The sequence below is a fragment of the Coptis chinensis genome, chromosome 2 (assembly GCF_015680905.1).
Source record: "Coptis chinensis isolate HL-2020 chromosome 2, ASM1568090v1, whole genome shotgun sequence".
Lineage (NCBI taxonomy): Eukaryota > Viridiplantae > Streptophyta > Magnoliopsida > Ranunculales > Ranunculaceae > Coptis > Coptis chinensis.
This window is the reverse complement of record NC_141457.1, coordinates 86,534,597-86,606,685: the sequence shown is the minus strand read 5'-3', so window position 1 is coordinate 86,606,685 and position 72,089 is coordinate 86,534,597. Positions and strand designations below refer to the sequence as shown.

The window sequence follows — 72,089 nt, the reverse complement described above, 5'->3', positions numbered from 1 at the left end:
AAAACACAAAAGTCAAATTTAGTTCAAAAACATGAAACGTGGACTGTGAGATATTCTCAAATGATCACAAAAATACTTTTAAGTTACAAAACTCACCATAGACTTCATCGAATCCGTCCCTCCACAAATGTAGGATGCGCTACCCGCAAGAGAGTCCAATATCACAACTTTGCGAGCATTAGGATCAAAGACATATAGCCACCCGGTGATTCTTGTCGACAATGATAAACCACTACACAACCACAATCAATAGTAGTTCAAGGTGGAACTTTCTACCAAAGTTGGGAACTGTCTTATCAAACCATGAGTCATAGTAGAATCATCTTACCCTTCGATATTCGCTAATATCATTGTCCAATTTAATTGCACGAGCCGCGGAAGTTAGCTGCATCTCATTTTTGGTTTTAGCCTACAAAAAACAACATTGGGTACTCAAAAAGTACATCATCATGTTAGCCTTTTATTATAGAACAAAACCATTTTCACTTCATACCTTACTCGCACCCATTAGCATTGGGTAGTAATAGTACCTATTGTAGTTCGTAGGCTTGCTGTTTTCCTCCGCGTTCAGGTACGCACACCAAGCAAAGACCAACTACACCAAATATAACAAGTAGCAAGGTAATTAAATTATTTTGTAATCCCAAAATCATTAGTAGTTTCTAATTAAAAAATAGTGCAACAAAATGCAATCGTAACATACGAAGCTAGTTACTCTGCCATTCCCAAGTAAACACTTAAATGTGGATCTGTTCTCCGACCATCTGTTAAAGTCCACAATGAAGTCCCTACACCAAAGAAAAGGAATTCAGTATGGTTTGGATGAAGTTCTACTGAAATTAACCATGTACATAAGTCAACACCGTTTACCCTGCTTTTCCATAAGGTGAGTATATTGAGCGAATCACCGCTTCCTCCAGTTATTAGCGATGCGTGAGGTTGTACCCAGTCTGCCTTCACATCTTTAAATGGATAATCTTCAATCTTGTTGTCCGATTCAATCTAGAAAGCGAATAAATTACTATGTGACATATTGAGGTGTGTTTATAAATATGAAAGCAGTTCTAAATATGACACTTTACGTGCTCTAATTGTAAATATGATACTCTATGTGACATATTGAGGTGTGTTCATAAATATGAAAGCAATTCGGAATATGAAACTTTACGTGCTCTAATTGGAAATATGATACTCTATGTGACATATTGAGTTGTGTTCAAGACTGTGAAATCAGTTATGAATAGGACACTATATGTGGTCTAATTTTTAATATAACAATCTATGTTACATATTGAGGTGTGTTCACTACTATGAAATCAGTCCTGCATATCCCACTTTATGTGGTATATTTTGAAATATGATACTCTATGTAATATATTGAGGTGTGTTCAGTACTATGAAGTTAGTTATGAATATGACACATTATGTGGTATACATTTCAATTTGACACTCTGTTAACATCCCAATCAACAAACCATCAATAGATCAGACTATAAAATCGTTCAAAAGTCAAGAATATGAAAGTAAAGACCTTAATATAAGTAGAGAAATAGTAGCAAACTCACACAATTACCTCTGTTATTATCCTCCTCTTTGCAAAAAGAGTGTCCGGTGAAGGGAACATATTACATCTTCTCACAAGGGAAGGTGTCTTAAAGACATCTTCTCCGTAGCTCTCCGCATCAATTATCTCAATGCCTTCATGTATATCTTTCAGTATGAGTTCCTTCCATTCATGTAACGCCTGTATTTAAAATACGTATTTTTCTTTTTATTAATTAATAAAATTATTTATTTAAAAATCGGCTGGATTGGATTTGGGATATGCGGGCCTGATTTTTGGGCCCGAGTCTGTTTTAGGCTTGAGTTTCAAACCCAAGTATATAATCACATTGTTCTAGAGAATAAGGTTTTGAGAGAATAAAAAAATAATAAAAATGGAGGCAGAGATAAAAGTTGGATTGCTAGAGGGTGGAGCGCGACGATTCGGATTAGGAGGGATTCGCCAAGCAATTCATTAAGGTGAGTAGTGCACATTCTTGGACATCCTTTTTGTAGTAATTAGAGAACACAATGTTAATTTATCTTATTCTCTCTCCTTTTATATATTGATTATTGTGATCAAAAGGGCTTTTAATTTCGTTGTACCACGATACTCTTTTTCTGAATTTGCATTTGACTGCTCATAGTAAATTCATGTATAATACAAAGCAATTCACTTCTTTTTATGATCCGGATTTCATTTTTCAAGAGTGTGAAGATCAGGGATTTTTGGGTGGAATATATAGAACTCAATTTAGTCATAAGATGTTCCAAGCATGGGGAGAAGACATCGGCACATCCACTTCAACCAGGCTTGACCATTATCTCACTGGTCAAGACCTCGTCACCTTTGAGAACTGGATGGATGATCGATATCTTAATATCACTGTTGTTTATAGCCTCCAAATGATGACAAAAGTCTGTGTGAGTGGGTCAGGGAATCGACCCATTCTTTATTGGTTAGCATGAAATATATATTTCTAGTCCTGTTTCTAGTTTTCTGTCTAAAAGGTGAAACATCACATTCACAAACTCTAGCTGATAAGTAATCTTCTTCACTAGCATAGAGCTGTACTGTTGGAAGCTTGAAACGTTGTTAATGGCGGCCAGAGAATCGCCCAGGGGATTTGATTAAATGAACTGTGGTGGTGTTGGGTTGGACGATGTGGGTGGCTAATATAGTGTGTAAGGGATGCAAATGGGGGTGTTGGGAGCTTGGAGAAGCCATTAATGGCGGCAAAAATCAGATCTAATTTTGAGGAAGATGGGGGATCAAATGGTTAGAGTTTTTGGTTTTATTAAAGTTGTAGGGTTTGTGTTTAGGAGTGAAACCGCTTGGTTAAAAATGGGTGGGCGAGTGGAGAGTGCGTCACACCTCGGAGATCGAAGAGTCGGGAACAAATAATATTTTTCCGAATTCTGTCGAAATTCGGGGTGTGACAATTCATAAAATAGGCTACGAAGTGTTGTAACACTATCCTTGAGTTCCGCTAGTGCCGATTCGAAAGCCCTTTTTAGATCTTGCACATCAAGTTTAAGAATCTCCAACTCTGATTGCACCAAATTGACCCGTTCATAAATATTATAGTTGTTTCTAGGTACTCTGGGTGGTCGCTGGTGTTGCGCACCTACAATAGAAAACAAGTCCATATAAAACAGCTACCAAGCTAAGAAATGTAAGATCATAATATATGAATATCAAAATATATGTGCTCAACACAAGTATCAAAGAAGCAAGCTAAACACAAACACACCAACAAGTCTTCTAGTTCGAAAACATGTTTCATTTGTCCAAGAACCAATCTTTCACAATTTAATATGTGGAAAGCATGCCAATAATCAAAGAAAATCCACAGACTATGCAACTATTAGTGATTTAATTTGAACTAAATAACAAGTATGTCATTTGAGGTCTCGGATTCCTTATATACAACAAAATATGGCATATCCATATCTGAACCAAGTTAAGAATATGCAACTCAAGCAGATTTTTTCCTTTTCTTATAGTAGTATGCTGTAACATATGCTATATTAATAGATCTGAAGAACCAAGAACACGAACCATGTAAAGTGAGCACTAAGTTTAGGGGCGTTGATTCACATTAACATTATGGTCCTCACAACACTAATCATTTTCACTTAGTGTTGGCATTTGAAAATATATACCGCCAAACCAAGTTTAGTGTCCTTAGTTTTCCTTAGAAGAACCATGTTTGCTTCAAAACTTCAGAACTAGGAAGACCTTGAAAGTGTTAGAGTTTCTCTCTTAAAAACCAAACCTTGTCTCTCTTAGTTTGTAAAGAGAGCTTGAGAGTGGTAATTTTGAGAAATAGATTAAAGTGCTGGATAGAAGTGGTTATGGGGAGCCATTATATACGTGGGTTGAATAAGAGCAGATAGTGACATATTGTTGATGGCGTCCTTGTTTGTTTTGAGTCCCCAAGTCTGCTGTGAGAGTACTCATTTACAAAACAAGGCATATTAGAGACACAAGTATGCGGCTGATACGATGTGCATTAATTGTTGGTGGCAAGGGCGTGAAGGAGAAAGTTGATGGGTGTGGGGTTTTGATAGAATGGTAACGAGAGGTACTTACAAAACAGGGTTTGTGTTGTTTGATCTCAAATACACCCTATCAGAATAAGAGATGATAGAGGGAGATATTCCCATGTGGTGCTTTTATGAGCAAGGTGCCACTAAAATCGTGTGGAACCAGGTGTAGCATATTGACTAATTGGGTTAGTGAAGTGAGGGAAGCAAGGCCCAAAATATCGCCGATATATCTGGTATATATCATTTTTTTGGTACACCGAAATGGATATATTTGGTATATCTCAACCGAATATTGAATCCCTCTTTTTTTTCGATATATATAGCAATTTTCGATATAACGATATATATCGACCGATATATCCGCTATAAAATTTTGACTTTGACCGATATTGTTGACTTTGAACAAATATTGTTGACTTTGACCGATATATTGACGATATTTCCTTTATATCGACATAAACAAAATTTTGACTGGTCAACAAAAAAATACATATCTCTGATATTTCCGATATATCCGATGTTTTTCCGTTTTTGGGTACATCAAAATATTCACTTAATTCGATATTTTGGGCCTTGCTGTGAAGTAGGCTTTGATGAGGATCATGATGTAGGCCTCGATGACCATCATATAGTGGTTAATTACTATTACTATGACTCAATTACTATGGTGTTATTACGAATTAAAGTATTAATTATTGGTATTAATTACGAATTAGTACTAAACAAATTTATTTCTTATTTGGCTCTCTTCTTATTTTTATCTTTTGTTCATTACTAAGGTATGCCCGTGTCGTACGACATTGATGAACTCGACGCGTCTACGACACTATCATGAACTCGACGCGCCTTCGGTGCTATCTCCTCTACCAGTCCAATTGGTCATTATCCATAAACCCAATAGCATCAATTGAGCCAGCCATATATACAGTACCATGTTAAATTTGGAGGCCCAATAGTTTATAGGCTAGCCCACCCCAATTGTTAACTTTTGAGTGTTTTTAGATAGATCACATGGATACTGATTTGGAATATACAAAATTGCACAAACCCCTAAATCACTTGGATTAGCCATGTCATATTTTGTGAGGAAGATTTGTAGCTGCCGGATGGGGCCCTTTGGGCCACACACAATTCTGTTTGGTTAGATACATAGTTCGGAATTCTCGGAATTCTGACAAATCCAAAAACCGAAATTTATCAAATTTCGACCCCTTTATATTCGGAATTTCGACTAATTTCAAAATCTGAAAAGCTAGTGTGCGCAAGGTGTACCCATGCGCAGGCATCTGGGCCACTTATATAGGCACACAAGTACTGGTGTATTGCAACAAAGAAGTACTGTCAACGGCTCTCATTCCTGTGCACACATACATACTGATGCACCCTAGATGCCCTCTTTCGGAATAATCAAAATTTCGACTCTATATTCGAAATTCCAATTTTTTGAAAAACCGAAATATTGGGCGGAATTCCGAGGTTTCGTTCGGAATCACAAACATTGGTTAGATCACGATACGCGCACCTTTGGCGCCCCCCGACGCGCATCCGCCCACCGATGTGCATCCACCCCCCCCCCCCCCCTTCCCCCCCTCGTACTAAAAGAACTCCAAACTGAAGCCCGCCTAAAAAAACTCCAATCAAAGCCCATAAGAAGCTCGACAAAAAACCCCAACCGAAGTCCACTAAAAGTCCAGCCGCATTTGTTGACTTCAAGAATGATGCAACACTCTTGTTCCACACTATTAAACAACCCACACCTCATAAGCCCTAGGATTCGCCACCTCATAAGCTAGATCCAAAGGTTAGGGGGTGGTGTTGGAGTCCAACACCACCCTTCTTTGTTATATTGATTGGTGTTAATTATTTGGCCCCACACCATTTATTCAGATATTTTATTTTCTTTTCAATTCAGTGATTTATGTCCATAATATTTCCTCATATTTAGGTGGTGTTATACAAATTCAAACTTGTCACTTATAAATGTTCCTCATAAATGTTTTAAGCTTTTAAGGGTTGCCATGTTTTAAGACCCAATGTTGGTTTTTAACTCTTTAAATTACTTAATTGTGCATTTATAAAATCCGACTCTCATAAAATAGAGGTCGGTATAAAATATGTGTATTTTCCACAAGGATATCAACAACGAAATTTCACGAAATATGTCATTTGAATTCGAAATATCGGAATTGATGTAATTTCACTAAATATCGGAAATGTTTATGGCTTCATTGTGCAGTTTAAGCACTAATCGGGAGCAAGTCGCTCCAAAAGCTTATAACGATTAATCGGATTAATTGGGGATTAATTGCGATTAATCACCTTAGCTAACCTATAATACATATGTCACATATAAGTAATATAACAACCTAAAATAAAATAAAGTAAAAAAACTACAAGCCTGAGTGGTGGTCTGGTGGAGGGATAGCTGGCCTAAGAGTTTTCTTTGGTTGTTTTTCAATTTTTACGGTTTTGATTATTTCCTCGGTGAAATGAAACGTTTTCAATATATAAATTCGTGGGCTTTTCTTTTTTGGGGATTTTTGTTGGCTTAAATTTTTTCATAAAAAACCTATAAACCTACTAATCGACGCTTTTTTTATACCCGAATGGCCGATTAAGCGGAAGAAATTGCCCGTTTTATGGCACCCGCTCAAACCTCTAAATTTTTTCTTGATCGGATCGGTCAAGGGGCGCATAGCGCTTATGCACTGATAAATAGACGCTTAAACCGCCCAGCCGCTCATACCTCTAAATTTTTTGTTGTATTAATAGTCGAGGGGCGCATAGCGCTTATGAGGCGAATATGCGCCGATTAATAGGTGCTTAAACTGCCCAGGATTTGGCTTGTAATGTTAGTAAATCAGATCAACTCATTATTGTGTGGTTCACTAGTTCAGCAGGTATTAGTTTCATTGGAATTGACTTTGACTACTCTCTTATGTTACATTAAGTTTCATAAAAGATTGGTTCATAAAACATGAGAAAATTCAATCCGGTTGCAGACTTGCAGGTACGCATGGAGTTGTTCACTGACTTGACTCAACCAACTTGCTTCTTACATGTGACACTCTTACCTCACGTCTCTAACCCTTGATTTTGGGCAATAGAGCCACCGCATCCTACCTAGCTAACTCTAGCTTTAGCCATGATTAATCCTCATGATTAATTTCACCAAAAAGTCTTATTTGGCTGACGTACTAATAAGTGGGTAAAAGTCTTATTTGTGTAAGAGTGTTAAAATCAAGAAATGAACCATGACCATACCTACCTATCGACATTGTTTGGGCTGGTTGGGTCCTCATTTGTATCCATTTCTATAGTCATCCAAAAAAAATGGTAAGTTAAGCTGTTAAGGCATACCCTATTTTAGTCTACCGATTACAATACCTCGTTACAATATTGTTCGGGTATGTCATATCTTCTGACATACTATAGTCCATAGTACAAACAATAGCGATATATTGCGATATATATATCGAGATATCAGAAAAGGATACATATTACATAATAAATATCACGATATAGACGATATGCTCCAGAATATATTCAACTGTAAATATCGACGATATTTAAAAGATATTTACAATATATGTGATATTTAGCGATATTTGGAGATATTTTGCGATATTTTGTGTAGTTAACAATTGTATTTAATATTTGAGGTTAATATTTATGAGGAATATTTATCCTCTTATCATTATATTTCAAATAAATATAAATCAGATATAAATTACTCTAAATTATATATCGAGAAATATCCATGATATTTGTCGATGAATTTGAAATGTTGGAATTGATGTAATTTCACTAAATGTCGGAAATGTTTATGGCTTCACTATGCAGTTTAAGCACTAATCGGGAGCAAGTCGCTCCAAAAGCTTATAGCGATTAATCGGAGATTAATTGCAATTAATCGACTTAGCTAACTGATAAGTGCTCAAAACATGTTATTTAACCCTCGATTATGCCTCTTGTTTAGCCATCTTAGTGGACTAATAGTGTTTGTAAGTTATGTTTTATGATTCTACACGTGAAAGAGAGAGTTTTGTGGAATATTAGAGAAAAAGGGGTAAAACGGAGCAATTCGGAGCATTAAGGATCACATGGGAAGCCCGTGGACAATCATGGAGAAAGCCAAGGAATTGGAGCTATTAAAGGTGCGACTTGGACCTATTTTAAAGCCTATTTGGAAGCCCAAGGCCAAAGGATTCATTGCTTGGACCAAATCCCGCAAAAGTGGATAGAAGGATAGAGCAGAAGAGACAAAATCGGCTAACACGTCTGGGACACATGGATGGATCGGCCCAGACGCATTGCTTAAGGTCGAGAGACGATGAATAGTCGATCGGGACGCATGAATCGACATTGTAGCCAATTCCTTCTCAGTTTTGGAGACGAAGTTAGACTTTGAAAGAAGTCTATTTGTATTAGGAAACAAATGGCGGTTTGGAATACTTCTAGAGCTCATTGTAACCTCTATAAATAGAGGACCTAAGTGCTTCATGTAATTTGCCAATTCACTTATATTCTTGTCTCCAGAACTTGAGGCAGAGAGAGATTAATAATAAAAGATCGGTTTTAACTAGCTGAGTCTTAATAAATTAGTCTTTCTAGTCTTATGTTCTTCGACTCTTCTTCTTCTTGTTCTTCGTGTTCTTCCTTCTCTATGGAAGGCTAATCTTCTCCTTCAAGGGAGGAGATGAAGCCAGTGCTTAAGGTTTAATGATTCTTCTGGTTCATGGTGTTCTTCAATCAGGTTAGTTCTTTATGTTTTTAGTTATTAGTTCCATTGCCCACACCAGGGGATGGAAGTATAGAATAGGGTTCATGTTTTGCAATATTAATATCATGCTAGTGTTATTTACTTTTCTTCTAGTAGTATAATTCTTTAGAGTTAAGGAAGTATTATTTGTGTCGTCTTAGAAGGGGTAGCTCAGGGAGTGGCTACCTAGGGGAAGTATTCTTTGTGTTTGCCTTAAGTGGTGATTCATTGAATGGCCGCCCTATTAGGAAGTACTCCTTGATGTTGCTCTCGGTAATACATTGAATGGCTGCCCGAGCTTATATAAAAGGAAAGAAGATATTAATAGCATAAACATAGGAACAACCTTAAGTAGAGTTAATTGTTAATGATGTTTCGTCCAAGAGGGCATCGGCACTCGCTCGATTGCCTAATTGTAGTCTACTTGTAAGAACAATCATGAAACAGAAGGTCATAGATTAAAAGTATTGGTGGATTCTAATCTCTTGAATTCCCTCTCTTATAAATTCTCAATAGTTTAGTTAATTTAGTTTAGTTTAGCATTAGAATCTAAAGTCCCTACAATCATAGTTTTTAATCCATTAAACCCCCTTTCAAGTCCTGTCCTTCACATAACATACACTTAAAAGTGGAACGATACCCTACTCATCCTTTACTTATTGAGGGATAATTAGGTTTTGATACGCTTCTGTTTTGTTCAACGACCATACACCATCTACATACACAAAAAAGAAGCAGGTCACTAACCTATAATACATATGTCACATATAAGTCATATAACAACCTAAAACAAAATGAAGTCAAAAAACTACAAGCCTGAGTGGTGGAGTGATAGCCGGATCAAGACGAGTTTTCTTTGGTTGTTTTTCACTTTTTACGGTTTTGATTATTTCCTCGGTGAAGTGAAACGTTTTTAATATACCGACCTCTTCAATATATAGATTCGTGAGCTTTTCTTTTTTGGGAATTTGAGTTTTGGAGGACGTCTAGGGTGCACCCTGGTGTACGTGTGCGCAGGACATCTAGCCGTTCATAGTACTTTTGCCTTGCAATACACATGAGTCCCTGCCTATATGAGTGGCTGAGAGGCCTGCGTATGGGTACACCCTGCGCACCTTAGATTTTCACTTAGTTTTTTGTTGGCTTAAATTTAACAAAAAAAAAACCTATAAACCTATTAATCAGTGTTTTTTTTATACCGATTTTCCGATTAATCGCCGATTAAGCGATGAAATCGCCCGTTTTATTGCACCCGCTCAGACCTCTAATTTTTTCTTGATCGGATTGGTCGAGGGGGGCATAGCGTTTATGCACCGATTAAGCGGCAATTCATATGCGCTTAAATTGCCCAGGATTTGGCTTGTAATTCTATTCTACGTTGTAATGAGGCGTAGGGAAATGAGCCATTTGAGGCAAAAATCGTTCGCACCCGATTCGACGGTTTTTGTCCTCGGTTTTATCCTAAATTTCAATAGAGTCAGCTAAATGCAATTGAAATAACTATTATATTTTAGGGGCTAAAACCTAATATACCATAAAGATAAAGCTTCATTTCCTGTTGGTGTGGGCCAACTTTTTGCTTGAGTTGTCTCCATCAATAGAAATTATTTGGACGATTTTGTCCCTATTTTGCTTATTAAATTACGAAATAATTGTGTTTACATCATTATAATAATTGTTATATTTTAGGGGTAAAACAGTATTAAGCATTTTTTATTTCTTTTTATGATAAAATTGATTAGTACAAACTAATGTGGGATAGACACGTGGCATAGCCACGTGCTCAAAACTAGTGTTTGTAATTCAGATCAACTCATTATTGTGTGGTTTGATTGTTCAGCAGATATTAGTTTGATTGGAATTGACTTTGACTATGGGTTATGTTACATTAAGTTTCATAAAACATGAGAGAAAGCCATTCAATCTGGTTGCAGACTTGCAGGTACGCATGGAGTTGTTCACTGACTTGACTCAACTTAAATGCTTCTTACATGTGGCACTCTTAGCTCACGTCTCTAACCCTTGGTTTTGGGCAATAGAGCCACCGCACCCTACCTAGCTAACTAGCTTTAGCCATAATTAATTTGACCATCTTATACTAAGTGGGTAAAAGAGTAAAACTCAAGAATTGAACCATGATGATGGCACCTGCCTATCGACATTGTTTGGGTCCTCATTTCTATCCACTTCTATACTCATCCAAAAAAAATCAGGAGAAATGGTACGAAAGGCATACCCTATTACATTATTGTTCGGGTATGTCATTTCTTGTGACATACTATAGTCCATAGTATAAAATATCCCGATATATCGCGATATTTGGGGATATCTATCCAGATTTCAGATAAAGATATATAAATATCACGATATGTTTAGAGATATATACGACTGTAAATATCGGTGATATTTCGACGATATTTGTGATATTTGGGGATATTTGGGGATATTTTGTGTATATAACAATATTATTTAATATTTACCATTATATTTTAAATAAATATAAATAATGTATCATGATATATCAAGAAATATCCACAATATCCATGATATTTGTAGATATTTTAGATATATCCACGATATTTGCATGTGAAACAATGTCAAATATCCCCAAAGAGGGAGATATATCCACGATACATATCCATAAATTGAATATCGATAAATACCCATATCCTGATATTTTGTACTATGCTATAGTCCATAGTACAAACTATTGCGATATATCACGATATATATTGAGATATCATAAAAGGATACACATTACATAAAAATCACGATATACTCCAGGATATATCTCTCTCCTTTAAAGAACGCGCCCCCACCTACAGTTTTTTCTCATACGCCGTGTTTTTCTTTTTTTTTTCCCGATTTTCCCCTAGCCAAATACTATTATTACAACCCATGCCATCCGAAATTTCGGCAATTCCACCCGAAATTTCGACGATTTTATTAGAAATTCCAGACAAATTTTCAAAAATTATTTATTCCTATTTTATTTCGGTTTTATTTTAAGAGGCCTCTAATTTTAATTTTTGTAACCCGACAAATTTTAACATATTTAGTCTAAATTACTGGGTTTGTGGCATAGTTAGCAATTCATAATATGGCAAAAATTCGATACGGAAAATATTAGAATAAAATTTGAGTTTTGACAAGAATTCGTTTTTTCAATTCGGATTAAAAAAAACGGAAAATGCAAAAGTTCCCGTTCGTAAGTAATTTGAGTATAATACGAAGCTAAAATTTTAAAAATATGATAAAATTTGACAACATACTAAACTTATAGTGAAAATACGAATAATTCGCAAATTAATGATTTCTTGCCTAATTAACGAATTATTTTGTATCATTGATAAATACGCCATTTTTAAACGTTTTCCGAATTAAACGAATAATTCATGAATAATTCGCCGAATTGCTAACTATGGTTAGTGGGACCTCCTTACATCTAGAACAACAATTCGGGTCAGAAATTTAAATAAATTTTTAATGATTGATTCAAATTTCAATTTTTGGAATCGGGGTTTTTTATTAAGAGGGCATCTAGGGTGTATTAGTGCGCAGGAATGAGGGCCCTTGGACAGTACTTCTTTGTTGCAATACACCAGTACTTTTGCCTATATGAGTGGCCCAGATGCTATACGCTGAGTACACCCTGTGCACACAAGCTGTTCGGTATCCATAATATCCACGATATTTTAGATGTATCCACGATATTTGCATATGAGACAATGTCAAATATCCCCAAAGAGAAAGATATATCCACGATACATATTCATAAATCAGGGATCGATACTTTGCCATATCCTGATATTTTGTATTATGGTTTCACATGCAAATATCATGGATATATCCAAAATATCGACAAATATCATGGATATTGTGGATATTTTTTGATATTTTTTGATATATAATTTATATTTATTTGAAATATAATGATAAATATTTCTTATAAATATTAACCTCAAATATTAAATACAATTGTTAACTACATAAAATATCGCAAAATATCTCCAAATATGGCAAAATATCGCTATATTGTTGATATTTACAGTTGAACTAGCATTCTGGCACGTGCGATGCCCCTATTGTTTTTCACGCTTATTTTATGCTACCTATCCGAATTCGAAATCAATCTGGTTAATAAAACCGAAAAGCTAGTGTGTGCAGGGTGTACTCAGCGTATAGCATCTGGGCCACTCATATAGGCAAAAGTACTGGTGTATTGCAACAAAGAAGTAATGCCCTCATTCTCACAAGACGATACACCCTGATGCACCCTAGATGCCCTCTTATGGATATTCTTTGATATATCATGATATTTAATAGTTTATATTTATTTGAAATATAATATTAAATATTAAATGCGAAAATCTACACAAAATATCAAAATTTCAAAAATTTCATTAGGCACCTTATTTTATTATTGATGTCCATAAATAAAATACACGTATTTAATTAAGTAATTTAAATAAGGGGTTTTTTTTACTTAACCCCCCACGAATGTACCACCATTTGGCGATAACCCCCCATTTAAAAAAAATCATTACTGATTGCCCCCCAATCCGTTTGTTTTGTGAGTACCGTCAGTTGATATTTTCCATATTGCCCACTTTACCCCTATTATATAGCGGGAATATTTGAAAGAGAGCCCCCCACATTAAAAAACATAAAACATAAACACAATTTGTGTAAAACCCCCTAAATGTGCCCTAATTTTATCCGATCATTCTCTCTCTCTAACACTGTTGATCTTCTTCTCGTTTGATTGTGGTCACTTCTCCGTCTTTCTCTTTCGTTCTCACTTCACTTATTTCACTGGTAAGTTCACTCTCACTATTTACTTTTTCGTATGAAATTTTAAAAAAAACTGCACATTTATGTTCGTCGGGTTGTTTTGTAGTTTGGGGTGTTTATTTTGTAACATTTGGAAGTTTATATTCATGTTCCCCTTGTAATGATGATTGTATGATCAGAAAAATATTTGATTTGTAATACTGTGTTTGATTTGTGATACTGTGTTTCCCGTTTCAGAAGAATGTCTGTTAGAGGGTATAGGGTTTTAAGGATACATTTTAATGGAGAATGGAGAGAAGCAACTAGGGATGGTGTTAGGCGTAATGTGTATGTGGGTGGGAACACAGTTGATACAGACATGATTGATGGTGATGTAGCAAATATGGTCGAATTGGTTGCTTAGATCACATGTAAAATTGATTGTCCCCCAAACCCTATACTTGAGATTAGTTGGGCTGATGGAGAAAACAGAAGACAAATTGTGTCTGATGCTGATTTGTTTTATATGTGGAGTCATGCAAGTAGAGATAGGAGAGGGTATAGCCATTTGTATGTCAAAGTTATTGAAGTGGAAGTACTAAGCAGTATTGATGATGAGGATAATTATAGTTAGTATCCACCCACAGACTATGGAGCAGAAGAAAGTGATGATGATGTCATATATGTTGATGGCATACCATGCAAGAAAGGACAAGATTTTGATCTTGATGAATGGCCAACAGTTAAAGAAGTTGATAGGATGATGGACTTGACAAGTGGCTCTTTTAAGGGTAAAAAATTGTTGGAATATAATACTGTTGGTGATGGGCTTGGGTCTGGGTCCAATACTTCCAAAGATCTTGGGTCCAATACTGTTAGTGATGTGCTTGGTGTTGGTGATGGGCTTGGTGTAGGTGATGCAGAAAAGTCTCAAAGCTCTACCCAAAGGAAGAGGAATAGTAGGAGAAGTTCTCACTCCCAAGCATCTTGTTCTCAAGTTGCAGGTACATTTTGTTCTTTATTATCTTTTTTCTTGAGATGTCTTCATATTTCTGAAAAATGTTTTATTGATTTTAGCAGATAAAACAGGCCATGGTGAGTTTGATGACACTTTAAATTTTGACTTTTTGAACTTTGGAGTGGAACAGAATGTTGCTCAAGTTGATAATGTGACAACACACAATAGTATGTTATATATTAGGGGCCCTTACATTTTATTTTTTATTTTGTACTATACAAAAAATAGGTTATGATATATACTTACTAGATCTGTTTGATAAACCAGTAAGGCCAGAAAGACCAGCAAGGCCAGAAAGACCACAAGTTGATGTGAATTAGATTGATGCAGAAGAGGCATACCACAGTTGTGAATCAACAGATGAGGAATACATCCCTTCTGAAGGTGATAGTGATATTGAATTTGATGCCTATGTTGTTGGAGAGCATGAGCATGAGCTTGATGAAGATGTAAGCAATTCTGGTAGAGTTAGTGATGTTGTAAACAGAACATTCAACATACCAACTGATGAAGGTGTTACTAGTGGTGCAAAACCATTGATTTTGGAGATTGGTCAGACTTGGAAAGACAGGTATGAATTAAGGGATTACATTAGACTTTATGCTATTAGTAATAAGTTCATATTGAAGCAGACAAGAAATGACAGTGATAAGATGGAGTGGAAATGCAAGTCGCAGGATTGTAAATGGAGGTGTTATGTCAGGGTGATGACAAATGGTCATACAATGAAGTGTAGAAGCATGAATGATATACATACATGTGTTGGTGCTGCAGAAGACAGGAATCCAATAGCAAATGCCCAGTAGATAGCAAGTCGAATTGAGTTAGAAATGAGGCTACATCATAGGAGTTTTACTCCTAATGACATCAAAGAAGAAATGATGCATAAGTTTCAGGTAAGGATTAAGTATTGGCAGGCTTAGCATGCAAGAACCATAGCAATGGAGAAAATACATGGAAGTTATGATCTTTCATATGCAAAATTGCCTGAGTTGTGTAAGCAACTTGTTGCTTCTAACCCTGGAAGTGTTGCAATACATTCTAGGCATGAGAATTTCCATACTTTTACAACTCTGTGTGTTGCTTTCATGGCTGTTCTAAATGGAATTGTACAAGGGTGTAGGCCTATGATAGGACTAGATGGTTATTTCTTGAAGGAGAAACATGGAGGTGTGTGTCTATCCATCATTGCTTTGGATGGTAATAATGGAATATTTCCGATTGCCTTCTATATTTGTATTTCAGAAAACACAGAGTCATAGACTGATTTTTTGGATAAGATGGCACCACACTTGAACAAGCATCATGACAAGTTGACTATAATTTCTGATAGGCAGAAAGGATTATGTAAGGCAGTGGAGACTGTTTTTCCCGACCGCAAACCGGAGAGGTTCGCTTTTTAGGCATATGGTCCAGAACATGAAGATAAAGCTTAGAGGAGTTGACTATGAAGCTTGGTGTGCTGCCAAAGCATTTGCACAAATAGAGTTTGACAAGTTGATGCAGGACCTGGAAAAACTTGATAGTGGAGCTATGGAGTATCTGATGGGTGAAGACCCTAGGCTGTGGGCAAGATCACACTTTGATCGTGTGTCCAAGTGTGAGCAGCTGTCAAACAATTTTTCTGAAGCTTGGAATAGCTACATACTGGATGCTAGGGACAAGCCCATTGTGAAGATGGTGTCAATGGTGATGGTGTTACAAATGAAATTGTTGTATGATAGAAAGGAAAAATGTGAGTTCTGGGGTGACAATGAGTTGGTGCCAAGGGCTAAAGCAATCATAGATGAAAAATGTAACAAGATTGGAAACATGAGTGTCAGTGGTTCTCAAATCCAGTGGAAGTATTTAGTGAATCATATATATGGTAAATGGTGGAATGTGGACTTAAATTTGCACACATGTGATTGTGGTGAATGACAACTCACTGGGATTCCTTGTTTTCATGTTGTAGCAGTAATCAAGCTTAGAACATTTCAATGGCATGAGTAAGTGTGAGTAGTACATATTGTCTTGTCCTTTGTTAATGATGATATATGTTAATAATTCATACATTGTTGCTATAGGTATTGTAGCCCTTACTTTACTGGAGCAGCTTATAAAAGAGCTTGTGGTGGTCACATCACACCTTACTTGCATGAAGATGAGTGGGCAACAGTAGAGACACTTATCCCTAATTTGAAATAAGCTTTAATATGTGAATCTTCAGAGTTAGCCCTAATATTATAATTTTTTTTGTAACAGCCAACTGAAGCTGAGTTTATCTTTCCACCAATCAGAAGCTGGTAGCCTAAGAGGCCAAAAGTGAACAGAAGAAGAGGTGCAGATGAATCAAATGCAGTAAGATGTTCAAGGTGCCAAGCTTATGGGCATAATGCCAGAGGTTGTTAGGGAGGTGCAGTGGGAGACAATGCCAATGTAGAAGCAAATGCACAAGCCAATGCAATTGCAACTGCACCTGCCAGAGGCTCTCATAAAGGAAGAGGAAGGCCTGGGAGACCTAGAACAAGCCCACTACCAAACCCTTTTCTAAGCAGACCAATCAATGCTGCTGATGGGAGTCAAGTTTCTGAAAGTGAACTGGCTGCAAGGGGAAGAGGAAGTAGTGGTAGGGGAAAGGGTAGGGGAAGGGGAAGAACTACTGAGGATGGGAGCCAAGTACCTCCAAGTGTGGATGGGAGCCAAGTATCTCCAAGTGTGGATGGGAGCCAAGTCCCTCCAAGTGTACCTGGAAGCCAAGGAACTGCAAGTGTGGAAGGGAACCAAGTTCAAGCAGAGGTGGATGGGAGCCAAGGACCTGTAAGAGGGAGAGGAGGCAGAGCAGGAAGAGGAGCTGGCAGGGGCAGGGGCTGGGGCAGAACTAATGTTGAATATGAACAAGGGTCTTCAATGGAAGAGCTACTATTTGGAAATTCACAAGGTCCCCCACAGCCTAGCCAGTCTACACCAATTCAAACTCAAGACAGTGTGAATATACCTCCAATGCCACCAATCACTACAAGAAAACAGGTTTTACGCCACGGTCCAAAACCGTGGGAAAAGGGCTTTTCCCACGGTTTTGGACCATTGGAGGACCGTGGGCTTTTTGTGCGTCGGAAATGGTCTGCCGACAGTCATGACCGTCGGTAAAGCTCACCAATAGCGACGGTCTTTGCGACGGTCATTGCCGTCGGTATTGCCACGGCTTAAACCCATAGGAAAAGCCGTCGGAAAAAATCAATATTTCCCACAGTTGTAGTCCGTGGGGAAAGATTAGTTTTACCGACAGTTAGAATCCGTGGGAAAAGATATTTCCCTCCGCCTTAGTTCGTGGGATTTCTTTGCATTGCGTCGTGAATTTTGGTTTTTGGTTTGTTGTTATTTAACCGTGGGTAAAGTGAACGACCGTGGGAAAAAGTGCTTTTGCGACGGCTATGGACCGTGGGAAAGGTATTTATTTTTTTAAAAAAAATATTGATATTTTAATTTTCACCTACAATCAACAGGCCTAGCAAAACTCCCCTAACCATCCTACACCTCAAAATCACCATTTCCATTCATCTTCATCATCTTGAAAAAATCTCGGTTGAGCTATAAAATATATATATATATATAATTACAAGGTACGGAGAAAGCAACAAAGGAAAAAGAGGACAAAATATCAATAATAATACTTGTCCTAGCATCACTTCTCCGTTGATTCCGCTAATGTTGATACCTGCATAGAAGGCAGGCTTTGTAATGCGAATCAACGATGTCACACCCAAAGGCTTTGTCAGCACCAACACCACAATAATATGGCCCCTGTAATGCGGTAAAACAAGTAGGCTTAGTTAAAACTACAAAATGACAATGACTCAAAACTATGGGAGCTGAAAAACACTGTTTTATTAGAAACCACTTTGATAAACTCGGCAATGTCAGCCTAGTCATATATCATATGAATAGCCTTATAATACAAGTACAATTGTACAAGACACTAAATGGCCAGGAGAACCATCGCCGCAAGTCTTTAATCAGGTGCTAGTTTTTCAAGCAACAAAACAATAGTGATCAAATGAAGGAGAGACACCAACAAAACATACCACATTTTCTAGGATTTCATAACGATTTTAAATGGAAGAAAAGTGAGCTGACTGGGTTAAATTAAATCATCATTAAACTCTTCTCAGTCTCTCAGCTAAAAACCACCAGATTATTTACCTTTAATTTAGTCAACTTTGGAGCTACCACTTTCAAAAGTTTAGTCGAATGCATTGAACTTGAACGCCCATTACTCAGGTTAGCATTTCCGCTATCCTTGTCCATGACCTCATCACCAAAATCATCTAGTGTTTCAAGCCACTGTCCCAAGAAAAGAAAAAAAAGTTTTAGTATTAAATTACTCTCAAATACACAAAGCAAATGTTGGCTCATCTGCTGAAAAAGTATACCTTGAATGCAACTTCGGGTTTATATCCAACTTGTTTGTTCTGAGCTAAAAATTCCCTTCGTTTCAGTTTTTCCTCGAGACTTGCCCTTACTTTCAGCATCTCCATGCTTTGTGAACCAACCTAATAGTACAATGTATATTAATAATCCAACAAATCAAGCATGGAACTAAACTAGAAGTAGTAATAGCAAGCGACGCGTGGGGATTGTGAGACAAAGGGGACAAATAAGATGGGAGTAAGAACTGAGATGTAAATGATAGTCAAAGTCATTATAAACCTGTCTCTTGCATTTCTCATGTTTGTTCTCCTTCCCTCTCAAATGCTACCATTAACCACCTCAAACTTTTTTCATTTAGGCTGCAGTTTTTTCAAAACTGTTTTGATCAAGCTTAAAGGACTTTAACTAACTAATTATTGCCACTTAATAAAAATCACCAACAATATTTCTCGCAGTAAATTCAAGATAGATAAATACCATAGATTCTTTACTTCTTTTGACCGGGAGTGACGAGTGTGAGTCACTTACGCTTACAGATTCAGATGCCAATGCAACAATTTCTTTTATTAGCTTGGCTCCTGATTCAGACCCATGGTCCTCATTTATAATCTCTTCAAGTTCTGAAGGAAATTATCATCAAAATTTGCTTCATCCGTCGCTGAAACATGTGGCAGAAAATTTCAAGTTTAGAAAGCTATCAGAGCCAAACTTTCTAGCTATAGAATCATTTTTCCCAAAAGGAAAACAGCAAACTTAATTTAGAAGACGAGACCTTGTCCAACAAGTTCTTGATCTCCACCAGACAAGCTATGACTGGATGATCACGGACTGAATGACCCTCGGACTTGAGAAGAAGATAAAAGCTAATAGCTTGGCAATAGGCCAACAAAAGTTGTTTTGTCTCCAAATACCGCATCCCTCCCTTTGGTAATCTGCCATTTACCATTTTTCACCTGCAATTACACCTTACTTCAATATAGAAAGAAGGGTACTATGGAAGCTACACAAAAGAAATATGAACACAATCCTGTTGAGACAACTGTGTTGAATGCAACTAAAGGTTCGACCATTTAATGGTTTCAACTTATGAACCACTATACTAGACACCAAAATGGCACAGAGCTTTAACAAGCTCCTAAAAGCAATGGATCAAACATTTCTTTCCAGCCTTTAGGGATGGATCTCCATCATCGAAAATTTCTTCTTTGCAGAAAATGATGCTTGATGCAAAGGGAAATACCTTGTTTATAAGTGGATTAACTTTGTTTTCAAGTTGATCGAGAGCATTTTTCAGTTCCGATAGCAGGCCAACAAGTTCTGGAGCAGAACTGTTTAAAAAATATATATAACACAAAGAAACCACATGTATACAACTCGCATTTTCAGATTAAGAAAAAACAAACAAGATTGAGGCAAAAACAAACCAGATTCCTATACAGAGGTTTGATGCGCCATCCACATATAATTTAGAACCTGTTGCCCTGTTGGTAGGAATTATCTAAACATAGTCCTAGCTTCGACTTGGTTATGATATATATCAAAGCATGTAAAACTTGACAACTAACTGCTTACCACCCAAGGTGTCCGACGATGACCAATCAACACTTTTAAGCAACTTCCAAAGGAGAATCGATAATTTTGACAAAGATGGTCGCCATCGTATGCAAAGAAAGGTCATAAATTTTTATCAATGAAGAACGAAACATCGTGAACAACAACATCAACCTACCGTGTAGATGCAAGTGTTCTTCCGTTAGGACTAAAGGTCAACGCTATAGTTGATCTTGGAGGAGGCACCAGAGGGCAATATTTCGCTGATAGATGCCGCAAGGACTCCGACTCCACCCTGAAAAGATAATCAAACTTCCGTATATGCTACATTGATGTTACAATATGAAGACCCACTGAGAAATATGATGAGGTTGTGCTTAACAACAGGAACTGAATATAAATTATTAAACTCTAACATAAAGTGGACTGTAAATGCATTGAAACTTTAGCAAATTTTAAAGCAAAAAAAGTATAATATTCAAGGTGAAACTGTTGGTCTTTACAAGGGAAAGCCACTGAATCCAAATTGAAGAATTCTACTCAAGGTTCAAACAATGAAAATTGTCATGGCCATTAAAGACTTGAACAGAGAACTACCATGAATCCGCACTCCCTCAAAGATCCTTTCTACAGAAATAGAAGCACTTAAAATTTGACAAATAAACTTTGAAAATTCCATAGTTTGTGAATGGATTTCTCTTCAACAGAATTTGAGAAGGAAGAACTGAATCTAGAAGGTATATTTACAAGGAAAATATAAACTTTTAAGATTGGGGCGTACTTCAATTTTATGGCAAATCAGAACCTCAAAATACATGAACAAATGAAGAGGAAGAGAACTTAATTATCACATGCAAGTAAATCAATCTGAGATCGAGAAGAGTTGGAGAGAGATGTTTACCTTTCTTCTTGTAGCAAAGAACCTCGATTTGCGTGTGTTTCTACTCCAAATCCCATCAAACATCGGATTCCTTTCTCAAATTTTGTTTCTAGGGTTTTCTTTTTCTTTTCTCATCCAAGTTAAAGAGCTGCGGTCTCAAATGAGTCGTATGTGTGTGAATTTTAAGTGCCCGCTATGTGATTTCAGCACCCATTATTACTCAAAACAACTCAAAGATTTAATCTTTGAACTGAATTTCACAAAATAACGATTTAACTTTGATATAGTTTTTCCCTTTCACTCTCTTTTGTGCGTGGAAGTGGTGGTGGGGAAAAAGAAAATATAATAACTAAATCGATCGAGTGTATGACTGTATGTTATACCTGACCAATTTTTTAGGCCCTAAGCCCACGGCCAAAACGCGTGGATGTGAATCTACAGCAGAAAAAAGTCTTACCCGACGGTTTCTCTCGTGGCTACCACCCACGGCCCAAGTAACACATAAACCGTGGGTAATGGTATTTAAGCATGCTAACGAGTTTAAAACTATTTCCTACGGTCAATAGTCGTGGGAAAAGTAGCAAGGGTTCATGACCGTGGCAAAAAATACCGGGTATCCGTGGGCAAAAGTCCATTTTCTTGTAGTGAATGGCACCTCCAAGAAAGAGATCAAGGAGGTCTTCCCAGGCTTCTTCTGTTACAGAGTCTTGAATGCAGCTATTATTGTCAACCTTAAGTTAGATTTTGTCATGTCAAACTTGAAGTGTTATGTTGTTATATTTTGTCAGACTTAAGTTAGATTTTGTCATGTCAGACTTCTCAAAATAGAAGTGTTATGTTTTTCTATGTCATGTGCTCTATTTTGTTGTTTTGCTATGTCATGTGCTATGTTGTATTGTTTTGTTAATTCAGTTGGCTTTATATGCTATGTTTTGTTGCAAATTTGAGAATTTCTATTAAATGTAGACTTGAATACAACAGGTACAACGTAACAACCACTCCCTCATTCACAAATACATTACAAATCACATGTTCAGTTTCCTTACAAGCTCAGTTACATCAGATACATTGCCTTTAATGTGCATCTTTATAGGACCATCAATACACAACTTAAGTTTACTTTTCCCTTTCCTCTCATCCTCTTCCTCATTCACAGCAACAACCTTTCCTTTTTCTTCCACATCAACTTCCTCATTCACAACAACAACCTTTCCTTTTTCTTTCACATCAACTTCCAAATCCATCCATTTAAAACCGCCACATCTTGGTGCTCCCTTACATCTAAGAAATCTCTATCCAAAACTGCATTCTTTGGAACTCTAGCGAACAATCATAGTATCTCCACATCCCTGAACACAAGGAAAGTTAAGCCAAGGGCATTCAAACTTCCAATGACTAACATCCCCACACAGAAAGCATGATTCTCCTTTGTTAGTTGATGACATTGTAGTTGGTACCTGAAAAAATTGACATATGTTGATCAACATATGCTTTGTATAAACCCCCCATAATTTAATATATGTTTTGTATAAACCCCCCAACTGTCAATATATGTTTTGTATAACCCCCTATTGTTTACATAGGTATTTGACCATTAAACATACAGATCTACGCTAGTGCCCTATCTATGCTGATCAATATATGTTTTGTATAAATCCCCCATTGTTTACATAGGTCTTTAACCATTAGACATACAGATCTACGCTAGTGCCCCATCTAATTTGTCAATATATGTTTTGTATAAACCCCCCATTGTTTACATAGATCTTTGACCATTAAACATACAGATCTACGCTAGTGCCCCATCTAATTTGTCAATATATGTTTTGTATAAACCCCCCATTGTTTACATAGGTTTTTGACCATTAAACATACAGATCTACGCTAGTGCCCCATCTATGTTGATCAATATATGTATAACACCTTGTATTTTTATTTAATATTTTCCTAGTATAATAAATAATAATAATAATAAAAATAAAAATAAGAGATAAGATAAAAATAAAAAGGATAAAGATTAGAAAGAGATAAGGTAAATAGGATAAACCTCATTCCCTATTTTTAAGGGGTTTTTGAAGAAAAAAAAGGTTTATACAGGAGTTTACACGAAGAGTTTTAAAACAGTAGAGAGAGAGAGAGTTTTACTTAAAGAAGAAAATAAAGGTTTCTTGCTGGGGATTTGCTGGCAACAGGAGCATATCACAAGTGAGTGGATTTTTCTTTGATATATATTCGCTTCTACGATCTATTATCGTAATTGTTAATGTCTTGTGGTTTGACAAAAGATCGGTTAGAACGGACGATCCAAGTGTTGTTTGATATGGTGTCAATGTTAACAATTAAAATATAAGGGGTAATTTCCACGTTGGTTTCCTGTTGGATAATTTCGTATGTATTAATACACTTATTTTGTGCGTGTTGGATTTCTCCTCTTAAATTTTGTTAAGGTTTGATTACTTATATTAATTAGGAATATTTGAGAAGAAGGTGAACTGAAAAAGGGTGACCTGAAAAACTACACTGCGCAGTCAGAAGTTTCTTACTAGATGGAGGTCAAATTATTATTGGATTGACTTCATATTTAATCTGTAGTTTTATAGGACATTGTAGTCTGACATATTAAAACTTTAGATAGATCCAACGGTTGGATTTCTGTCAAGGCGCGCATAAGCGTGACAGGCCGTAGTGTTTCTACACCAGAAAAACTGCAGTGCGCAGTCTTTTGTTTCTACTTAGATAGTGACCTTTCCGTACTCAGATTTGTATGAAATTAAATCCATAGTTTCCTGACACATTGTAGTCTTCCATATTAGATTTTTAGATTTATCCAACGGCTTGATATCTGTCGAGGCTTCCATTAGTGGGACTGGTAGTAGTAGAAACTACACCAGAAAATTGATGGGCGCAGTCCTTTGTTTCTGCTTAGATGGAGGTCAACCTATTATCGGATTGACCTCAAATTTAAATCCCTAGATTCTTGATATCCAGTTAAATGACATATACAAATTTTAGGCAGATCCAATGGTGGGTTGTCTGTCAAGGCACAGATTAACAAGATTGTTAGAATTAGCTAAAGTTTAAAATGGATATAGTTGGGTGGTTACATGATGGCATTAGATGGTCAGTGGTTATTATACTTTCGATATATTCTTACTATTATGGAAATATTGGTGTGTAATGAAAAGATATCTATATGTTTTCTTTTATTGTGATTATTAAAATATTTTGAGAATTGGTTAAGAACTACAAAGGCTTGATTCCAATCCTGAAAGATTTGGATATGTATGCAGCTTTGAACAAAAGTGCAGTCACTATATCTATAATATATATATATATATATATATATATATATATATATATATATATATATATTAGTTTGTGTGATAACTATGTGATTGTGTTAGAAATTACTGTTGTTTTGAGACTACATAAATATATGTGTGTGAGATAGAAGTTGTATATGAATATAGACTTTAGTATATGTGGATCTGTTTTGGACATTAGTGTGTGTGGACTTGAATTTGGGCTAATAAACTATTTGTTTACGATATTGTGTATATGAGTGTGGTTGTGTAAATTGTATTTGTTTGATTATAAGTCTATTTACATTCAATGATATTTAAGTGCATGATTTGTCTTTTCGCACGAAAATGACTCTCTGCATGTGTGGTATGTTTTAACATGAGTAATGCTAGTATAATTATAAGTGATAATAATGTTTTAATGTGTCGCCCATATCTTTAGAACTCTCCACGCCTCAGGATTTGGTAATGAGATATTATGACTTGTGATGTCATGTGATAGATGGGTATTCATTGAATGTGCCATGAATGACCCGGGTATTCATTGAATGTGCCATAAATGATCCAATAGTTTGGATTGCCCTAGAGAGGAACTAAGGTATTCGCCTTGCGGGTTGGTCACATTCCTTGAATGTACGAGAATGTAGGTTTGGGTATTCCTTGAATGTGGCGGAAATGACCTAGGGTATTCATTGAATGTGCCATGAATGACCTGTTAGTATTATGATGGGTATTCCTTGAATGTGGTGGGAATGATCTAAGGTATTCATTGAATGTGCCATGAATGACCTGAAATTTTATGGCCAAAGAGGCTGTGATTATGTGTATGGAAAGCCCAGAGATGGTTGTGATATAGTGATACTCGGTGGGAGAGAAGCACACGTGTATGTGTGATTTGGCAAATGTGTGGAGTGCAAATCATGGAGTAGGAACAAAAGGTTGGGTTGAGTCTGTTTATAAATGAGTCAACAAGATAATTAATAAGCAAAGCAAAATATTGATTTTTCGTATGAGTGAGTTATTGCCTATGAATATTTATGTATTATGATGTATATGCTTTCTTACAAAGAAATATAGAGGTGGTTTGTGTGAGGTTATGGATGTGAAGTGTGACTGGGAATAATATTATTGAATGCTTGTGATCTTTTCTGTGATTATGGAATGACTCTAAAATGATATGTTATTATGAAAGCATTAATGACTTGTAATAGTCTGAGATATATAGTTATGTACTTGGAAACTTTATGACGTAATGATGCCATGTGAATGACTACCCTTGATATAGGTGGTATGATAAGTAGTATTCCCCGAATATACGGGACGAACTATGTTGTATTAATTAGACTTCAATGTCTTAAATGAGGTTTGATTATGAATGAAAATTTGACTGGCTGAGATAAATCCTTTTATAGTGCTGTCTAACTCTGTTTTTGGAGGAGGGTAGGATCTGTTAATCTTTTATGCAGGGACGTAAATATCCTACCCTGAGACGTCGTGCTGGCTTAAAGGTAATGTGTATCAAACCAATATTTAATTAAGTTATCATATGTGTATGTAATAAGTGGTATTTCTGTTGTGAGTTATCTTGGAAATGTATATTGGGATTGAAATCTTACTTGGGAAGAAACTACACGCCGTTTTGGAAAACGGAACTATATTGTCTTCCAAGTTGAAATGGTTGGTAATGTTATATTTATTAATTTGAAAGATTATTATATATATTTTGTTGTTAGTCTACTCATACCAACAAATTTAATTTTCTGACCCATGTTTGCTTTGTTTTGCAATGTGGGTGTGTTCTTGGGAACATAGATGGTGGAATACAGCGGATGAAGACGCTTGATTGGGATTCGCTCTTGGAGTCTTACTGGTATAAGTTTTATGAAGTATAAAGTCTTGATTTGAAACAGATGTAATAGAGTGGTTTAGTAAATTCTTGAATTTGTACATTAAGAGTTGATCGTTTGGTTTTAATTTGATCTCATATTTTAATATCGTGGTTGTTAATGGGTTATTAGGGTTTTGTTTCATCCTGGATTTTCAGAATATGGAATAGGGAGTGGATAATTCCCTATTTTTAATTTTCTAAAAATTTGGGGTGTGACAATATGTTTTGTATAAACCCCCCATTGTTTACATAGGTCTTTGACCATTAAACATACAGAGCTACGCTAGTGCCCCATCTATGTTGATCAATATATGTTTTGTATAAACCCCCCATTGTTTACATAGGTCTTTGACCATTAAACATACAAATCTACGCTATTGCCCCATCTATGTTGATCAATATATGTTTTGCATAAACCCCCCATTGTTTACATAGGTCTTTGACCATTAAACATACAGATCTACGCTAGTGCCCCATCTATGTTGTTCAATATATGTTTTGTATAAACCCCCCATTGTTTACATAGGTCTTTGACCATTAAACATACAGATCTACGCTAGTGAAACAAATTAGATGAAGGCATGGAGAGAAGATGAATTAGAATGACCAAACCTTTTCAAAGCCCGAACCACCACCCATGAGAGCAAAAAAATTGGTTTGGAAAAAAATCGTGTTGGAGAAGACAAGTTTTTCACGGGTCCAAGTTTGGTTCAAGTCTGGTCTTAAATAAGCCAGGAAAATGAAAAATACAAATAAATACAACGGCTATTTTTTAAGGGGTAAAGTGGGTAATATGGAAAATATCAACTGACAGTACTCACAAAACAGACGGAGTGGGGGGCAATCAGTAAGGATTTTTAAAATGAGGGGTTATTGCCAAAGGGGGGTAAACATCCGTGGGGGTTTAAGTCAAAAATTTAGTACCGACTCTATTTAGTATATCAGATATTCCATATAAAAAATCATCCATAATTCCGGTTAATAGAACTGGCTTCAAAGAATCATGCATTCCAAAGTATAGACCCATGTAAACAATAATGTTGAAGGCATGGTAAAACCCAGCAATACCACCGAACTTTAAAGTCTTCTTATAGACATCAATCACAACTTCAAGAAATCAATATTGTCATTCTAGTACTCATTCTAGTACATGTCTCAATTTTTCCGAAAGCACTTTATCCGATCCAATCTGAAGTCGGGGGGTTCACACACAACCTGTATGTAAAATATATAGTATTTCACAATTATATTTATAGAGTCGGATATTTATAATATATATATAATAAACCATGTATTAATTTTCAAAAACCATCAATAATTTAATTACATATTAATGAAAACTGAATAATTAAACATATCTTTATCGAATGAATCAATATGATAGCTAATCCTTTTCCTTTTAGTCGTATATTTTAGGTTGTTGGGATAGTGAGATTTTAAAAAATGGCAAAAGCTAGTGTGCGTCAGGAGAGAGAAAAAGCTAGTGAATCTGGGCCACTCATACACACAAGTTGAGGGTGTATTGCATGGCAAGGTACTGGATCTATGCTCTCCTAGCCATATCTTAAAACAGGTTATACATGTCACGGGTAGGGCTGGAAATGGTACGGGATTCAACCCGAATCCGACCATATCCGAATCCATTTTAACAGATATGGTTTATACGTTTGTGACTAGAATCCGACCCGAGATTCGAACCATTTTAACAAGATTCATAATTTGATGCCTAAAAATTAATTTATATTATACATTTATATATGAAACCCATTAAAATAGTGTATTTTTTGTGTTTTTAATGGATATGGATATCTGAAACTCAACCCGAAACCCGATGGATCATAATATGGTAAAGGGGTTTGACCTGAAACCCGACCCGAACCCGCTCCATTTTCAGCCCTAGTCACGGGTTGATGTCCTGACCCATTAGCCCCGAGAACTAATCAGGTCTACCAACGGGTTAACATATGTGACCCTAACCCAACCCATTTATTTGACGGGTTCGGTGGATCAACCTTTAAATGACCTAAAAGCCTTTTTTCCTAACCCAAACCCGCTAATTTCATGTCGGGTTAGTGGGTCATATACAAAACTGCCACCCCTATATATAACATATTAATCCCAACTGAATGGGATAAATCGTTGATAAGGACCGATATTTCGTGGGTTGATGGTAGGAGTCCGTTTGATATATGACCCAAATTTGCCGCAAGTTTTTGGGCGGTCTTTTTCGTTGTTGGCGCTCATATGAAAAAAATTGAATTGAATCGTGTCCTTAAAGCCACCTAAAACACTGGGAAATCGCAAATATCTCAGATATCAGTTATTTCGACTGATATTTCATCGGTATTTAAACCGCCTTATTTAATTTAAAATTTGGGGTCGGTTCAAATAAATTTAACCGAATTCAATTCTCTGAAATCACCAACCGTCTTTACTTAATTGCTCATCGCGTCTTTTTGGCTCCCCTTCTCATACAACTTTGTTTCAGGCCTCTTCAAACTTCCGTCTCCTAATATTTCTTGCGTGATCCTCTACCAGTTCAAGTACGTATTACAACCCCATTGTTCACTGATTTCTTTTGTTTCTCACTTTTATAGGCCGGATTTTAACCCCCCCCCCCCCCTCCACAATTAATTTGTTGCAGATTGTCGTGTTCATTTTCTGGTTGGAGACGGCTTTGGCCTCAAGACCAGGTAATTTCCAATGTTCTTTTATGTTCATTTTATATTTTGAGTGCAGTGGCGGAGTTAGAAATTTGAGTAAGGGTGAGCAGTGGCGAAGCCAGGTGAGCACTACAAGTATTCACCCTTTACACAATTGAAGTGTACAAGCTTTTTCTTTATTTTATTTTTTGGTTTCTTCTTAATTTATCTTTTATGAAAAGCAAAAAATTGTTAGTTTATTTTGTCAATTTTTTAAATCGAAATCATATTAATAGTTCGGTTAATAGTTTAGTTAATAGATTAATAGATTAGTTTATTTTATCAATTTTCTATTTTTGGATTACAATTACACCTAGTCGTTCCTAAGACTAATTAAAGTTAAAACATAAATGTATGGATAAAAAGCAAACTCCAGAGAGTTGCATGTAATATAACACTCAGAGGCGACTCTGAGGGGTAGGTAGCATAGGCCTAGGGCCCCCACATAATAGACCAATGAAAAGGCCCCCACTCAAGGTTACCTACAGTACACACTAGGCTCAGTTTTGTTTTCACTTTGTTATTTGTGTGGCAAAATGCATACAGAGGGAGTTGAACTTGGGTTGGAGCTATGAAAACATAAGGTTACCATGTTCTGATGGTAGAAGAGATATAAAATTAATTAATGTTCTAAAAACAAAATCTGCATAATGATTTTTCTACTAGACTTTTTTGGGTTTTACAAAGCCCTGATATAAGAGTTGGCCTAGGGTCCCCACAATCTCAGGGCCGGCTAACAGAGAAAATAAATCTGGATTCTAGTCTCACTCTAGGCACCACCTGGGTGTTCTAGGCCCTATCTTTTCTTCCTCGAAAAAAATACAAAGACACACAAAGCAAAGACTTGAGTTTAATTTTCATACATGGGTGTGGAGGGCCATGTATTTAGGAAAAGAATATTCAAAAAAATACCGTCTAGGAACATGAGTATAAACCGATGTAAACTAAATGCAAAAAATTAATTCTAAGACTATGAGCTTACATACATAGTTACCCGGAAACATTTAGAAGTGAGGGAGGTGAATGCTAAGATTCTCCTAGTAGGTTAATAGTTAAAGAAATGTCATGTCAAATGGCAGTAATATCTCCCATTTAAAACCAAGAGTAATCTGTCTTTACAAAGTATATACACAAAGAAAAAAAAGCTTTATCTGAAAGAGTTGGAAGTTAGTAAGAGTTACCGAATTACATAACCAATGAAGTAGGTTGTTAAGGAGTAGGTGGTTGCAGGTAGAGTCTCTCTTGGATTGGAACAAAAAAAATTGTTTTCTTGTCCTAAGGATTCCTAGAAGGGTTCATTAGATGACGTTTACCCTTATCCAGCAGAAATAACAAATGTAAAAGTGAAAATAAAACTTTGTTTTCCTACATGGAGAAGTACTAAGCGTAGGGCTGGTCATGAGACTCAGTGCTCGTGAGCAACTCGGTGCTTGACTCATTTTGAGATCGGCTCGTGCTCGCTCATGAAAAAATATGAGTTAGTTTTAGGCTCGTTTCGAGTTCGAGTTCGAGTCGAGTAGCTCGGGAGCTACTCATTATTTTATTAAATTTTTTTTCTATATATCATATATGATCTAGAAAAATACCCAGGCCCATAAACATATTAAACCACAAGGTAAACTGAAATGTAATGTTTATGAACCCACAAGGTAAAAACGGCATGGAGATGGGATTTTAGACACGCTGTTATTATATTGTGTGTTAATAGCAAAGTAAAACTCCAAAGCTGGAAAAGTATAAGATAACTTCCGATCTAAATCTGGTGAATCAAATCCGAAACCCAACTCTATACATGTTTTAAGTTCATCTAGATAATCATCTGTAACACTTTTGCTTCTTCTATTTTTGTTGTTTTGTCTTCTTCTTAACCATGCTTCATCTCGATACATGTCGGATGATAAAGAATGATGTTTGTATAAAGGTGGTTGAGCACGTTGAGATTTAGACATGGGTTTGAAGTAAACTTCCGAACCGAACCCGTTAAAAGGTTGCAGAGTTTTCGAGTAGCTGCCTTAGCTGCTCTCTCTTTTCTTTCTCTCGCTCTCAGTTGTTTCCAAGAAGGGAAGAAGAAAGGTGTTTAAAGGAGGGAGGGGTGTTTTCTGGAATTAGGGTTTATTTTGCGCTTCCTACATTGTGAAAACTGAAATGTAATATTTTTTTTGGAACTTTTGTACTTAAATCATACAAAAATGGGGTTTATTCAACAATTTTGAGTATATATGCGGATATGCCACTGTTTCCAGATGCAAGGATTGCAAGCTCACGAACTACGAGTCTCGAGCTCAAGCTTCACTCGAGCTCGTTTTGTAAAATGAGTCGAGCCGAGTCGAGCTCGAGCTAATTGTAATTTAAAACTAGTCGAGTTTGAGCACAAAGTGGAGCTCGGCTTGAACTCGACTCGAAAACTCACGAGCCAAATCTGAGCATGCCAATACTCGGCTTGCTCGACTCGATGACCACCCCTAACTAAGCGACACAATATATAGCCAAACTGAAACTTTTGGACAATGCATGAGCAATTATAGTAGTACGACACTAATTAAAGCTCATCTTACATGAGAACCGGATGACGGGAGATGAGATAGAGGAACACTATCCGATGGGCGCTTCACATTTATAAAGCAAAAGAAGAAATAAGACAATGCAATATACATAAGGAACAGTGTAGAAAAATAATTTGCAAGTGGGGATAATAGAAAACTCAACATGGCTATATTCTTAGGAAGAAACCAGTAACAGGTATTTCTGGTTAATTATATTTGACTAAGGGTGGCTATATTCTCAGAAGTTACCTGTAACAGGTAACTTTTGAAAGATATAGCCATCCTGAGTCTAATATACTTTACCAGAAATACCTGTTGATGGGATCTTCTAAGAACGGCTAACTTATTGTTAAATTATAAGAAGATACTAGTTACAGGTATTTCTGGTAAAGGATATATTACTCAGGATCTCCTTACTATATTCTTAAGAAGTTACCTGTAATTATTGGTATCTTCTAATAATTTATTCTGAATGTCCAATACCTGTTAAAATTGGCATGCTAAGGTAATCCTTTGGGCAATTTCGAGTGGAGATCTACTTTCATTTACCCTTTTGTAGGCTTCACCAATGATCACAGATCACATTGCGAGAGGAGTAGCCTGAACCCTTGTTGTTTAAAAACGTCTTCATCTTTTCAAACCAAGCCTTTGTAGCGTAATCACCAACGAGTTATCGTAGTTTGGATTGTTCGAAGCCAAAACTCGTTGGTGATTATGTTGGAAAGGCTTGGTTTGAGAAGATGATGATGTTTTTTATCAGGTATGGGTTCAGGCTATTCCTATCGCAGTGTGATATGCATTTTATAGGCATTTCTGGTAAAGGATAATAGAAAACTCAGGATGGCTATATTCTTAAGAAGAAACCAGTAACAGCTATTTCTGGTTAATTATATTTGACTCAGGGTGGCTATATTCTCAGAAGTTACCTGTAACAGGTAACAGGTAACTTCTGAAGGATATAACCATCCTGAGTCTAATATACTTTACCAGAAATACTTGTTGTTGGGATCTTCTAAGAACGGCTAACTTATTGTTAAATTATAAGAAGATACTAGTTACATGTATTTCTAGTAAAGGATATATTACTCAGGATCTCCTGACTATATTCTTAATTAAGAAGTTACCTGTAATTACTGGTATCTTCTAATAATTTATTATGAATGTCCAATACCTGTTAAAATTGGCATGCTAAGGTAATCCTTTGGGCAATTTCTAGTGGAGATCTATTTTCATTTACCCTTTTGTAGGCTTCACTAATGATCACATTGCGAGAGGAGTAGCCTGAACCCTAGCTGTTAAAAAACCTCTTCATCTTTTCAAACCAAGCCTTTGTAGCGTAATCACCAACGAGTTATCGTAGTTTAGATTGTTCGAAGCCAAAACTCGTTGGTGATTATGTTGCAAAGGCTTGGTTTGAGAAGATGATGATGTTTTTTATCAGGTATGGGTTCAGGCTATTCCTCCTCAAGCAGCAGGATATGCATGTTCCGTGTTTTACGGTAAAGGATAATAGAAAACTCAGGATGGCTATATTCTTAAGAAGAAACCAGTAACAGGTATTTTTGGTTAATTATATTTGACTCAGGGTGGCTATATTCTCAGAAGTTACAGGTAACTTCTGAAGGATATAGCCATCCTGAGTCTAATATACTTTACAAGAAATACCTGTTGCTGGGATCTTCTAAGAACGGCTAACTTATTGTTAAATTATAAGAAGATACTTGTTACAGGTATTTCTGGTCAAAGATATATTACTCATGATGACTATATTCTTAAGAATTTACCTATAATTACAAGTATCTTCTAATAATTTATTCTGAATTTCCAATACCTGTTAAAACTGGCATGCTAACAATTGGTGTACCATTTGGATGAATGAAGGGAAAATTATTGCTTTGACAAGTTGCCTAGAAAACCTAGAAAGAGGAATAATTCTTGAAATGAATTAAGAGATACGTAAGGCTTGATTCCAAACCTTAAAGGATTTGGATACGGTCTCTTATTAGGAATATTTTAAAATATGTGTATTATAAAAAAAAATGATAAAAAAATTCTCTTAGGCTGAGTCCAATGGTGCATCCACCCTCTATCTCCAAGATTTGCACATAAAAATTTACACAGTGCAAGCAATGGCACAGTTTGTTCGGACAGATACCAACAGGAGCCTAGAGAGCCTACTAGACATGGATAAGTCGGTTATTTCCAAGCAACCAAACACTCAAATACATGGTACAAACAAAGTGGTCAGGGGTCAAGGCCTTGAATTTGAGAGAAGAGGAACCCCATGAGAGAGAGAAAGAAAGTACCAGGAGGGAGGGAAATTGTAATGTAAGTTTGGACTTCGGAGAGAAAAGGAGCGAGTCATGAGAAAACCCTTCGTAAGAGTATATTTAGTATTTCGAAATTTCGGTTTTAAGTAAAGTCTGAAACAGACGTCCGCCTAAGAGCGGGGCTAATATATATATATATATATATATATATATATATATATATATATATTTTTTTATTTTTTTTTTTTTTATTTATTTTATTTTATTTTTTTTTTGAGAAACTCGTATTGTCTTGGTTAACAATCTTTTGAAAAATGCATCAAAGCTTTGAGGTCGACGGGTTTGTACTATTGTTTCTTGTGTAGAAGTGGTATATGGATTCTAAATCTTATTTTGTACTTGTACTACTAACTCGTGTGGGTAATTTATAGTGTCCTCAATGTACAAAGAAGTGTGGAGTGAAAGATATTATTAAATGGTATGTATCACAAATAAGCTTGTTATAAAAAAAATTATATGCTCATTATAAGCTTGTTTTGTTTCATTGTTTCATTGTTTCAAGTACTAAAACAAATTATTTTCCTTACTCGTCAAGTCAATTTTGACTCGGGCAATTAGTTGATGATTTAGTTGGGGCAATATATTTAAAGGGTTTTTTACTTAACCCCCCACGGATGTACCCCCCCTTTGCGATAACCCCCCATTTTGGAAATCATTACTGATTGCCCCCCATTTCATCTGTTTTGTGAGTACCGCCAGTTGATATTTTTCATATTAGCCATTTTACCCCTATTATAAAGCGGGAATATTTTGGGTTAATTTTGAGAGAGAGAAAAAACCCACAATACAAACTTTAATTTTGAGAGGTAGCCTCAAATTGTAAAATGTCAACAACACCATCACCCGGAGCTTCACCAGCTCCAACAACACCACCATCACCACCAGCCCCATCTCCCAATGCAACCTCCTCACCACCAGCTACAACACCACCCTCCGCCTCTCCACCGCCACCTACAGCAGCACCACCGCCCACACCTCCTGCCACCTCCCCACCACCTCTTACAATGCCTGCAGGCTCTTCGCCGCCTTCGGCGACACCGACACCGACCACGACCATGCCTTCGCAATCTCTACATACTGCCACCTCCTAGAAATACAAGCAGTCCACCATCACCTCCCACGCCGGTTTTTGGAAGACCACCACCCTCGCCGCCATCGCCATTGTCAGGGCTATCACCACCATCTCCGCCGTCTTCGAATGGGATATCGATTGGAACGGTGGTTGGGATTGCTATTGGTGGAGTAGTAGTGTTTGTTGTATTGAGTTTGTTGTTTGTTTGTTGTAAGAAGAAGAGAAGAAGAGATAATGGACCATTGGATTATTATGGTGGTGCTCTTCCTCCTGGACCTAAATGTTGGATTTTTTTTTTAGATAGTTTGGGTCTTGATTGCTTTTGATTTTACTTCCTTTGATATGTTAAGTTAATAGTGAATTCACAAACTTTAACATAAATTTGTGTTTCAAGCTTCATTAACTTCTGATTTTTTGAGAAGGTTGGTTAATGGTCAAAGACGTATGTTAAAAATGGGGAGTTTTAACAAATTTTAAATAGGGGTAAAATGGCCAATATGAAAAATATCAACTGACGGTACTCACAAAATAGACAAAATGGGGGGCAATCAGTAATGATTTCCAAAATGGGGGGTTATCGCAAAAAGGGGGTACATCCGTGGGGGGTTAAGTAAAAAAACCCCTATATAACAGTTGCCTTGGTCCTGGGCAATCTATTTAATATTTGTTTGGATGATTAATACTCAAATATACCAGTTCCATGGGGATCGGGACTTGAAATCTGCTTTGGTTAATAATGAATTGGAGAGAGATAGAAACGAGATATTAATGGGTCATCATCTGATCCTTATGGATACGGTATTCGCCAAGGTCTTAAGATCTTTTTGCGGGAGTTCACGTATAGGCTTGAGAATGGGAGAGGGCTAGATTTTCAGAGGAGAGTCTTCCGTCATTTGAGAAGGTTGTGCAGGCCTTCTCTGTCCATAAGAACTAAGAAGCACAGATTTGTGCATGGTAAGTCCTTTCCTGATTCTCGTTTCTTACTTGGTTGTACCACCAAGAATAATATATGTACTAGAGATATCCTTTTTGGGAGGAGAAAACTGATTGCGAGCTTTAGGCCTTTGTGTATGTCGAATGGGGAGTGTGCCAGTCACTCTCATTCAATCTCTATTTTCTTGGCATATTTGGTGTCATTTTGCTCTCTGTTTGAGGTTTATTTGGAAGTCCCTGGATTGGTGAAGGAGTTATAGTTTCTTGCTTGGTTCCAGCGAATACTTTCTTTAGAGGGGCACTGGTTTATGAAGCATTGCCATTTTCAGCCATGTTGTGTCGAGAAGACAATTAGAGCTCTCATTGCATTTTGAGGGAAGGGCAATGTCATATGAGAGAGCTCTGTCAGGTCATTTTGAAGGAAGGGCAATGTCATATGAGAAAACGATTAGAGCTCTGTCATTGCATTTTGAGGGAACAGCTAAGTCATATGAGAAGACGATTAGAGCTCTGTCATTGCATTTTGAGGGAACGGCTAAGTCATATGAGAAGACAATTAGAGAGCTGTCAATGCATTTTGAGGGTAGATATGTTGTGTCCACGCCGTACTTATGCAACACAGGTTGAGAGAGATATCCGTTTTTACTAATTTTTTTCCCAGTTGGATATCTTTGATATATAGCTTGAAGTATTGTACCTTCTGAGCGTATTTTGTTGTTTGTGTGGTCTGTCTTGTTGATGTCTTACTTTTGTGTTTTTCAGTGTCTGTTTTTGTAATCTGCATTTATATCTCATCCTCATTGATATATAGAGTAGCTACTACTCCTTTAATCAAACCGAAAAATAGAAAAATAGAGTAAAAAGGACTTACAGTAACGTTTTCTTCCCATTGGTCTACTATTGCATCATTTTTCAGACTAGAGATGAGGAGAGTACTCTAGATTGAGGGAAGTAAGAAATCCAAATTATGGACCTAAAATGCATCCAAAGTAGCCCCAACTCCCATGAAGTCATGACTGTCTTGATTGCGGTAAATAATAAAAGAATAGTCAGAAGATGACTATTTGCCTTCTCTGTCGGTAGTTTACTTAACAGAAGAATTATGAAACCATTAATAACTCTCAGATCGTGTACATTTTGATCTTGCAACATATCTTTTCTCACATAATAAGTATGATAATTATTTTTAATGCTCTATCTTTGTGGGTGTGTGTATGCGTCTAGTCCTCTATCAATACCTTTCTTTGTCAATTGTCACATTTTTTCTTATTATATGTTAGTTTGTAACTGATATGGTTTTGGAAATATGTATTTATTGCAGCTCTCATTCTTCATTAGGATTATCCCAATATTTGTAGCGTGGGTATATTCTGAGTATTTGGAGTACAAGAAGAACTATCCTAAACTGTGAGCTGCGTAACCTTTTAACTGTGTAGATTACTTTTACTCTCTCCCTATACAACATGCAAAATGCATCGGCTGACACCTATATTCTATTCAATTTAATGTGAAACTTACTAAGAAGTATTTGAGAAACTGCCATGCTCTCGTTGCTTGTGTTCAGTGATGTCTTTATTCATTTTCAAATTGGGGCTGCGTTTTGCTGATCAGCTGCAAAAGTCATCTGCGCAAACTCTGTTAAATTATGTTGCAACTATTAAATGTTCAATTAATAAGAACATTCAACTCCTTTGCATAAGATTGTTTTCGATATGTAATTAGTTTTGTTGTACATTTTGTTCCCCCTTTAGATCATAGATTACAATGTATTGTAAATGATGACGCAAGTGGACAAATCTATGTACGAAACAGTTAAATCAATGCAGGTGAGGGTCTGCCTAACCCTAGCTTAATTTGGGAAAAAAAAAAGATTGTTTTCGATATGTGATTTGGCCATTAATTTCCCTTCATTAATTTTAACTACCTTATCATAAGATATTCAATCCATGTAAAGTGCAATTTGTTTAATCTCTTATCTCTTGTATGAACTGTTCTAGTTTAATTATTTCGGCTCTAACTTTTTTCTACTAATGTACTTCTTATTACACCTTGCAGCATGGACAACGGACTACAAATTATGCAGCATTTATACTTACAAGATGATCATATATCATTTTTGCTCATGGACGGAGAGGTAACTTGTCACACCCCGAATTTTGACAGAATTCGGAAAAACAATATTTGTTCCCGACTCTTCGATCTTCGAGGTGTGACGCACTCTCAACTCCCAAAAACCCAGAAACAGTTTAAATATGCGGATAATTAAAAACCAATAAAAATTTTAACTTAAACAAAAGTCATCTTCATTACAAAAATTTACAAATAAGATTAGGTTACAAATCTCTTTTCAATAACTCTTTATTTAAATTTACAAATGAAAATACAAATAACCTTGTCTCAACTGAAAATCTATATCCCTCAAGGGAAAACAAAACATATCCTGAAATGCAACGCTAACGCAAACCACAAGCAGCAACCAACCTTCTTCAATACTAAACCTGTCAAGACTTATCAACTATGTTCATTTAATGAACACACCCGATAAGCAAACATGCAAATCGGGTCAGCATTATAAACAATGCTGGTGTGAGTAGCCCTAAAATACAACATATACTTATGCATATACTTACACAATCCACAAGGCAGTTAGTTCCTCCACCGAGGCGCCTTAACTTCCAACAACTAATACGACATTTTTAACTACAATAAGTAAGGCAGGTAGTTCCTCCACTGAGGCGTCTTAACTTCCCACTAACCACACAACAAACCATACGCATAATAAAAGGCATTTAGGTCCTCCACGAGGCGCCTTATGTTCTAACTAAACTAATAACCAGCCAAGCATGTTCTATACTTACCGCATTTCATACTCAATTACAGAGTGGGTCGTCTCTGCACAAGTAATTAGTTTGACCCACCCTTATGCCAAACCATATACAATCATCTGTCTAAAGATATATCATTAACCAACATATTACCATAATTATATTAATTAAGGCTTTCTTTGTGTGTCCCTAAAATCACGTCGTATCTATGTCTTGCCTAGTTTCCCTGGCTACCACAATCGCTTCCCAACGCCGAACATGTACATCCACATGCCTCCCCTTACATAATGAACCACTCCGTGTATAGCTACCCTGAGCGGGATGCCGCACACTAGGTAACCCTCACACGAAAGCCATTATGTAAGTACTGCCACTATTCGGCATAAAATATAGCGCGTCTCGTTCTAATATTGCGAACGGAATAATCAAGCCACTATTCGGCTACGATTGCCCAACCCATGGGTCAATCAACATCTTATATATACACCCTATACAGGGGCCAATCATATCACATACGCCCACACAGGGCAAATCACATGAGTTGTGGTAGTTAGGTTCTAGGATTTTCGTTACGTAATTTATTCAGGTGTCATACATCTATGACTCATAATAATTCCATTATATCACGTGCAGGTCAAATACCTTATTGCACTAAGCCACAATCCCGTGGGAAAATATTCACCAATAATATACTACCTCATAGTAGCATCTCACATATAAAATAATGGAGCGTTTATACATTTATTTCTCCACAACTATTGCATTTAATATATATATCCCAACATATTATATAATGTCACAATTACTTCAAGCGTATCGCATAACATTTTTATAGCGTTTTAAGAATTATTATATCTCCTAAAGTTTCTATCTCATCACGTGTCAAAATATACACCATATCAACGTCAAATCTTTCTTAGATAATGACAACCAAATTTATACCAGCTTCCACAGCATTTTAGCATTTGATTTGTCCATACAATTTAATATATAAAAAACGTAGCACAATTAAACAGACAACAGTCCACAATCAAAGTCAACACGTCATGGTCCATGTCCAACATGTTCAGGGTCATAGCCATGGTTCATGACTAAGGTCAATGTGCATGGCTCATGGGATCATGACTAAGGTAATGGTTCGGACCCAACTGGCCAAGCCCAAACCTTAGAACCCGGCCCCAAAAGCCTAAATATTTAAATACCCCATTGGATCTATTTTAAGTTATATGGACCGGCCCCCCAAACAAACTTGAAACTGGCCCAAAACTGTTAAGTGATTCGGCCCAAAGAAAGAAAAATAAAACTGGCCCAACCAAACAACTAAATTCGGGACCAAAAACTAACTAAAGCCCAAGACAAAATAATAGACTTTTTGGCCCAACCCAACTAACAAGCTAAGGCCCAAGCCTCAAGCCCAAGCCGACCAACAGTTCTTCTTCCTCACCAGCTACCACCACCACCAGCCCAAATTTTAGGCCACCACAACCTCCACACACCACCCTACACAAACCCACTGATTTTAATCCTCATAGAAACCCCTACAACTTTAACAAAACCAAAAACTCTAATTCTTACATTCCAAATTCTTCAACCAAACTAGATCTGGAAGTTTCTCGCCGCCATTAATGGCTTCTACCACCTCCGACAGCCCCACCCAAATCCAGCAATCACTCAAACCTCAACAACCAAACTCCATTTAAAAAACACAATTCAAAGAAGACATTTCCAGTCATAATCTGGGCATTTTTAAAATGGGCGATTCTCTGGCCGCCATCAACACATTTATTCAAAGCTTCTAACAGTGAATACAATCCGACATCAAAACCATATTCCTCCCCCATTGATGTGTTCAATAATATCCGCTTGGTGCTCTAGGTGGTGCTCTTGGCTGCACAAACCAAGATAGAGCACGGGGTGAGGGGTTTTTTTTTTCTTCTGGAATTACGGAATCAGTAGCCTCTCATTGTTGTCAATGAGTCGTGACACAAGAAGGTTCGAGAGAGAGAGAGAGCCATCGAATATCATGGTATTCGTGGTATCTAAGGAACTTCATTTTCTAGTATACAGGGACGATTTCTATGGGGATGACGCCATTAACGACTTCCGCGAGGCTTCCAACAGCCACCCTATCCCACCGACTAACAACCCATATCAAACACTTAACTCAATACCACAGTTCAAATAAAATAGCCACCCCACCACACAGTATCACAGTTCTACAGTTCAATATCATAGTTCAGAGTTTTAAGTTTTAACAACACGACATATTTCAATAGAAAAGAAATCGACGGTAACAAGGATTTTATAAAATAAAAATCTATAAAAAAAATATCTACTCACCTGTATTAAAACCCGAGGAATCCCTCACGTCCGAATTGTCGCGCTCCAACGCTCGAGCAAACAAGCAGCCTCCATTTTTATTATTTTTTTATTCTCCAAGAACCCTATTCTCTAGAACAATGTGATTATATACTTGGATTTGAAACCCAAGCCCAACACAGACTCAGGCCCAGAAACCAGGCCCACATATCCTAGATCCAATCCAATCAAATATTAAATAAATAAATTAATTAATAAATTAATAACTAAATACGTATTTTAAATACGGGCATTACATAACTAGCAATCCTCAACTATTTATTAATTTTAAGTTTTCAGTTTGCTTCTATTAATTAACATTCAATAAATTGTCTAAATGAGTAACAGGTTCGACCAGTGGTCCATACACATGAGCACAATCAAAAGGTAAATGATTGGATATTATCTAAAGCCCAAAAGAAAATGGTCGCGGGTTTGGGCTTCAAGCACTTGAGAAAAATAGACCAGTTCCATGGGGACCGGGACTTGATATCTGCTTTGGTTGACCGTTGGCGACCATAGACTAATTCATTCCACTTTCCAACTTTTGAAGCAACAATTACACTAGAGGATGTCGCCTATATTCTAGGCTTAAATGTAATTGGGAAACCAATTGTGGGAAACTCAAAATTGGACGCTCATGAAGCATGTAAGAAATATTTGGGCCTAAGTCCTCCAGAGTCAGAGGTAAGAGGGAAATCAGTGAAATTGTGCTGGCTGCAAACTACCTTCGTGACGCCCCGACGGCGCGGTGTGAGCAAAGCACAACGCGTGATTGCGTTTGTGTTATCCTTCATTGGAAGCACAGTTTTTTCAGAGCCAGGAGGTTATCATGTACCTACGAAGTATCTACCATTCCTGGCCGATACGGAGAATTGTGCCTCGTATGCTTGGGGTACTACTGTGCTTGCGTTCCTATTCAGGTCACTCATGCAGGCATCACTTCGTCGTAAAGAAAATAACAAAGGCCGCAAAAGTGACTGTAATTTTGTTTTGAACGTTTGTGGCTCTTCAACTCTACTGTTGGTAAGTGTTGTAACACTGTAGCTACAAATTCTTTTATGGACTGTTCTTTATTAATTAACTATGCATTGGATTGTAATTGTGGATGTTTGCTTTTAGGCATGATTTTACGAAAGGATTCGTATGTGTCAGCCAAGGTGTCCTGCTTTTGTTAAATTCTCAGTTGCTTGCCGATGGAAACACGTCAAATATAGACCTTCAAAGCTCACGTATGAGCATCTAAGTGCAAAGATGGACACGCTACGTGTGGATAAGGTTAGTCGTGCAATGGTTGTCTTATGTAGATATTTAGGTATTAGCGATATGCATTTATACTTGATAACTGTCATGCATAAACAAATTAGCCATGTCGTAAAAAACCAGTGCAATTAGGTTGTTTGGAGCTGATCACTACTAATTTATGTGTGAATGTGAATGCCAAATAAGTGTATATGCTAATCTTGGTATGATGTTTGCTATTTTAGATAATATGGCAGCCATGGGATGCTTGGGTGAATGCTCCCCAGTTTGCTTTGAACGCTTCATATACGAAGCCCATATCGACATGGCTTATACACTTCGACATTGTAGAGAGGTATATGCTAGAAAGATGCATGAGGCAGTTTGGGCGGAAGCAACACATACCGGATCCACCTACTAGGTGGATAGATGATCCTAAATCCCGGAAGCCGTCCAAAGAAATATGCGCAAACTGGGAAATCTGGTGTACGTCTGACGGTACTGGGGAGGAACAAGTAGAGTTCACCGAGGCAAGTCATGCAGCTTACTTGGAGTAGTATAGGAGCCACAGTGTCACGCAGATTCGACCCTTGCACCCTCACCAGGCATTGCTGAGGGAAAAGTTGACTGAAGAGGTTAATATGTTATGAATTCATTCCATGTGTTTACTATGTTTTTGTTTAGAATGACGTTTGCTTAGAATGCATGTTCTTAACGACACTTGTTTAGAATGCATGTTTTTAGAAAGTAGCTTGATTATGATATGATGAGATTTCCCTTAAAAATTCTTCTTGCTAGTAACTTCAACTTTTGTTATGTGGATAGTTATCCATGTATATCTTGTGAAGCTAAAACTGCATTTGTTTTTGTGTTTTGGTGCAGAGGAAGCGCTCTTTCCGCTTTGCTCAATTGCTTGTGCCTTTCTTCGAGAGTATCACTGAGCAAGTAATCCCAGAAGATTTGCTTTCAAAGGCATTCAGAAATAGTAAGAGCTGGTGAAGCCGGGAGTGATGCTGATGTAAGTGAAGATATGCATTGTGATGAGAGTGCAAGTGGTGTTCAGGAAGGCTCCAATGACATTAGTAGTGAGTCTGATCCTTTTTTGGCACCAACTTATGAAAGTGAAGACAGCGCTGATGACATAGAAGTCAATGAACAAGGTGAGCGGATCAATGTAGTAAACGAACCAGTCAATGTGCGGTTGTTAGATGAAAATATGCCGCTGACTACAACACTGCTTGCTTCTTGTGGTGGTAAGTTTAGGTTGTGATGTACAGTATTATCGAATTAATGATGTACTCTTTAGTGTAAATAAATAAACACATATTTGAACTGATGTGTAGAGAATGTTGAAGGAGGCATTGCTAGTGGTCGTCCCCAAGTCGAGCCAGAAATATGTAATGGTAACTTGGAATTGTCTAAATACATATAGGCATCAAAGAATTGAATTCCCAAAGTAATAATTATCATTGATGCTTACGGGTTGGAATTTGCGACAATTGGTTATGCAGGTAATTCTTCGAGTCCGGTTGACAACATTATCACCTCAATGCTTGCATAATGTGATATGCAAGACATGCATGAAGGTAAACATGTTTTCAACCTCATTTATTAATGATGCAGTTTTTTTTTTTTTTTTAAAAAAAATTATAAGGTTTAGTACACCCCAACTTGTATTAACTTAACTTAATTAAAGAAGTGGATAAAGGTCCTGACTTTTGCAAGTTTGCATTAGTAGGTAGACTAGACTTCCAAAAGATCAAAATTTAAATGGTTCATCAATAAGGTTTTATGGACACCCAAAAAATAATGTTTGGACTAGAATGTATACGTAGTTTCTTCACCAAACAGGTCTTTGATATTTTCATTTTCATTACATGTGATGTGCATGTTTTGTAGAGGATTATGTAGTTTCTATAGTCTCATGATCACCTAATATGGGCTCTATTAAAAATTTGAAACTTGGTTGTGTGCATAATAACTCCATTGAAAATGAGTTTGGAAAAATAACACAGGGCGTGTTGGATGCGGTTTCTCGTGACATAGGAACACCTTTGAAGCTTTTATATGTTATCCAAGGTTGGTGCTATGCCGAAGCTAAGAATCCACTAAAAGTGACCGAGAACAAGTATTGAGCAACGTGTTTCCCATGTTTTATTATATTATAAAGTAATGTATGTGTATAATAATTAAAATCAATAAACAATTACAATTATAATTATGAAAAGATAATTTCACTAGAGGTTAATGGAGATGCTCTTGGCGAGGAGTTCAGGGGTTATGTGTTCAAAATCATGGGAGGGTGTGACAAATAGGGTTTTCCAATGAAGTACGGTGTCGTCACTCTTCACTCCTGGGCCCTGGCCGTGTTTGCCTTTTGCAGCACAGAAGCACTCCCTACTTCTGTGGAGAGAGGAGAAGGAAGTCTATTTGTTGTAGCAACTTTAATGTGTTTTTATTACCATCTTCAAAGTTTGAATTTGCCTTAATAAATTTAAAAAAAAAAGTACTCCTGCTCTTGTCTTTACATGGACCAATTATGGGAAGTTAATTAAGTGATGTTCTAAGATTGTGTAGAGAATGTTAAAATAGAGGTTGTTGCTTTATAGAGTGTGAATTTCTTTAAATAGAAGATGTTTTATATATGCCCATTTCATTTGCCTTTTTAATATATATCATTTTGTGGCGTATATAGATGTTCTGGTGAAAAAGAGGTCCGAGATGATTGAGCAAGCAGCTCCAATCTCCATTGATGAGGCAGCAGGTTCAACAGGTTGTCATCCACAAAGTCCACCTCTTGTTGTGACTACTGTGGAAAGCACTGGGGGTTGTGGAATGGATGGTAAGTCGATAGTGTCTTATCATCCTTATCTATTTGTGTATCATGAAAGTTAAATTTTTCCATAAATTTTTATAAGGTATAAGGACTTGAGGACTTATCATCTAAAATGTTTATTATTTCCCTATCTAGTTGGTCCAATGAAGAAGAAGCCAGATATGGACAAACAGAGAGAAATCCAAGCAATTAAAGCTGGCCTCCCAAATAAAACTTGTCTGCGCTGACGACCCGGACATTCTTCACTTGATGTCACTCCAGGTAGTTTGTCTAACCAATATTAATTTTAAATTTCCTAATGAGATTGTTATCGTCACAGCGTGGGGCTTTTATAAGCCACACTACTTTGAAGCATCTTATTATTGCAAGTGGTAATGAAATGAATTCAAAATATTTTCAGAGCTCTTCCAACCTGATTACAACGTCACCGTGGAATACCGAAAGTATCAGAGAAAATACCCGCAGAAAAAGAAGACTTCGAAGGAGACAAATGCATTGCCGACAAAACTTGGTGAAACTCTACTAACACTTAATGAATATTTTATGTTTTCGTGCTAATAACAACTTATTTCTATTTCCTACATAAACAGTATTACTACATGTAAGATCTATCTTTCCCTTCTAGACCCCTTAGGGAGGCTAAAAAGTCAGCTACTCTATTAGACTTTTTTTAAAAAAAATTAACAACCTTCACTTGGCTAGGCTGTTGCATTAACTCCCAAATCTCTATCGCCTCATTTTTAACAGACCATGGCATGGTTTCTTTCTTGTTAAGAATCTCGAGTCAGTTGCAATCTCTATCTTCTTATAACCTACCTGGTAGTATACACAATTTCAAGCCATTAAGAATAGCTTGTAATTCCTTATGTAAGATTGTTCTTGTACGACCTAGCTTCAGCTGAATAGCACATTCTACTAGTTCACATTAGGTCTCTGACTATGCCTCCATGTCTTGCTCCTTTAGGTGCTATGCTTCCATTAGTCTCTCGACCACGATGCTTGATCCCGGGATCCGTGAACCCGATTACCCGATCTGGCCAGGGGAGGAAGCGATGCAGTCTGTGAGAATGTAAAAGAACAAGCACCTGTCAGAACTAGGTCAAAGAGGCAATTGTTACAGGAATGAGAGCTAGGTTGCTAAGCTTGGGAATAAAACTTGTTTTTGAATGATACAACTTTATAACTTATGTCCATATCTGTGTAAGTTGTGTAATGGAGGTGCAATGTTGGATAGTTGATGTGGTACCATTGTAGGTAATGTGGGGTAGAGTTCTAGGTAAAAACAGGAAACTTTTTCTTTTTGATAGAGATTACTTTCAACATATCAATTGTAATGTCGCAAGTTGGATATCATGTATTAGTTCTTAGATGGAGTATGCTTTTTAGTATCCAGAACATGTGTGTTATACAAACCAATTGGAGGGTTCCGATGTAAGTACCATCAGAACTCAGAAGGTCCCTAGGTATTATCTTTGGACCTCTTTTGTTTCTCTTTTTGAAAGTTGTATAGTAAGTACCATTTGTTAATGATGTAAACTTTTTGATAGCTATCGGACACAGAAGTATATATTTAATTTGTGTTTTCGGTACTGGCTTTGTACGAAGTGCTTGGATGATCTGTAATTAGTCGAGACATTTAAGTTCTTTGGCGTACTAAGTCTTTCTATTGCAGTGATCTCATTTCTGTCAACCGGTTATTTAACTGCTCTGGCATTCGTTGAGACGGCTAAGTAGCTGGGTTAATGACTAAGAAGTACATTGTTTTAATTTTCAGGTTATGACAAGTCTTTTATGAAAATGTTGAAAATGACAGAGGAGACTCTGCCAAAAAATTTCTAGAAAAGTCACGTATCTTAGGTATATAATTGTTTCAGATTTGGGGCGTGTTTATTGATGGAGCCTTTGTTTTTTATTTTGATTGACTTTATTTTTTTAGAGAAGTTAGATGGCTGCTCAAGTTAGATTAGGTACAACATAAGTACTCTGCAAATGAAAAGAAAATGACAGCATAAGTATTCTGCTCATGTTAGATTAGGTAGAACATAAATATTATGTATTGTATAGCTGACATTCATAATATCAAATTGTAAACTTGTATTGTTTTCTTTTCTTATTAGTAATTAACATACATTTGGACTTCATTTGATGGAGACAGCCATAAAATAAGAGAAAAGAGAATATAATGGACTTTCTACTAAATTGTAATTAGGCTACTACACGCAATGCCATTTGGTAGTCCTAGTATCAAATAATAGCATATATACTAGGGCCTCATATAGTAGAAAGTAGGACAAGTAATTATGAAAAAAAATGTAAATCAAAATGCAGAAAAACACAATGTGAGAAGCCCTCATCTTCTTTCAATCATTATAGCATGTGTCTATGATACAATAAATAGCATATGAGAATTGTGGTTGACTGGTTGTAACGTAGTTTGGTGTTTCACTCTTGGGTTGCACTTAAGTGTTTAAGTTTGTGTTTCAATGCCTAAACATTGTGGTTTGGTTTTTGAATCACGGTTATGTTTTTAAATGAAATTACGAATATATTTGGTACTTAAGTGTTCACATTCAAATTACAGGTATGTGTGGTACTTGAGTGTTCACATTCAAATTACAGCTACGTTTTCGCGTTCAAATTATCGTCGACATGCATATTTCATTATGATGTACGTATTGGAAAATCTCTTATTCCAATATAGCTCTACCACTTTGCCATCGCTCGTAATACTTATTAAATTCAATATAGTGATTTAATGGGAGTATGCTACAGATAGTAGTTTAATAGGAGTATGCTACAGATAGTAATTTAATAGTAGTATGCTACATCTAGTGGCTTAATTGGATTATGCTACATCTACTGTTTTAATATAAGTTAGTCAATGCATTTGTTCCCTCCGTATGCTCCAACAGTATAACCCGTCCCTCTTTTTACTTTTCTCTTATATAAACATCTAGGGTTAGGGTTTAGGGTTTTTACCTTTTTTTTTAAAAAAAAATTCTCATTTATTGCTACTGCATAAGATCCAATCAAGCATAAGAAGCACGAAGCAAGCATAAGAGCACATTAATTTTGCAAAAATGAAGGTAATTTCCCTTTAAATTCATGAGTTTGATTAAGTTTAAGTTTTAGGGGTAAATAAGAGAAAATTTTGAGTTATTGAGTGGCATTCTTCACTTAGAATTTTATCAAGTATAAAGAGCACAAAGAATTTGATCTTTGAAATGTTAAGAGAGATAAATTTATCAAGTATAAAGAGCATGAAAAAATTTGTTGGTTGTGTGAAGGTTTTCCTTCCTTTATAGATTACTAATTCTTGAATAATTGAACTTGGTTGAGCTATTAGTCTGAAGTAGCCTATTAAAAAGTTTAATTTCTACATTAGTTGCTGATCGAGACATTTGTTCATTGTCTCTATCTTCATGAGTTTCAAATTGAAAAGTACATGTTTCGTTCACCACAGGTTGAATGTCAGGTATGTGATCAACTTGGACACTCCGCTATTGAGTGCCAATTTATGTACTCTCGCTGTAAAGAAGCTACATGTGATGGGATCCGATTGTTGGGCAAATCGCAAACAACAAGCAATCCAGGAAGGAAGTACTTGAAGTGCCAACATGATTCATGTCGAAGTTATTTGCAATGGTTAGATGAAGCCGCTTTTCGATCAACTTTCGGATCAAGCTCATCAACAAACGAATGCTTTAAGTGTGGTCAGCCAGGCCATTGGATGAACGAGTGCCCTTGGGTAAACTGTGAATGCAATACAAAAGACTATAAGGGGAGGAGGACTGTTAAGACTACCAAGTATGGATTAAATGTTGGAGAAAGGTATTTGAAATGCAAGAGCTGCTAGAGATTTCAATGGCTTCGTGATGCAGTGAAGATGGCATCAAGAAAGAAAACAACCACTTTGACTGCGGAACCCATTGTCACACTGAAAATGACTCTGTCTGAATTCTCAAACCTAAAAATAAATTGAAAAATGTAATGTGTAATGCAAAGTTGAACTTTGAACTTCTGCACAGTTATAGCTTCATAAGATGGCTCCTTGTAAGATGTATTCTAACTTTTTCTCTTTTTTCTGATTGCAAGTTTTAACTTGGTAAGATGTAACCTGACATTTTTATGATTGCAACTCTATAATGCTCACGATGTATGTATCACGAGAAGCACTTTCGACAAGCTTGACAACTTTTTTAAACTGAAGCACTTATCTGTGTCTTTTTGCTAATTTTGATGTAACTTTTTCGGTAATAGCCCATTTTGTTATGTCTGTTCAGCCATGCTAACAGTTAAGATACAATCTGATGTAATACGTTTGCACTGTGAACACATGACAAGTATGAAAATAACCTGTCAGAACTCCATAACTCTCTTTTTAACATAAATCTTCTTTACTATTTGGAATCCATAATGTAATGACATACAAAACAAAGTTGCACTAACTAGACGCAATCTCAGGTAGTATGCCGACTTTTTAGGAAAAATAGTTTGAGATACAATGGTTTTATCATATGATTAAACACAAACTTTTATCATATGATTAAACGCAATCTCAACACCAGTTTTGTAGCACTTAAATGTATATCAAACTCAGAGTAGCATACTATTGAATTATATATAACTTGGAGTATCATATTATGGAAAATGTGACTAAGTGTAGCATATTATTGAAGTATTATACGATTGATAGTATCATATTCCCGAAATATATGAAACTACTAGTATCATAGTATTGAATATGGGATTAATAGTATCATACTATTAAAGTATATATAACTTAAAGTATCATATTATTGAATTTGTGACTAAGAGTATCATATTATTGAAGTATTATAGGCTTTATAGTATCATATTCCTGAAATATATATAATGAATAGTATCATATTATGGAATATGTGATTTATAGTATCATACTATTGAAGTATATGTAACTTTGAGTACCATATTATTGACTATGTGAGTAAAAATATCGTATTACTGAAGTATCTAATCTTGGGTTTATATAGGACATGGTTTGAGTACCACAAGCAAGTAACGGGGTTTCCTAATACTTTGCACGAAAGTTTTGCTTCTATATAGAGGAGGGACAACGAGCTATAGAAGGACAACGAGCATGGACTCTCTACAATATGTAGTCAACACAGTGCTTCATGTTAGAGTTATCCCTCACATGAGGAGAGGAGAGAAATTCATTTTCAGCTTGTGTGGAGAAGACAGAGTGCGCCCCGCGCCCTCCACAAGCCATTCTGAAGCGCACCCTGCACTCAAGAGCCTAGACATCGTCCAAGGCATGACCACGCGCCCTGCATAGGCAAATCTGGAGCGCACCCAGCACTCAAGCGCCTGGACATCGTCCAAGGCAAGAGCGCACCCTGCGCCGTTGTAGTACAATTCTGAGCGCGCCATGTGCCCATGCCTATTTTGGCAAGATTCTATTTTTGCAGAACCACGAGTTTTGCATCATAAGTTTGGGTTTTTGGCAAAACCAAACACACGAGAGACAGTACAAAAGTCAGATAAAACCCAATCTTGAAAGCTATCAAGATTGAGAGATAACTTTTACAGAGAGATAACCCTATAAAAAGATAAGAGTGATCTAGTAAGGTGAGAGACTGAAATGAAAGATTGTAATATTCATTCCCACTTTATAAAATGACTAGCTCTTATGGAAGTAGACATCATTGGCCGAACTACGGTATATATTTGTGTTGTGGTATGCGTTTAATTCTGTTTTTTATTATTATATGTTGTTAATAGTTGTTTAGCGAGTTGGGCATGTTAGCATATGTTGTAGTTGATAATTTGAAATTTGTCTGGAGTTGAATTGTATTCAAATACATGTGTAGTGGGGAAATCGATTGGTATTGGTATAAACCCCAACACTTCACCGCACCCTTCAAAAAGCCACATGCAAACTATGTCTCGAGCTAATAGGTCACAGGTGCTTTCTAAAGCTCCAATTGTCCCACCGAATTTTCCATCAACACTATCTCGTCTTCCAACTATGCCTAATCTCGTTCACTAGATTCAATATGTCATTTATTGTTTGATACTAACGTATATGTTATATGTAGTAGTTTAACTAAAGTATGCTGCAACTAGTGGTTTAATGGGTAGCTTAGTGACCCAATTGAAACTTCTTCACCCGGTAATCCGGTTTTACCCTTCAAAATATGTGGCTGAAAATCAGGCGCACGAGAAATTTGGGTGCACCCGACGCACCCTAGACGTCCTCATTTATTATTAGAAGTATATACGTCAGTTGTTTACTCACTTTGACCATGTGCCTGTTCTTAACGAGTTAGATGGGTTTTGTTCAGTTCTGACTCACTGTAGTTGACTCAGCCTCTGTTCTCACTGAGTCATTCAGCCATGCATAAAATAACGAAACACTAAATAACTATCAACATTGTTGTTACTACTTCTATACTTCTATAATTTATATTACATATATTTCTGTTTTAAGATAACAAGTCTTTAAGTAAGCAGTTAATAGAAGGTGCTTCCAAAGGGAATCTCAAGAAACTCAAGAGTAAGCTTTTGGCATTTTTTTTTTGGTTCTAGGATTTGTAACCAGTAGTATTGATATTTTTTATTATTATCTTAGTCTCTTTTGGATGGCTTCAAGTCTCCCAGTATCTGATATACATACATATGTAAGTTAGATATCGAAAGTCAATTTCTTGGACATTGGTACAAAATGTCTAAAGGGTTACCGCTTATTTATAATTAACCGGAAATATAGAAAAGTTGAGTGGGCGTTGGAAAGCAAGTGGATATGTATATCAATTGAGATACTACCAAACTTCTCGAGGTTAAGAATGGGAAGACCGCTATATGAGGTTCAAGTGGTACTTGACATGTTAAGAGAAGTGGAATATGAGCAAGTCTCAGTTGTTTACAGAAATTAAGATTGATTCTGTATATGCCTTGGTGTGGACACTTGTGGTTTTAAGGTCTTAAATTGGTTTGCTACCTTCTATGTGGAGCTCCACAAAAACATGGAAGTAGCTCTTTAGCTGCTCTTACTTTTTGTTATCATTTACTTAGCCTCTGTTTAATAGCACTGGAAAATAGTCATAGAGAAAAGTTTCTGTGTAATTCCACAAACTTGTTGGATAGGCTTGAATTTTTGGGATATTTTAGCGCCTATGAAAGAAACCACACAAAAACTTCACAACTTATCTGCCCCAATTTTTTTTTTTTTTTTTTTTCCCAACTAAAACTTCCTCCCCAATCAAACACTCATAGTGGGAAAATTCTACCACATAAATGCATTATCATGGATGTAGATTCCCAAAAGAAAGTTTCCAGGCTATCAAACAGAGCCTTAGGTTGCCAAAGTGCCAAAGTCATGTTTACATCGCCTCAAATTATTTCGTGTTATTTGTCGTTGTCTTTTTTTTTTTTTTTTTATTTCTTAAAATAATTTAAAATGGCATTTTTGTTAGTAAGCCACTTTTACTATTTTGCTGGTGGAAGTTTGGTCCATCGTCAAGCTTCAATTCAATTAGTTTGCTTGCCTGCAGGGAACGTTGAACTTGTACACTTCTTGCTTTCTAAAGGTGTTGATGTGAATGCTCTAAGTGATTATGGAACACCATTACAAATGGCTGCAACTTCTAACAATGTAGATGTTGTTAAGATTTTGTTGGATCATCATGCAGATGTAAGCTGATTTAAGTAGGAGTCTACAATGACATTTTGTGCATAAATAGGATCCTCTTTAGGGCAAGATTTTATTTAATCCTGTGAAGTAATTTCGTGGTTTATCCTGATTAAAGACTTAAAACAGAGATTTTCAATATTTGCATTCTCTCTGTCATCCTAGCATGTTCTTACTTGATATTCAAATTGTTACATTGTCTTCCAATCGCTTTCAAGTAAGAAGGTGTTTTGACTTCTGCACTGGATGGTGGGGTAAACTGTGGTTACATTTTCTGGTCTTTGCTCTATAGAAGCCTGTTCTTACTACTCGAGCCTTTTAATATGCCCCCCTCCGTCCCCGCACGCGCACATGAGAATTCACTGTCTAGGATAAAGATAGTACTTGTAGTTTATTCCATGTTCCTTTCCTTATTCAGGAAGAGTTGATCATATTTCGTTTCTTATTGTTCTTTTGCAGCCAAACATTACTAGTCTCCATCCTAGCCCTTTGGTTGCATGTATTTCTGAAAGGTCATTGAAATGCACACAGCTGCTACTTAGGGTATATAAATAAGGCGTGAAATGGAGTGGGTTGTGTCGGGTAAAGTGAATAAATTCAAAGTGTATTCAAACCTGAGCTCGACTAGGGTTGTAGTACTCAGTCATACCAACTCGAATCTGAATAAACTACCAGCCTGAAACCCTACATGCTATCAGCAGTGTGCTTAATACGTGCCTTGAAACATGTGTTACCTATATAGCATGTGCAGTGGACTTGCTCGCGTTAAAACCGTGTTGTCCAAAATGCATCTGCGTTATAAAAGTGGTGGGAGTTGGGTATATTATTATAATGTAATCAACTAATCATTGCTGTCATGTAATACTCTTTTTCGCATTACTCCCTGTATAGGCAGGTGCGAATCCAAATGAAATTTCAACTGGAGCACCACCACTATTGACTGCAGCAACAGTGGGTGACAATGAAATTATCAAATGCTTATTGGTAGCTGGAGCTGTTCCAAATATCACCAATACTGTGAGGCCGTATTCATTGTTTTTTTTTGTGCGCTTCTATCTTGATTAGTTTCATAAATGTATTCTGTATTACGTGTTTTCAAGTTAATATGTACAAATCCCATTTCTAAAGAGTCTGTAATCAGTGCACTTTTCAGTCATAATTGTCCAGTTATTCCATTATGGTGAACTAAAACATTTGTGGTGCGACTTGTGGAGATTAACTAATCTATAATTACAGATTGGGATGAAGGCTATTGAAACTGCTGCGAGGAATGACAACCGCCAAGCTGTTAGAACACTTTTTTCTGTGACGTCTCCTATTCCAGCATATCCAGACTGGAGCGTCAATGGAATAATGACGCGTGTGCAGTCTAAAGAATTTCGTCAACAGGTACTGCTGCAGATTTTTATTTTGAGGATACAAGATGTGTCAGTTATATGTTTACTTTTTAGGACCATGCATTAAAGGCCATGTTTAGTTCTCTTTGACTGTGTGCTTGCAGTATCTATTGTCTACCTAATTTTCGAAGCTAGCTTTTCTTTTGTCAATATATCACATGTGAGATATCCCCATAGGCCATTTTGACGACTCCTAAGAACTTTTTCCAAATTAGGAAGTTTTGTCTTGTGATTTTAATTTTTGTAAATTCATGTTGTCCCTATATTAATATTGGTTATATCTTTCCTTGCCGCCACGAACTCCAACGATCTCCCTATGATATTTTCGTTCTTGAAAAATTGGCCTTGAAAAATCCAATTAAACCCTAAACTATTCAAACTCACAGAAGCTGTCCCTTGATGAAGCATAAGATAGGGATTTGTTTTCTTGTCCACATGAGAATAAGCATATAACTGTAGTCCTCTGGACATTTACCTTTCGGTCCATATAAAATAAGGCAATTATCGTTTGGTTCATAATTTTCTTATTCTGTATTGATTTATTGTTATCGCTTTTCTGTTTCTCTGTACTGAATTAATACTGAAACCCCTTACTCTGCACAGATGAACCTCAAACTAATGGATAAGTCTTTGGAGGCGAAATCTAGAGCAGAAGATGCATTTAGAAGAAAGGACTACCTCACAGCCACTTTTCATTACACTGAGAATCTATAATTGCATCCCCTTGTGTGTGTGTGTGTGTGGAGATGTGGTATAACCACATAAATCAGTTGATGTAGGTGGCTGTACTCCAGGCAGGAGGGGAGGGGGGGAGATGTGGTATAACCACGTAAATTAGTTGTAGGTGGCTGTACTCTAGGCAGGGGGATGGTATATAACCACGTAAAATCAGTTGATGTAGGTGGCTGTACTCCGGGGGGGAGGGGAGATGTGGTATAACCACGTAAATCAATTGATGTAGGTGCCTGTACTCCAGGCAGGGGGGGCAGGAGATGTGGTATAACCACGTAAATCAGTTGATGTAGTTGCCTGTACTCCAGGCAGGAGGGGGAGGGGGAGATGTGGTATAACCATGTAAATCAGTTGATGTAGGTGGCTGTACTCCAGGCAGGAAGGGGGTGGGGACGTGGTATAACCACGTAAATCAGTTGATGTAGGTGGCTGTACTCCAGGCAGGAGGGGGGAGCTGGTATAACCACGTAAATCAGTTGATGTAGGTGGCTGTACTCCAGGGGGGTGGGTGTGTGTGTGTGTGTGTTGAGATGGATCTTTGTTGACGTGGTTAATGTGATGGAAATGTCAGCCTCCAGCGCAGACTCCTATGATGCCACTATATATTCCAACAGGAGCCTTTGTTGGGCTTTTCTAAATGAAGGTGATGAAACTTTGTCTGATGCCAAGTTTTGCAGAAAGCTGAGACCAGACTGGCCAGAGGCATTCTGTAGGGAAGGAATTGCACCGAGTATATTAAATGTAAGAATTTTATCTCCCACTTCATATTTTTAGAAATTCATGCTCAGTTCAGAACTTCATAGTTCATGAATTACTGCAGGAGTACGACCTTGCATTAAATGTGTTCATTGAGGGTTTGAAGCTGGATCCTGAAAATGAAGAGCTCCGAATTGTTTTCAGGTTTAAGTCATATTTGTAGCAACATTTTAATCTCTACAGTTAACAGGGACTTGACCAACATGTTCAATACAGTGACACATTCAAACCCAATTCTGCCTCTGACCAATATGTTAATCTCTACCATTGAATTCTATGATTCGGAAGCACTAGAAAAGGTATCAGAATAGAACATCCTTCGCATCTTTCTAGAAGTCAGCTAATCATTCCTGTAGCTAAGCCAGGAGTATACATTGAGAGGAATAGAGTCAACGTTCGCTTCTTTCGGATAAGGCCTCTTACTTTGCATATTAGATGATTCTCTTTTTCTAGTTTTTGCTTACTTCGATCTAGTGTTCAGAACGGGCGGGTTTTCTTGAGTTCACTGCCTGCCATGAAGGAAGGAATTGGGTAAAGAGATTCCGGAGGGTTGAAAGTTACATTAGAACGCGTCATTTATCCTATTAATGAAGAAACTACCGGTTTAGAGATACTGATGAAACAAGATGAAGTAGGATAAACCGATACCCTGTTTCTATTCCAGCCTAGAAGTGAAGTGATATATGTTCATTATGCTATACTTTTTTCTTAAAGTCAGAAAAGAAAGAAAATTCATTATGTGGATATATGGATTTCTGAAAACAGCAATTGGGCAGTATGATAATAGCGCCAATACTCTTTTAAGATTGAAGTATTATAAGAATGCATTCAAAACCGCTTTTCTCCTTTATCTCCTTCTTAAGAAAATGCAATAGTGCAGATGGAAGCTTCTTATTATCGCTGCTCACCAGTAGTTCAGTTTAACAGGTCGAATCAGTATCTAATAGAGAATCCAATATAGCTGGAGTTCGATTTACCAGTTCCGGGAATCAATAGAATTGGGTTAGTGTTCAAGTCCAACGATGTGAGTCATAGAAATTCTTCCTAAACAAATCAATAGTTTATTAACAAAACAAATAGTGAGTTTATTACTTTTCTATTGCTACCGTGAGTGATGTTACAATTACCAACAACCACCTGATCATGCCCCTGAGATTCTTAAGCCTGTGATAGAACGCTGGGATCGGCAGTGGGTCCAAAGGAGAGTCGTGGCACCAGTATATGGATTTCACCAATAAGATTGGGTATCTAGTCATAGCTGAGGAGAGAAAAGAAAGATTAGGTTTACTAACTCAAACTCAAATTCATATTCCCAAATTCTTTCTGGGATAAACCCCGAGAATGATTCTAATAGTGCTATTTGCTGACTTAGTTCTTAATAAGCCGGTGAATTATCTGATTCTATTATCTGTTAAATTGTCAATTTCTCCATAAGCTCGAACTTATGTGAAGAGTCAATTCTATTAATATATTAGAGTAGGCTCGGGGACACTCATATATGTCAACACTCTCCCTCACGGGACAGACATTTGGAAATACACAGTAGAAGGATCGACATCTTCACCGGCGGCAGAGTGGAAATGCAATTAGAAGGATTTGGACATCTTCATCTGGCAGGAGTTGAACTCGAGACCTCTCAGAAACCAGAGGCTCTGATACCATGTTAAATTACCAATTTTTCCATAAGCTTGAACTTATGTGAAGGGTTAATTCTATTAATATATTAGAGGCTCATATATGTCAACATTATCATGTCTATTTCTTTATTCAAAGCTCGTATGTCTCCACTGCTAGGTTCGCGTCGTCCACAGTCTCCATCTTCTAGCTTCTCGTATCCCTCGTCTCTTTCTTACAACCCACAAAGGTCTACACAGACCAACCCTGTTATAGCTTGGTTAAAAACAAATAAGACTCAGCCAATAGATGTGGCGGCACCCCAACTACCTTTCGGCTTGCAAGGTATCAAGCTTGACGTGGGGCATCCAACCCTACAACCACCAGCCCATCGGCAAAGCCCTATTGATGCATCTGTCGGATCCCATCACTTAAGTGAGATGACAAATGTCTTGTTTAATAAAATACAGCAAGATGGTTACAAGGAATTTGATCCTCTAAATAGACCGAGTTCTAGCAGTTCCGTAGTCCATGCACCCACCACAATCCCTCTTATTCATTATACCACCTTTCAACAGGCTCTTTTACTATCTCTGTTAACTGGGTTTTCAGTATGGTGGATGTTAGTACCAGAGAAACAACTTGCAATTCCTAGGAATGAATTTTCTACGGAATATGCTCGCCTATTCAAGGATGCTGCAGGGGGTAGGGTAAGAACATTCGGCTTTCCACATTTCAATGGAGTGTTTCACGGCCAACTTCAAAATGACTTTTCAAAAGAGAAGTTTCAAACGGAGATGAAACGCGAGTTGGCTATAATAAAAAACGAAGCACACGTTGCAATGGGGAAAGATACTGAGCCTCTTCCTCCTACAGTAAAAACTCTTGCATTGGCTACTATGGTCGGTGCTATCCTTATTGCTATATTATTGAATGAGGCTGCTATACCTAATGTTAATCATATTCTAGAAAAGTTTAGAGACATATAACATTTTTAGGAGAAATAAGATAAAGGAAAGTGATCATTTGAAGAGTGAAATAAGCCAACTCATATCTTGATTTTCGTATCAACTCCTCTATTAGCTCATTTCGGATTGGATTTAGTTTGGGCTTATAGATAAAGAGATAATGGCCCTAGAATGAGGCCCTGGTAGCCACTATGGTACTGGGGGAGAGGAAAGTGGGTATGTGGGTTCCTCTCGCTATTTGAGAGAATATATTGCTCGTTAAAGTTCTTAGTTTCAATCTTTTACTAAAAGTTCTTATGCGATGTTCCAGTTTCTTTGCGGCTTAGCTTAGAGAAAAGGTGACTTCTAGTTCCTTTTGGGTAGTGCGAGTGGAAAGCCCTACAAAGTCCTTAAGTTAAGGAAGCCGAGTTGAACAGAAGATAGAGTTTCAGTTCCAGTGAAAGCTCCTACTCCTAACAAGTTGGAAAGTGAAGTTCAAGTGCCGAAATCAAAGATAAGTTTCTTATTTCTGTGACCGCGGTTGCAATAAGTACTTTAAAGCTCAATAAGGCTATCGTTTACCTTGCCAATAAAGTTCTGGTAGTTGCATAAGGAAGTGTACTAAATCAACGTTCTCCTTCTCTTACATCTTCCCTCAAGGGTCCTCTCTTAAGCCTTTGAAGGAGCCTTTCTATATCTTCATTAGTTTCCTATTTCCTGTAGTTCCATGAGGCTAAGAGTGCTTCTAGGGAAGAGCAGAGGTTGAGAGTAAGAGAAGCAAGGAAGACTGCCAAGACTCCTTCGGACCCTCCTCTCCTGACTAGCCTAGTCCTTCTATCTAGAGATATAGATAGTGAAAGTCCCCGACTCTCCTAAAGCTAAAGTAAGTAATAAAACCTTAGAGAGTTTTAGCTCCTCTTTTCTACCCCAACATCGGTAATTCATATCTAGCAGATGAAGACGTGAGGACGATACGCCATCTTCAGAAGAAGCCTTTCAAGGGCTAGCTCTCTTTGGCAAGATCGCTCATTTCTTCCTAAAGTTAGGACTAGAGTGGGCCTTTGCCCCCTGTTCCTAGGGATCTAGTTTCTTTCTGTGAAAAGCGGAAGTCCCTACATCCGTTTGCCTGCCCTGAGGGGCTTACTTTGTTCTAGGCAATAAGCAGGAAACCTTAAGTGCACTTGTAGCCCCTCGAGGGGTTGGCTTGCCCATGAGGAAGGGGGGCCTTTTCTTATATGGAGAGATGCCCCTACGGTGAATTTCTCCTAGCTTCATAAAGAAAAGAGAAGGTCAAGGTTTTCATTCCTAGCTTTGAGACCACTACTACGTCAAATGATTGAACCTGGGCGGGCCTCTCTTTTCAAACTAAGCCTATGATGCTTGCTTTGCCGGGCTTTCCCTACCGGACAAGCAAATTAAGGAAATGTGCATGAATTGTATCTGCTATGCCGATCGAAATACGAATAAGATCAGAAAGGCAATCATTGGGGAAAACAATGGAATAGCTTCGGTGGGTCCGCACCATCCAAAAGAAAGTAGTTTTCGGAATTTCTACTTTCGAAGTCAGTGTCCATCCAACTTGGCGTTGAAATAAAAAAAGGTTTACGGGGGAGAACATACTTTACGGCGTATGCAGCCCCAAAGAGAGGCTATAAGTCTGGCCTCATCTAGATGTAGGATTTGGCAGTTGAATTTCTGTTCGATGCACCTTGAAATCAAGGGATTTGAATCTATGTCGTGCCCCTTCCAAGTGGGTGGCCATGATGATTATAGGCGGAATAAGCCGCAAACGATATAAAAAAAAGATTGGACTTCATTCATCTGATCCGATCTCTTGGTTGGTCTGGTCTTTCCATGAGGAAAAGGCTTGCACTTGATTCTTTTAGTAAAAACGTGAGCCGAAGCTCTACTCTCTTCTGGGTCTAGGTATATGGTAAAGGTTCTCAAAAGGGCATTCTTTTTGAGTATAGTAACATATGCCCTTCCTCTAATGAGAGTCTTTCTGCGAATCTCTTGATCCGGAGAGGGCTGGTTGAACAATAGAACATTGGTTGTAGCAGATCTTCTCTCTATGCTGCTTCCGGGAGTTCGATCTGTTGTTGACAGTCCATCATTCGTTTTATTCCTTTCTGCCTCATTCGCTCGAACTTCAGACAGGTCGCGTGCATGACGAGTTGTTGGGGCACTCCCTACATTATCCGTTTCAAGCAACTCGTACTCCCCATCTGTTGATTGATAGGATCCGCAAGCAGGCAGGTACCCAGGTATTCCCGAATCCATAGCAGCAGGTTTGAATGTTGGGGACCTTCAGTCTGTCTTTCATCAAGGCTCTTTGTCAAGTGAGGGTTCAGAGGCAGGATTTGAACGCTAGGGTTTCGCAAAACGACCTCGCGTAGCCAAAGCCAATTCAGTAACCGGTATCAATTTGAATAGGTAACATATCGGTCAAGTCCCTGTTAACTGTAGAGATTAACAGTAAGCCTTGGTTCTTACCATTGAATGTGAGAAGGGATAGTATGAGGATAAGAGCTAACAGGTTAATGGATTTTGTCAGCATGCAGTGGCATGCCAAGAAGTGGCACAATACTTTGCTGGATAGGGAGCAGGGTGTTAACAAGGGAAAGAAATTGTTACGAAGGTATTCTATTCTACCAAAGAGGTGGAAACCAGGTAATATGATGAGTAACTTAATCATTCCCAGATGTAGTAAATCGAGGTACTGTCAGAGGGATCCAAACGGGGGTCTATCGGACATTATTTACTTTCATGTAATAGATATCATGAACTCACCCCCCAAGTACTCGTTCGAAGTCTTTCTTAATCTTTCATTTGTGATAGGTTTCATTGCTTTCTGGGAAATTGCCCCGATGATTCTCCTAGAAGTTGACCCCACTCTGATCTTATAACCAGAGAAAATCAAAATCCTAAAGATGGTGATAGAGCATTATGGGATGAATCTGCTAAATGCGATGGATGGTATCATATGTACAGAGAATCCGGTGCATAATCAAATAGCTGAGGATTTCCATCAAAAAAGCTTGGAGTTGGGGGGCTCAGAAGAAGCTAAAGTCAAGGGGAGAACCAAGGCTTTAGCCATAGCAATGATCGCAACCCTGATTGTAATTATGATGAATTTAGTTGTCACACATAAAATAGATATATAAGGGGGGGATGAGGAATGAGACTACTTGTCCTAGGTCGTTCGGTCCCATGTATATGTCTGAGGTTATAAGGTCCTTCCCAGCAAGAAAATGAGGCTTGCGGTCGGTGTTAGCATCAACAGATCTTATTCAACCTCTAAGAAATTAGAATCCTTAACTGACGCAAAGGAGAGACTCAAAAGATATGATTGAAGGGTAAGTGAGCGGGCAAAAAAAGGGGTTCGAGAAGGAATTCTATGATTCGGAAGCAGTAGAAAAGGTATCGGAATAGAACATCCTTCGCTTCTTTCTAGAAATCAGCTAATCATTCCTGTAGCTAAGCCAGGAGTATACATTGAGAGGAATAGAGTCAACGTTCGCTTCCTTCGCCGCTTCTTTCGGATAAGGCCTCTTACTTTGCATATTAGATGATTCTCTTTTTCTAGTTTTTTGCTTACTTCGATCTAGTGTTCAGAACGGGCGGGTGTTCTTGAGTTTACTGCCTGCCATGAAGGAAGGAAGTGGGTTTGAATGTGTCACTGTATTGAACATGTTGGTCAAGTTCCTGTTAACTGTAGAGATTAAAATGTTGCTATAAATATGACTTAAACCTGAAAACAATTCGGAGCTCTTCATTTTCAGGATCCAGCTTCAAACCCTCAATGAACACATTTAATGCAAGGTCGTACTCCTGCAGTAATACATGAACTATGAAGTTCTGAACTCTGAAGTCCCTGTTAACCATTGAATAGGTCACATTCAATGGTATAAAGATGGATCTTTGTTGACGTGGTTAATGTGATGGAAATGTAGGCCTCCAGCACAGACTCCTATGAGACCAGACTGGCCAGAGGCATTCTGTAGGGAAGGAATTGCACCGAGTATATTAAATGTAAGAATTTTATCTCCCACTTCATATTTTTAGAAACTCATGCTCAGTTCAGAACTTCATAGTTCATGTATTACTGCAGGAGTACGACCTTGCATTGAATGTGTTCATTGAGGGTTTGAAGCTGGATCCTGAAAATGAAGAGCCCCGAATTGTTTTCAGGTTTAAGTCATATTTATAGCAACATTTTAATCTCTACAGTTAACAGGGACTTGACCAGCATGTTCAATACAGTGACACATTTGGCAGACTTATTCTGCATGGAGGTAGAAAGTCAAGATTTGGACAACTCAAACTATCTAATTCAATATTCCAGTGCTAATTAGTTCATCCGATGTCCATTTGAACTCCATGTATTCAAGATATATGCCATTTTTGTTAGAACTGAATTACCTCTGCAACTTTTTTTTTCCTCCGAAGTAATCAAATGCTCGTCATTTGGAGGGTTCAATGCAGATTTTGGGATAATATTTTGGCAACGTTTTACAACATCCTTGATCCTTATTTTACAGGGAAACTATTGAAGCCAGATTGAACTCCAGAGACTTGCAATAAGAAGAATGATGATAATATGCACTTGTCAGATAGATATTACAATTTTCGGTGGCTATTCTAAACTGGAGCAGTTAGATACTTGTGACCTTTGCTAGTCACTTTGTAGTATGTACATGGCATATCTTCTCTTGTTCAAGTGTGAATCACTACTGAGAAGCAGTATTTGTCACTTTGTCAGGCAATTTTTTGCTTCTCCTGTGCCATTACTGGACCATAGTTGTATTCCACATCAATGTTCAAACACTTGATTGATTAATCCGATAAGATAGTAAAGGTATTCAACGAAATTTCTCCAAACTGGGTCTCGTACTAAAGAGACAGAATATATCAGTTGTAATTTTGAACCCATCGCGCTGGACCAAGTAGACACCAAATAGTGTACGAAGGGTGCTCAATCAGCATCGCAAATCTCGAAATATTTCGTAACATTTTCCAAGACGTCTGATACACGTGCGCACTTGACAGCATATAAAAAAAAGAGTGGAAGACTGAAAAGAAGAAGAAGAGGTTCTAGAATTTCTCCGCCGTGCTTAACACATAACCATCCAGGTAAATTTTTAGAAGGTTTTATTGTAATTTCTCACTCTCTATAGTGTTCATGAATCAGTATATACATTCAAGAATCGTTTTTTGGGGGGAATTATTACTTGGTTTATCATTTTAGAACTTGGGTGTTTTTTGCATTACTGATACATTTCAAGTTTCACTACTATGTTATTCTGTACTTTCTCTTTGTTTATGCTTGATTGAGCTTTTTTTTACAACTTGGCCTTGCTAATTTTTCTGATTACTCTTATATCTATTTTATGAAGATTAATAGTTTTTAGTTGATTGACACTTAAGGAAACCCTTGTCTAGATATAAACAACTTTATGGATCTAGCTCTAGTTCTCACTGCATTAAGAACTAGCATTCCTTAGGATACATTATTCCCCAGACTATAGTAGTTAGTAGACATCCCATTGGAGCATTGAAGCTTGTAAACTTGTAGTTCTGATTCGGCTTTGAGGTTTCAAAACCATTAATAGAATTCAAACCTTGATAATAACCTTGATTTGGCATAAAGAAGGTTTGAGGAACTTGATTCTGTTGTGAGTTTTGTGAAAAACTTGCTGGATTTGAAGTCATGGTGTTGAAGCTTTGAACTTGTTCTTGAAGATTTGCTGGAATAGAAGCAGCAGCAATATTGATTTGAGATGCCGGAATATTAACAGCGTCATTGACTTGATGATGATCATTGATCTGATTTTCATTGAGTTGAGGAGTGATTTGATTTTCAACTCCATTAACAATCGAATTAGGGTTTGAAGAAGGTAAATTTGTATGATTTGATCTTGTCATTGAAAGGTTTTATGAATTGATTTGAAGAAAATTGATGGATCTCAAAACTGTTTTTGGATCAATTAGCACCGTGAGGTGTATTTAGCTCTGATACCATAACAAAATGATTTGTAAGAATGATTTTCATTAGAAGGACTTGTATTTTCGTGGGAGGATATGTTGTTGATGAAATTATTTTTTCCTTGATATACCCGTTTGATTCAGTTTGCTGAATGTGTATGGCAGATCCGAATATGTATCTTAAAATAGAGTTGCCATGGAATGTATTGATCCCTCCTGAAAATCTGGATGCTAAAGGACTTTTGCTCCAGCGAGCAGTCATCATACGCCTATTGGAGGATTTCGCAAGTCGAAAAGCCACCAAAGATCATGGTTACTTTCTCGCTCTTACTACCTTGAACACCATAGGTGAGGGAAAAGTCAGGCAGGAATCTGGAGGTGTGCTCTTCCCTGTTGTCTTCAACTGCATCACATTCAAGCCTTTCAAGGGAGAGGTCTTGAAGGGGGTTGTGAACAGAGTTATAAAGCAAGGCGTCTTTCTGAGTTCTGGGCCTACTGAGAAGGTATTTATTTCAGCTACGACAATGCCAGACTACCAATACGTCCAAGGGGAAAATCCAATTTTCATGAATGACAATCTCTCAAAGATTGAAAAGGATGTGGAGCTCCGCTTCATGGTGATAGGAACAAAATGGATCGAGAACGAGAGGGAATTTCAAATATTGGGTAGTTTATTTGGTGACTGCCTCGGACCTGTTTGAAGTGCTTCCCAGGAGTTTGAAGTTTGTATATGGATGTGATCTTGTTTTATGACCTTTAGTAGTTTAGCACTTTTACAATTCTGCTTGTTGGCTAGTTAATATTTTGTCAACTGTGTTCTCTCCACTTTGTAGAAATCAATGGTATCGGCTGGCTACTTTCTATGGTTTGGCTCTTTTGATATAAATTCATGCTTGTAGTGTTATACTATGAACAAAATAATTAGTGTCAGTTTGCTGCTAATTTTGCCCACAAGTACATGAGCTTATCTATAAGAATGAGCAGGGCTGAGAAAATATAGTTAATGACAGTCTCATACAGAAAGATTGCATTCGGTTTGCATTGAATTAGTCCGGTCGACTGGTATACAGGGTGATAGAAACTACTTAGTGGAAGGTAATGGTAGGTAGTCTATAGGAGTCAGCTGGAAGAGAAACAGGAACCCCTTTTACTCCTTTTAGGATGTAGTTGGAAATTTTTGCATAACTTCTCTTTTTTAAAGTTGTTGAATCCTCCCCCGGGGACTGGAAATGGGACTGATGGTATTAATTTGAAAGAATGAAAGGCTTGTAAGTTGCAATACGTTGAAGCCCTGAAGGCTGAAGCTATCTCAAATTGTTGAGCAAAAGATAAACGGAGTAACTCTCGACTTGGACCAGGATAAAGTAGCACTGTGAGGACTTAAGACAGTTAAAATAGGACTTATCTGATAAATTGTTCAGCAAAACATGAAGAGTAACTCATTGCCACAAAATTTGAATAGTGGAACTTGAGAAAGAAATAGGTCTCAGCGTTTTACTGTCTGTCACGTCAATAGTAAAATCATTGCAGGTGTAATATCGAAGTGTATTTATTTGGGGGTTGATGATCTCTTTTCACACTATATATAATCCTTTCTGCTTCTGTTTAACAATTTGCTGAAGGTATATATGATGATATAACTGAAAAATTCACTAAACATCCAAACACAAAATATAAAAGTAACCAAAGTGAACTTCATTAATGGAGAAAACGATAAGTAGTCCTTTTGTCTGGGGAAAAACCGAGTCCCCTACCTTAATTAAAGAAAACTATTGAAATTATCAGCTAACGGTACAACTGAAAGATATTCCTAAACAGAAGCAAGAACACTCTTCTAAGTAGACTTGGTCTTGGCAATAAGCTCTAGAGCTGCCGATGTATCTGGGAGAGCTGGAATGGCTCCTTTCTGGATAGTACAAAGAGCCCCACATGCATTAGCAAAGGTGAGTGCTGCAACCAATTTATCTTCCTTCTCCAAGATAGAAGTATCTTTGGAAATTGAAGTAAGCAGCGCTCCAACAAAAGCATCACCAGCTCCTGTTGTGTCGACAGTGTCAACTTTGAATCCACCCACTCTTCCCTTAAAGTTCTGCAAGTATAAAAGCAACATATATATGTTAATACAACCTTGTTTTTCATTTGCAATTCAATTTCTCAACCAACCATTGAGGATAAAATTGTTACCTTTGTGAAGTATCGACAGCCCCTCTCTCCATCAGTAACAATAAGAAGCCTTAGCCCGTCAAACCACAAATTAGACAAGATGTTTTCCTCATCCTCAGCATCACCTCCAGTGAGAAATACTACTTCGTCATCACTAACCTGTTCCATTGTCAACACAATTAGACCAACAATGTAATAAAATATAACACAGCAGGAAATTCCACAATGCTACTAGTTTGTAAGTATTACCTTAATAATGTCAGCTTCGTTCCAAATGCTCTTGATTCCTTCACGAGCAGCATCTGCTGATGGCCACAATGGCTCTCGAACATTAGGATCATAGGAGAGCAAGCTACCAGCCTCCTTAGCTGCTTTCATCGCTGCCAAGTGAGCAGAACGACATGGCTCAACAATCAAACTTATTGAACCATAGTGGAAGACTTTAGCTGCCTTGATAAGATCAAAGTTGAGCTCAGATTCCTTTAGAAGCATATCGGCACTTGGGTTTCTATAAAACATGAACTCCCTTTCACCATTCTTCTTCAGAGTAACAAAGGCCAAAGCTGTCCTTGCATGAGGATCAAAACAAACCCCGTCGCTGTTCACATTGTTGTCTTTCAATATGCCCACCAACATGTGTCCGAACTCATCATCTCCAAACTGTATGCACACAATCACCAAAGCTATTAGAATTTTTTCTATTAAAACTAATCAATTAGTAAGGCTTCTCCAGACAACAATGAAAAAATATATCACTATATGAAGTATGTAGGATGGACTAAGAATGAATGGCCGGAAATATCGAATGTGCTCAATATGGCACTGATCCGGCATCCTTGACAAACTTAAACACAACTTCTTGGTTCATAAAAATTACTTCTTCGTGCTTCACATGTACTAAAAAGTAAAAACTTCAATAAAGATATGTATTTCAATAATCGGATAAATTTGTTCCGTGTAACATTGGTTTCATTGGTACATCTGATTCAATTGACCCTTTTTATTACAAACTTTTCAGAAAATTAAAGATGGCTCAGGTTAAAAAGTGTGGTGCCCAATGCTCAATTTTCGAAAAAATATTTATATGGAGTAAATGCTCAATTTTCTAAAATTGACACGTCACATGCATATATTAATTAATTGGCAGAAACATATTGAATGCAACACATTACAAAATAAATCGATTTTTTTTTAAAATAAAAATAAATAAACACAACAATGCTTCAATTGATCTTGAAGTGATGCATGCTGCAATTTAAACAGGTTTTAACAAGAAAAATTAAACACGCAAATAAATTATAGATCCATATATGAGCACATCAACAATGAAGCATCAACATATAAAGAGTGCATGCTTTGATTAAAGTACATCCTTGATGCAGAAACAATCACCACGCTTGGTAATACCGCAAACCACAAAAGAGAAGACCGACTTTGTTTAGTTAAAAAAAGATTGTGAGACAAACCTTGCCTATGAAGGCAGAAGAACCACCATGTTTAGTAATGGCACAAGCAACATTAGCAGGAGCACCACCAGGAGCTTTAAGAAAACCTTTGGACTCGGCAAGAGAAACACCAGATTCATTAGGTACAAAATCTATGAGCATCTCTCCCATGCTAATAACCAACCCTCCCTTATCACCATTAGAAACAGTCATCTTTGAAAACTTGATGTGACGTAACAAAAACTATGAAAGCAAACTAAACGAAAGAGGATCACACAAAGAAGCGAGAAAGAAAACACTCCAAGTTAAGAACTGCAACTGCAAAGAGGATGGAAAGACTTATATATAGATGACAATAAAGGAACTTGTAGATTCGGATTTCGTAATTAATTAGGAGTTATCCATAACTTTAACTTCTTTATATATCCAAAATAAAATCACAGTAATAAATTCACTTCCTTCTGTCGAGTCCTAGCTAGTAGCTAAAAATACGTTCGATACGATCCTGAATCCTGATATGATTTTCTTTCCTTTTCTCATATGGTTTCTTATGTTAATCCTATGGACACCATGGACACCATGTGGTGTTAGATCACTTAGATGGCACATTGAGATGCGTGAGCGAAATTCTCCAACGTTAATTAATGCTGCAGAAATTTCTTTTAGCGATACAAATAACAGATTTTGATTTTGATATAATATTCTTCAATTTGAGCTGTTACATTTGATATGAAAGATAAATTGATCGTGCTCATTTGTGGAAAATTATTTGATAATCATGGATCTTGAAGCATGGGATCGTATCTTTCTAATTTGTTGGATAATCATGAATGGATGGAATTTGGTATGATCTACTATCTATATACTAAAGCAGAGACCTCTAATAGAGGATTTTCTCTCTCCTATGTGGCACTCTAATATGAGAGTTAGTTTTTTTTCTCTCTTATGTAAAACTCTAATATGAAAGATAATCTTTTCTAATAGCCTACAATCTCATGTACATAGAACCTCTTTGGAGAGTTTTAGTGTATTTCTAATTCTTATATTTGGAGAGTTGGAGTGTATTTCCACTTCTTATATATTTGATCAGATAAACAAAATTGCTAAAAAATAGGTGATTTATAAAAGGTTACGAATAAAACATTTTTAGTGTTCCAATTCTTATATATTTGATCATATAAAAAAATTTGCTAAAAATATGTGTTTTGTAGAAACTAATTCCCTATTACAAATCATACAATTTTAATAAAGCACCGACTTATTTCGAATATATCCTTAACACGGCCTCAAAACATACTTAAAAACAATTATACAAAAAATAACATCACAAAATATATAATAGAAAATTAAAAAAATAAAATAACGGCAAAGCAATAATGACAAATATTTTAAAAATATATATAATAATGAATGAAACTAACGTAAAAAAAAAAATTAATGGGGAACCAAAAACTGGATGCAAATGCATCAAACTATAACCTCAAATAATATTTAACAGAAAATCGGAAACTGGATGCAAATGCAAGTATTAAACTAATCTTAAAAAGTAATATATAGAAAATTGGAATATGGATATAACTGCATTAAACTAACCTCAAAGAATAATTAACGGAAAATCAAAACTTTGATACAAATACATCAAACTAACATAAAAAAATAATTGTCGGAAAATCGGAAACTGGATGCAAATGCATTGAGCTAACCCTCAAAGATTAATCGGAAACTTGATGCAAATGCATTGAACTAACCTCGAAAAAAAATTAATTATAAATTAGAAACATGATGCAAATACGTGGAACTAATATTAAAAATTAATTAACGGGAAATCAAAAACCGGGTGCAACTGCACTAAACTAATCTCAAAAAAATAAACTGGATGCAAATGCATTGAACTAACCTCAAGAAATAATTAACGGGAAATCGAAAATTGGATGCAAATTCATTGAACTAACCTCAAACAATAATTAACGGGAAATCGGAAACTAGATGCAAATGCAATTTTATCAAATAATAAGCGAGAAATCAGAAACTGGATGAAATGCATTAAACTAATCTCACGAAATAATTAATGGAAAATCAGAAACTGGATGCAAATGCATTGAACTGATCTCAAAGAACAATTAACAGGAAATTGGAAATTGGATGCAAATGTATTGAGAATAATTAACGAAAAATCAGAAACTGAATGCAACTACATTGAACTGATCTCAAAAAATAAATAACAGGAATTGAAAATTGGATGCAACTGCATTGAACTAACCTCAAAATATAAATAACGAAAAATCAAAAACTATATGCAAATGCATTGAACTAACCTCAAAACATAGTTGGGTTATATTGTGGTAATATCTCGATAAGTATAGTTTTGCATTTAAAATGATGTTTATCTTATCTCTTTCCGTATGATTAGAAACTCCTTGCTATTCAAGTAGCTTCAATATATATGAACTTCACCTTATTAGACAATCTCACAAAACTTCAATCAAACTTCTATTATTAAACAACAAAATAAAGTTGAAGGGTTTTATCAAATGGGAGTTTTTTTTTTAATGGAGAGTGAGGTTTTCATGTTATAAGAAATTTGGTTAAGTGATTAATATAATATTAATATATAATAGTTATGCATATTTGCAAATATTTTTCAGAATAATTAATATAACAACACCCGTTCATAGATAATCTTTGAATATTCTACATAGTGAGAACACCCGTTCATAGATAATATTTGAATATTCCACATAGTGAGTTATGCATAATTTAAATAATAATTAATGGAAAATCGGGAACTGGATAATCTTCGATGATCCCACATAGTAAATCAAGCATAATTTACTTTTTATGTCATGTTTGCAAAGACACTACAGATGAATCAGTAGAAGTTGGTATTACACACCACATTGAATAATTAAAAGGAAATCGGAAACTGAATTCAAATACATAATAGAGCTCAAAGAGTGATTAACGGGAAATCAGAAACTTTATGCAAATGCAATAAACTAAACTCAAAAAGTAATTAACTAGAAATCGAAACCGGTGAAATTGCATTAAACCGACGGATAATAGCTAACGGAAATTAGAAATTGGATGCAAATCCCTGAAAAATAATTAACGGGAAATCGGAAACAGTATGCAAATACATCAAACAAACCTCATATAATAATTAATGGGAAACCGGAAACTGGATGCAATTCAAATGCATTGAATTAAACTCAAAAAATAAATAACAGAAAATCAAAAACCGAATGCAACTGTATAGAACTAACTTCATAGAATAATTTGTGGGAAATCGGAAACTAAATGCAAATACATTAAAATAATCTCAAAGAATAATTAATGAGAAATAAGAAACCGGATATAATTGCATAGAACTAACCTCAAAGCATAAATAATCAGAAACTAAGTGCAGGTGCATTGAACTAACCTTAAAGAGTTATTAACGGGAAATCGGAAACTGAATCCAAATGCAATGAACTAATCTCAAAGACTAATTAATGAAACATTGAAAAATGGATGAAACTGCACTAAACTAATCTAAATGAATAATTAATGGGAAATTATAAATTTGATGTAACTACATTGAACTAACCTTAAAAAATAATTAACGGGAAATCGGAAACTTGATGCAAATGCATTGAACTAACCTCAAAGAACAATTAACATAAAATCGAAAATTGGATGCAACTGCATTGAACTAACCTCAAAGAATAATTAACGGAAAACTAAAAACTGGATGCAACTGCAGATAAAACTAAAATCAGAGATTAATTAATGGGAAATCATAAATTGGATACAAATGAATTGAAATAGCCTAAAAAATAGTTAACTGTAAATCAGGAGTCGAATGTAACTGCATCGTGC

At 36.8% G+C, this 72,089-nt stretch overlaps 3 protein-coding genes and 2 long non-coding RNA genes across 12 annotated transcripts; 2 read left to right on the top strand and 3 right to left on the bottom strand.

Annotated features, from left to right (window-relative positions):
• Positions 1-18,161: 18,161 nt before the first annotated feature.
• LOC147518571 (uncharacterized) lies at positions 18,162-18,964 on the bottom strand. The gene is made up of 2 exons (XR_015214079.1): positions 18,831-18,964; positions 18,162-18,431 (listed from the first exon to the last, which is right to left on the bottom strand). It is a non-coding gene; the product is annotated as an uncharacterized LOC147518571 (long non-coding RNA).
• Positions 18,965-19,997: 1,033 nt separating this feature from the next.
• LOC147518570 (uncharacterized) lies at positions 19,998-20,679 on the bottom strand. Of its 2 annotated transcripts, XR_015214078.1 has the most exons (4): positions 20,631-20,679; positions 20,483-20,539; positions 20,299-20,386; positions 19,998-20,011 (listed from the first exon to the last, which is right to left on the bottom strand). It is a non-coding gene; the product is annotated as an uncharacterized LOC147518570 (long non-coding RNA). The 2 variants fall into 2 exon arrangements; XR_015214077.1 differs by lacking the exon at positions 19,998-20,011 and having other exon boundaries at positions 20,018-20,386.
• A 31,262-nt stretch (positions 20,680-51,941) lies between these two features.
• On the top strand, positions 51,942-55,326 carry LOC147518569 (uncharacterized). Of its 2 annotated transcripts, XM_086594791.1 has the most exons (5): positions 51,942-52,058; positions 53,056-53,195; positions 54,084-54,209; positions 54,429-54,581; positions 55,193-55,326. In XM_086594791.1, exons 2-5 carry the CDS (start codon positions 53,136-53,138, stop codon positions 55,301-55,303), a joined length of 450 nt encoding a protein of 149 aa, XP_086450917.1. In that variant the 5' UTR covers positions 51,942-52,058; positions 53,056-53,135; the 3' UTR covers positions 55,304-55,326. The 2 variants fall into 2 exon arrangements, with proteins under 2 accessions (XP_086450917.1, XP_086450915.1); XM_086594789.1 differs by lacking the exon at positions 51,942-52,058 and having other exon boundaries at positions 52,248-53,195.
• A 436-nt stretch (positions 55,327-55,762) lies between these two features.
• Positions 55,763-65,486, top strand: LOC147518568 (DNA-directed RNA polymerase V subunit 7-like). Of its 6 annotated transcripts, none has more exons than XM_086590388.1 (4): positions 55,763-56,062; positions 56,142-56,221; positions 61,193-61,308; positions 63,180-63,515. In XM_086590388.1, exons 1-4 carry the CDS (start codon positions 55,880-55,882, stop codon positions 63,200-63,202), a joined length of 402 nt encoding a protein of 133 aa, XP_086446514.1. In that variant the 5' UTR covers positions 55,763-55,879; the 3' UTR covers positions 63,203-63,515. The 6 variants fall into 6 exon arrangements, 4 of the variants coding, with proteins under 4 accessions (XP_086446514.1, XP_086446515.1, XP_086446513.1 ...); XR_015211832.1 differs by lacking the exon at positions 63,180-63,515 and adding an exon at positions 62,750-63,118 and having other exon boundaries at positions 55,766-56,062; positions 61,193-62,670; XR_015211831.1 differs by lacking the exons at positions 55,763-56,062; positions 56,142-56,221 and adding exons at positions 62,750-62,829; positions 64,381-64,534 and having other exon boundaries at positions 57,681-62,670; positions 63,180-63,771.
• An 811-nt stretch (positions 65,487-66,297) lies between these two features.
• On the bottom strand, positions 66,298-69,067 carry LOC147518567 (putative fructokinase-5). The gene is made up of 4 exons (XM_086590384.1): positions 68,253-69,067; positions 67,036-67,446; positions 66,808-66,945; positions 66,298-66,712 (listed from the first exon to the last, which is right to left on the bottom strand). The coding sequence occupies exons 1-4, from the start codon at positions 68,442-68,444 to the stop codon at positions 66,458-66,460; spliced, it is 996 nt and encodes a 331-aa protein (XP_086446510.1). The 5' UTR covers positions 68,445-69,067; the 3' UTR covers positions 66,298-66,457.
• Positions 69,068-72,089: the final 3,022 nt, after the last annotated feature.

Coding starts and splice junctions, on each gene's coding strand:
- LOC147518569 (XM_086594789.1), top strand. CDS start 52,962: ATGGCATTTTTGTTAGTAAGCCACTTTTACTATTTTGCTGGTGGAAGT. Junction 53,196..54,083: donor TGTTGGATCATCATGCAGAT/GTAAGCTGATTT, acceptor CTCCCTGTATAG/GCAGGTGCGAATCCAAATGA. Junction 54,210..54,428: donor TTCCAAATATCACCAATACT/GTGAGGCCGTAT, acceptor CTATAATTACAG/ATTGGGATGAAGGCTATTGA.
- LOC147518568 (XM_086590387.1), top strand. CDS start 64,797: ATGTATCTTAAAATAGAGTTGCCATGGAATGTATTGATCCCTCCTGAA.
- LOC147518567 (XM_086590384.1), bottom strand. CDS start 68,444: ATGACTGTTTCTAATGGTGATAAGGGAGGGTTGGTTATTAGCATGGGA. Junction 66,946..67,035: donor ACGAAGCTGACATTATTAAG/GTAATACTTACA, acceptor ACAATGGAACAG/GTTAGTGATGACGAAGTAGT. Junction 66,713..66,807: donor GCTGTCGATACTTCACAAAG/GTAACAATTTTA, acceptor TTATACTTGCAG/AACTTTAAGGGAAGAGTGGG.